At 32.8% G+C, this 72,089-nt stretch overlaps 1 protein-coding gene across 1 annotated transcript; it reads right to left on the reverse strand.

Annotated features, from left to right (window-relative positions):
• Positions 1–16,607: 16,607 nt before the first annotated feature.
• LOC127702083 (beta-1,3-galactosyltransferase 1-like) lies at positions 16,608–30,418 on the reverse strand. Its single transcript, XM_052206100.1, has 2 exons — positions 30,178–30,418; positions 16,608–17,754 (listed from the first exon to the last, which is right to left on the reverse strand). The coding sequence occupies exon 2, from the start codon at positions 17,674–17,676 to the stop codon at positions 16,642–16,644; it is 1,035 nt and encodes a 344-aa protein (XP_052062060.1). The 5' UTR covers positions 17,677–17,754; positions 30,178–30,418; the 3' UTR covers positions 16,608–16,641.
• Positions 30,419–72,089: the final 41,671 nt, after the last annotated feature.

The following is a 72,089-nucleotide window of genomic DNA, read 5'->3' on the forward strand; positions in this document are numbered from 1 at the left end:
ATATATTGATGTATCGTATTCTTGGCAGATTTGTTGAATACATTATTTTAAAGTCGTTACTATAGAAATAAATAGATGTGGTATGATTGCCAATGAGACAACTCTCCACCAGAGACCAGATGAAGAAGTAAGCAACTATTTTTCACCGTATGGTCTTCAACAATGAGCAAATCCCCTACCGCACAGTAGTCTATAAATTGCACCGAAATGACAATTGTAAAACTAATCAAACGAGAAAACTAATTATGTATTATGTACAAAACAATAAATGAAAAACAAATATGATATAAAGCAACAAACGACAACCGCTGAATAACAGGCTCCTGACATTTTGACAGACACATACATAATGTGGCGGGGTTAAACATATTAGGGGGCGAAATCAGGGACAGTTGTGCAACAGAACAAACTGTACAAAACAAGAAACGAAAAACATATATGATGAACAGCAGTGAACACCAACAAACAACTAGATATCTTTTTTTTTTCAAAACATCTTAGAAACAGCTTAGATTGTCTCAATGTCGTATGAAAATAACCATTGCTTTGCATTAGAACGTAAATCTGAGTTTGATTTTAACATGCTAGCTCTCTAGATATAAGCTTTAATGGTTCGAATCCCGCTGAGGGAAGAAATAAGGCTAAATTTGAGACGAATAAAATATAAATAATGGTGTTAGCCCTGTATAACCATGTGTTAACCTATGGAGAATGTCTGTCATAAAATTGTCACATGTTTACACGTGTATATATATATATATATATATATATATATATGAATATCTTCCGTGAGAAGTGAAACCGGTAGGAACAATGTGAACAATGTGAACGATTTTTAATACAACGATATATATGCATTTTCTTCTTTTTTATTTTCTTACATATATTTTTTAACTTGGAATTAATCATATATGTATCTTTGTTTTGTTTTACAGAATGCCTAGGGGGTGACGGGAAATGTTATCCTATCATAAACCAATCTGACTGGGATGCAGAGTGTGTACAGTATTCCTGCAGTAGGAAGAAAGGAGTTCTTCAGCTTTCATCACATTCACCGAACTTATTTTCGAGGATAGTGTTTAACGTGTCTATTACTTTCCAACTGCTCTCGTGTCGATTTGTCTTTTCTTTTATTAAATTGTTGATGTTTTCAAGTGAGAGAAGAAAAAAATCAAGTCTGATATATTTGCCACAATTCACTTTTGTATTATTTCTATACATACTAAAATTACTTTGTGGACAATATTCGAAATACTGCGTTTGATTGACGAATACTAGATGTGCGAATCGCTTTCTATGTAAAAAAAACATAGCCATATATCTATATCCAGATTTTCATACGTACGACACTTTTCTAAAATACCTTCATCCGGTGCTCTCAAGTCATAAAGTTTGAAAGCAGAATGTATAAAACGATTGGGAACATAATACCCAAAAGACATGAACAGAACAACAGAAGTATCACAGGGTCAACTTTACCAGACCTGCCAACTATCCCTATTTATGGTGGATATCCCCCAAAAGAGGTCTTGACCTGAATTTTGAAATTCATTATCATATAAACTGAACACCTCAAAACAGCCATTCAAATAAGTTAAAAGGGTATTTAAGCACATATATATACCCATTCAAACAATATAGTAGTAGATTAAAAAACACTTATGACAAGATAAGAGGAGCATTATGTCCTCCTGCACTTAAAATCCACCATGGAAATTTTGAAAAGTTGGCAGGTACGGGGTTGCAACTTTAGTTTAAGTACAGTTACATGATTTATGAACTGGAATTTTAATGTGAGACATAATGAGTCAACTTGAATTAGGCCTTTATGGAAATACTGTCGTTTTGGCAGATGTTTGAATCGGGGACAAATAGTTAATCAGCAACGGTAACACTCAGTGGTATGCATTTTTAAACATGTCTTTAATCATCATTGTAACTTGTTAACACTTTACGGAATATAAACGCAATGTACCATTTTTCAAAAATAATGCAAGTTTTCTAACTTAGTCATTCTTAGGAAAACATTTAAAAGGGTCTAACGTGATTGGCTGTTGCACATTCCTGTTTCCTTACGGAAGTTTGTTAGGGTTTCGCTAATAGAGTACAGTAATTTCATTCAATAAATTCTATTTGTATTTGACCTACGCAAACTTTGCGTTCTATGCTTTGACGTCCTATTTCTTTCTGTTTTTATAGTAATTCTAACACGATTGTACTTAACTTAGATAGAGGTCGTTAATCTTGGATTCGTTATATAATGCTATATAAATATACAATCAAGTATATTTTCAGGTTATCTTGCGATTTATAGATGTTCAAATAAATACTACAAATTACACCTATTTTTATTTTTATTTTTACTACACAGAATGCAGAGATATACAAGGTAAATGTCGTCAAGTTGGCGATACTGGATTTAATGTTAAAATGAATGGTTTACTGTACGTTGGCTGCACGTGTAATTACGAGGACGAGAAAGTTATGTACCAGTGAGTGTCAATCAGCCTCTGAACTCCCCTAGGAGATGTAGACAATTGACAACTTCGTTGACACAGCAAAAATATTTTTAATATTGAATAAATTCACGGCTGTTATCTGCTCTATGGTCGGGTTGTTGTCTCTTTGACACATTCCCTATTTCCATTCTCAATTTTACATATTACCATATGCCCTACTATTTATACCAATGTGTACCCTGTTTGTGTTTTCATGTAAATACTAGTATACGTGGAAGCAAGATAGTGTTTTTCTTTCGGAACACCTCATAGTAGTACAGCTTTTATTGGGGTTAAACGTGATTGTCTAAACTTAAGTTTTCATTATTGTTGAATATAAATTTAAAGGAGAGCAGGATATTTGTCAACGAGACAGTCTCCCAACGACAGAAAACCGACACACATTTAGGGTTTTGCTGATGTTGTTTCGATCATAGTAATCTTGTTTGGGCATCTGTCTTGGACAGAAATTTACCTTTTTAGTTGTGTCTGATTTGTATTTTCTGTAATTTTTTTCTGCTCAAACAGTCTAGGTATGATCCCTTTGATGATTTAAGGGGCTTCTACATCCTTGGCTTTCAAATTTTTGGTTTTAAGTGTTTCTGATGAAGGTAAATTCAGATAAGCGCTTCGATTCAGACGCATAATATTTATCAAGTGTTATTTTCCCCTATATATACCGTGTCCAGCGCCCTAGACTACTCGACCACCTAGGCTATATAAAAATATAGCTTTCAGAAAGCTATATTTTTATATAGCCTAGGTAGTCGAGTGTCTTTCAGAAAGCTATATTTTTATATAGGCTATGTGGTCGAGTGGTCTAGGGCGCTGGACACGGTGCCTGCGGTGTTGCCACGATATCACAGAAGCAAGGGAAGAACAAAAATTTGCTAACGCAAATTGGAAGATCTAACATTATTGGGCTAAATTTGAGACGAATTATATGTATAGTATGGTGTTAGCCCTGTATAACCACGTGTTATCCGATGGAGAATGTCTGTCATAAAGTTGTCACATGTTTAGACGCGTATATATACGCCTAAAATGTGTACAAAACAACACCAATATTAAAAAAAGGAAACATTAAATATAAGTATCTATAAATATTTCGGATCATAGATATCCTTCTAATCAGTATATGGATGTTAAATGAATCATATCAATCTGATTTAACTGAAACAATCTTTACAGTTATACAATTAAAAACCGAACAACTCTTGTATAAAAATGACGTAGGTTAAGTATTTACAACAGAGGTTGCATAGATATGCTTCTCAAAAGACTAGTTATTTCAAGAGAGACTGCATAGAAATACATTCACAATGAATATCACTGACCGATTTGAACTGGATTAATACTAAAATTTCAAATTTGACGAAGGTTAAGTAATTACGACAGAGACTGCGTAATTATAAATCCCAAACGAATAGCACTGTTAGATTTGAACTGATATAATTTTGAATTTCAACTTTTGACGAAGGTAAAGTAATTACCACGTAGCTGCGAACTTATACATCACAAATGGATAGCACCGTGCGATTTAAACTGGTATAATTCTAGAATTTTAAAGTTGACTTAGGTAAAGGAATTTCAACAGAGACTGCGTAATATTACAATCCAACTGAAAAGCACTGCGCGATTAGAACTACACCTTTTCCGATTGATCCCATTTGGTGTGAACGTTTTCAATTTTCGTATCCAAAATCTTTCCCGAATAAGTCTGTCCTCCCTAGACCTTTTTTAAAATATATATATTCAGTTTAGGTGGCAATGTGGTCTAGAACGCTGGACACAGTGCAGGCGGTGTTGTCTCGATATCCCAATAGCATGAGTTCGGATCCCGGCGAGGGAAGAACAAAAATTAGCATTTTTTTTAGGAATATATATATAATTACTCTAAATATCAGCACAACAAATCTGGATTAAATCTGCAAATTTGCGGAAGCAAATTTTTGTCCTTCCCTCGCCGGGATTATATATATATATATGTATAAACGCCTAAAATATAATTTATTTATTGTGTACATGTATCGTTACTCGTAACGATCCAGCACCCTCGTAAGAAAGATCGTTGACTAATATCTAGACGTTTTTATATATACATGTATATATATAATCAATTCCATCATTATGCCTAATATATCATGTACTGTGTTACAACTCTAGATTCTACTGACGAGGAAAGTTAACACTAGGACACCGAAAGCTGATATCCCAATAGCATGAGTTCGAATCCCGGCGAGGCCACCGAAAGCTTGATTTTTTATCGAGCCTAGGTGGTCGAGTGGTCGAGTGGTCTAGCGTGCCGGGCATAGTGCAAGGCGATTTGGTGCCACGATATCTCAGTAGCATGAGTTCGAATCCTGGCCAGAAAGAACAAAATCTAACAATGTTGGGCTGTTATTCAGACGAACTATATATATATATATATATATATATAAATATATATATATATATATACATCTGTTATATTAAGTATGCACGTGTTGCTCTGCGATGTAAAGCCAATTTGAAAGGACAGTTTCTATTGTTTGAGCCCTCTTAAGTTAACCTTTAGAATTCTTTTGCGTTGCATGGATAAAAACAGCAAGACAACGTATTATTTTCTTTTCATTTCTATATAGCTCAAAGGTGCAATATACCAAAGCTTTAATTCGATGCACATATGAATATTTCGAAAAATATCTCACTAGTATAAACAAATACTGGCTTGCGTACAAAAAATTATAGAAAGCAGTTATGAGAAATCTGTAAATTGATCAATCCTGAAAGGAAGACGGGACATATATTCTGTCCAAAATAAAAGTTGATCTATATTCTTTCCAAAATAAATATGAATTTATTTAAAATTTTGAGGGTGATACAAACCAAACACAAATAAAACAATGACACCATTAAATTAACAATTGATTACAAAGTTTTAGATGATTAAAGAAGCGGCAAGTTTTTACAATGTACGAAACCGGAAAGACAAGATCACAATAAAAGGGGAAAATATGATAAGACAATTTGAAATAAAAGTGCACCATACACTACAAGAAAATTAAGACTGAGCAGCAAAAAAAAACCCACCAAAAAACAGGTGATATAAGTACTCCAATAGTCACTAGCCGTGTTAGTCGTGTGAAAACTAGTTGATGAAATCGTGCAATAGCTGATTTGTATTCATTACATTATCTTCTTCTTCTTCTATTGGATATCCACCCTATTTGCAGGGTCACAGCATTATAAAAATATGCGTTTATTTTAAAAAATAATTTACCTTGTTAATAAAGTTATAAATGTTAATTAAATAAAATAAAGGTATAAAGGTAAAAGGAGAGAGAACATGTGTTTACACTGTACACATCCGTCACCAGCGTCTGACAAGAACTTTTAAAACTTATATCATTTTAAAATGGATAAAACTCATTGATAAGACTTTGGTTAGAAATTTCCACCTCTTATATTGAAGTATTTATGGTTTCTCATTGTCCGGACCAATGGATTGGGTTTTCTATTTCGCGTAGGAAACCTATCATTTCACTCTATTTTCACCCTTAAAAATTACAATATTTATAAACAATGAATATCATCTGATCAAATATATTACCGAATGTGATGTCCTTGAAATGAAAACACAGTATTTGAGACAAAGGATACACAGGACCTTTAACGATAGACAATAACATAGACTTTGAAAATCAAATTATCACAAAACTGAACACAAAAAACTAAAGCAAAAGCACCACGAACCAAAAACTAGAGATAAACTCGGATGTTTCGGACGCACCAGAAGTTAATATTTAATGTTACACTTCCAGAAAATGTAAAATCACAAAAATACTGAACTCCGAGGAAAATTCAAAACGGAAAGTCCCTAATCAAATGGCAAAATCAAATGATAAAACACATCAAACGAATGGACAACAACTGTCATATTCCTGACTTGGTACAGGCATTTTCGAATGTAGAAAACGGTAGATTGAACCTGGTTTTATAGCGCTAAACCTCTCACTTGTATGACAGTCGCATCAAATTCCATTATATTTACAACGATGCGTGAAGAAGACATAATAGGTAACATTGTCAAAATATGGGTACAGCAGTACCGGAAGGACCGTTTTGTGATATCGGGGTCCCTTATAGCTTGCTTTTGCTCATTGTTGATTGGTGGGTGGGAATGTCAAATCGCATGTTAAAACTTATGATATCGGTCATCCCTAATTTTTCCAACTGGTCCATTTGGGCCATGATTACTTAGACCACTATCTTCTATTTGTACCTAGTGTGGCAAGAATTTATTACCTTGGGAAATATTTGACATAATATATTGGTTTGGGGTTAGGAATGTCTGACTTAAGTTTGGACCAAAGGTAGGCCATCCGTGGGATACCCCCACTAGTACATTTGACCAATGTTACCTAAGGCAATTCATTCCATTTGCACCTAGTTTGGCCTATTACACAAAAAAGACCCAGCCCCATTTGAAACTGTTTAGCAAATATTCCAACTATGGAAAAGGGAATTCAATGATTGTGAAATCTTGTGTCTTGGACTTTTTTGAAGAAGGATGGTGCTAAATTGAATATTGGGAGTTTTTACCAGTTTATACCAACATGTCATTGCGAAAATAAACTCCAAAGGAATGCTTCTACTTACAAGTAGTAATGTTCTTAATAAGCCTGATAGTATGATTGTAAGTAGCGTTTTAAATGGTTACATATTTCTGTCCCGCACCGGAATGTACTTGTTGGGCATTTCTTAAACTACGTATCCTAATTCCTGACGACACTTTTTCCCGTATTAAAAATTCACACCGTGCTTTCCTCACATTGACATATCTTTTTAGGTGTGTGGGCTACGGGTTAATGATAAGGTTAAACCTTAAGAAGGTTAGATGGAAAAAAACTTAATTGATTAATACTTAACTATCATCCTTATAACATAAAAATCCAATATTATGTTTTCTTATCGTGTTTTCAAATGAAAATCAACAGAATAAAACATATACCTTTTGTTTTATTAACTTCATTACGAAACATGACCAATACCGTGTCTGGACCTGCGTCGAGGCATGTATTGATTGAGGTAACATGTAAACGTTATCGTTGATTCATGTCTGTCATATATGTGATTCCTAAATTGTTTTGCTATAAGTTCTGCCGTTGGTTTTTCTCGTTTGAATTGTTTCACATTTTTCATGAGGGGGTCTTTTATACATGTAGCTGTCTATACGGTATGGCATGACCTATAATTACTTACATCAACGTCACATGAACTCTGATGGATAGTTGTTTCATTTACAATCATACCACATGCATCTCCTTTTTTTTGTATTGAAGCATAATTTATTTTTCCCTTTCGTTGAAGCCACGAAAACTTTGACGAAAATTTTCCTTGTACAATTAAAATTGTAGAATTAATAAACTAATTTAAAACTAACAACAAACAGGAAATGGCTGCACGGCAGAAGTAAAAATTGCTTACTCGCTACAACTCAACATTATCATGTTGCAGACTAAATATAAAATCATTCTGGTAGATTATAGAATTGTATAATCATGGTTTATAGACGAGTTGATTATTCCCTGCTGTTAAATGGTGCTGAAGACTTTTCTTAACCCGTTTCTGCATAACCCGTTACTCGACATTAGATATCGGTTAAGAGGTCACAAAACATATAGGTTAGATAAAGTTGCGTGCTTGCAGCTTAATAATAAATGTGTCACGTGAAACACAAGTTGAATCATAGTCTAAGTAATTGCTCCTTGTGGCAACAGCTTTTATTACTTATTCTCAAAACACTGTTTAAAAAGATATAAGTTATGCCTCCAAGTAAAAAACTGAATCCGACGAAACGGAAATCCCGTTTCCAGCCATATAGTACTGAAAATGCTGTTACAAAAACTAATTCTGTGGGAACAAAAACTGAAATGGTGGACGAACTGTCTAAAATTGGTTTCAAAGTGCCTACAAACCTCACTTTAAACGTTGTTAAAACTCTGTATACAGAAAACATTGGTAACAAAAACAGTGATGCTCGCGTAGAAGCAATCGATAATACTTTAAGTGCAACAGACAGTTTTCCATCTGATACGCAAACTGTTTCAACAGAGACGCAAAACCGTGAAAGCATTGACAATACTTCTTCTGCTACGGGAAATGTTAACACTTATATATTGGTGGCTGCTTTTAACACTATGTCATAATGCGTAAATGGCCTTCAGAAATCCGTCGATACCCTGATGACAGAGAAGCTGTATGATACTAATTAACCGTATAATCTACATCAATGGTACAATTCCAGCAATACCGCACCGTCGATACAAAACACACTGGATGCGTTACCTCATGGATTTAATAGAACAGGAGTTCGTTTTGATGATTTTCCCAATGTCGACATAGTTTCTACAGCGTTACAGAAACAAATAATACACGGTAAGGACATTAACTTAGCTTCTCTCCTTATTCCTTGTTTCGAGAGTCCCCAATCACATACCATTTTGGCAGACGGTATGGAAATTAATGTAGGGAATAAGCCAGACCCTCGCTTAAATCGATAACTAACAATCCAGGAATTCATAAAGGCCTTAGGAAAATTCAAGCGTGTAATGACATCTGCTTTTCCAGGTAGGAGATTTGAATTAGACGCCTACGATGAGGATATCATAGAGATCAGTAATTTTTACGGTCAGAAGTTCTACGACTACCATAAATTATTTTCAGCAAAAGCCTCGACACTTCTTCAAGAGAAACAAAATAAAGTCGATTGAAGTAAAAGGGATCGCGACCTGATGATCTTCATAGGTGCAGGCGTTGAAATAAATATTTGCAAGCTTTATCACATGGTAGACCATGACACAAAATTCTGTCCATTGCAATTATCAGAGAAAAGCGTATCTACCCCACATCTGATGAGAAATGGCGGTAATTCCGATATTCGTGGTAGGAAGCGTTTTTATCACTACGGAAAAGAAATTTGCAATAATTTCAATAGTATGTCTGGCTGTAATAAAGACGGTCGATGCCTCTTCTTACACATGTGCTCTAACTGTCGTAACTATGATCATAGCTTAACCGCCTGTCATCGTCAATCTATGCATAACGATACCGAAAAAAATAGAAAGAACCACACATTTAAAAACACTGTTGCTAAGACTGGTACTACTGCACCAAAGCAGAGTTTCGGTTCCGAAAAATACCTATCAAATATTAACTTCCCCCTACATGCTACTACTCCGATAAACGTAGAAGTATTACAAAATGAACTTAGAAATCACAGTGACAAATCTTTTGTATTTTACTTATGCAATGGTTTAAAATATGGTTTTGACACTTAGGTTTCTGTGACTAGTTTACCAACCCTTGAATGTCGTAATAATTTGTCTGCACGATCACAACCGAAGGTAGTAAATGAATTGTTAAGGAAGGAATGTGAAAATGGATTTATGTATGGGCCTTTTTATACATTTCCATTTTCAAGTTACCGTGTCAGTCCGTTGGGAGTTGCGGAAGGAAAATATTCAAAGAAAAAACGACTTATATTGGATTTATCGGCACCTCATCAAAGTGATATATTTATTTTAGCATCAATGAATTAATTGACAAAGACATCTGCTCTATGCCGTACGTTAAGATCGGCAACGCTATAGATATTATCCTGAAATACGGGACAAACTCTTGGTTATGTAAGTACGATATTTCCAATGCATTCAAAAATTGTCCTATTTTACCTTCACAATGGCCTTTGTTTTGCATTAAATGGGAGGAAAAATATTATTTCTATGTGCGATTAACTTTCGGTTGCCGATCTAGTCCCTTTATATTCGATACTTTGTCACAAGCAATATGTTATATTGCCACAAACAATTATGATGATGATTTTTAAACGCTTAAATATTCCAATAGCAATGCAGAAAACTGTTGGCCCTGTAACGTGTCTTGAATATCTTGGCATCATTCTCGATTCTCGATTCACAATAAATGGAAGCGCGTTTACCGCAGGAGAAAGTTGACCGAATTTGTGAGTTTATTTCAAGTATAAGTGTCAAATCCTCTTATTCTAAAAGAGAAGTTCAACAGCTGCTTGGGCATTTAAATTTTGCCTCAAGAGGTATACTACCGGGCAGGTCATTTGTGTCTTATCTTATCAATTTATCAACCAAAGCGAAATAATTACATCATTATGTGCGTTTAAATAAAGAATGTCGGATAGATTTCGAATTTTGGTTACGATTCCTAAAGAATTGGAATGGAATTAATATGTTTTATAATTCTACATTTATATCTAATTACGATATGGAATTATTCACGTATGCATCGTCAACTATAGGATTTGGTGGATATTTTGGTGGAAAGTGGTTTTATTCGTCATGGCCGACCGAAATAAAAAACATCACAAACAGTAAACATTCAATGGCATTTCTTGAATTGTACCAAAACGTTGTGGCAGCTGTTTTATGAGGTGCCTCACGGAAAACAAAAAAAAATGTTATTTTTTGTCTGATAATATGTCTACAGTCGAGATTATAAGGAAAGGCAGATCAAAATGTTTGTATATTATGAAATTAATGAGAAAATTTACATGGTGCGCATGTACAAACTTTTTAGTGCAAAACACGTGGCTGCCAGGTTTACAAAACGATATAAGTGATGCATTATCTTGATTTAAGATACAACGATTCAGAAGCCTGGCACCAGATGCATACCCCCTTCCGGAACCGTGTCCCAAAATCTCGGATGTAATATAGTGTTCAAACAAACTGTCGAACAACTATGGACGACATCTATATCTAAAAGGACTAAGGACGTGTATGATATTGGTTTCATGCATTTTAAGAGATATTTACTGTTAAATAATGTGACATTTACAAATAACTTGGCCCCAGTTTCGGAAGAAATCCTTATATATTGTGTTGCCCATTGTCAAACAGTTCTGAAACTTCATTATTCTACCATTAAACTTTATCTCTGTGGAATCAGGTACAACTATTTGAAAGAAAATTGTAGTGATCCCTTAGAACTATATAACGGCAAAATATTTCCTAGGCTTACATTGATCTTAAACTCTTTCAAACGATCTCAAAATCAGAACAAGAGAGTAAGGCTACCAATCACTTTTGATATTCTTGGACAAATTAAAAAGAGATTACAAAAAGGAGTTTTTTCAAAGTTCATTGACCTCATGATAGAAACAGCTAGCGTGATTTCTTTCTTTGGCTTTCTCCGATGCGGAGAAATAACTGTAACAGTTATCAAATCCGAACAATTTGAACATGCAATTAATTTATGTATATCAGACATCTCATTCACAAACAATGTTGGTATCCTTCACTTGAAACAGTCAAAAACTGATCCATTTCGTAAGGGTATAGATATTCAGTTACACAAAAGTAATAGTCATACTTGTCCTTATCGTGTTTTAAAAAGATATTTAGAGTTCAGGAAAACGTGTATATCGTCTTATCAAAACACTGACCCTCTTTTTGTATCAATTGTCAATTTAGCCATGGAAAGAGAATTCTTTATAACAAAAATCAGACATGTTCTAGAGTTATGCGATTATGATTCTAAAAACTTTTCAGGTCATTCATTTAGAATGGGTGCTGGGACCGCAGCTGGTCAAGCTAACATAGAGGATCACATGATTAAAACGTTAGGTCGTTGGTCTTCAGATTGCTATGTGCGTTATTTTCGCACTCAACCAACCTCTATAAAACATGCACAACAGCAGCTTGCTGAATCTGTTTATCGTTGATTATATTATAGTCAATTTAGAATTTATGGACAGGAGAACTGCATGGTTGCTTTATATGTATATTTTGTTTCTTTTGTTTACCTTATTATTGTGTTATTCGTTGACTTATTGAAGGTGATCCCGGGGGATTCCTCATTCTAAATACTTGGGGGTCACTCAGACTCATCTGATTTCTAATCACTATTTCGTCAGAGTTTCTTGGCACCTTTTCAAATATTTCAGTTATCATTCATAATTTTCATTCATTTTCCAAACATTTTTCATTTAACATCTCCAACCTCAACTCAACACCTTAAAACATTGAAGCCCACCGTCACGCGGGGGCTGGTCCACTGCCACGCATGGGCCGTCAGATGAAGCTTCGCTTTGTCATTCTTTTGTCAATTGTGTTGTTTAAGTTGAGCGTAGTGGCTTGACAGCTGGTGTACTTTCCACGAAAGAATCGCTTCCTGACAAAGTCCTGGAGCAAAATTATTGTTCAGATAGTTGAGTGATTTCCCAAGGCCAAATAATTTAATATGTTTTATATATTTAGTAAAGAAAATACATTTTCATTTTATTTAGTGTAATATTCATAATAAATATATTACATTTACACCGTATTTGTTTAGTATCAATGGTTCCGTGAACAAAATTTATTATTGACTCTACAGTCTGTTGACACTACACTAAGATAACATTCACCAGAGAGGACCCTTTAACAAGTTTGACCTCAAGATTTGTAACAGATGTTAAAGTTTAAAACAGTGACGCTAATGAGCATATCGACACACAATAATTTCACAGTTTGATGTCCTGCGAAGATTATTACACGTGTATAGCAAACTGCATAACATGACTTATGGTATAATCGCCATTGAAACCAGCATCACAGTTTAAATACAACCTTTCAATATGCTATCATTAAATTAAATTTTACATGATTTCACTTCGACTGTTGAACTACAATTAGATAAACAAGATTACCATGTGGAAATTTTCAGATCAAAAGTTATCGATTGATTAATTGGATTGGATGCTTACATGGTTGGTTGGTTGTTGGTATAGTTCCAGTGGCAAATATTTCATGCATATACACGACGGGAAAAACATAAAATATATTTTGAAACAGATTTTCGACTATTAGTTTTACACAGACACACACTGGAAAAACGAGTATATAAAACTCATTTGAAATCCACGAAAACATTGACAAACATTGTCCTTGTACAATGAGTGTTGTAAAATTTCAAATTATCGGCAAACAATAAGTGTCTGCATGGCAGATGTTGAAATTGCTTACACGCCACAACTTAGCATTTATGAGGGTCTGGATGGGGTTTACAGAATAGAGAATAATGGACAAAACGTGCAGAATAAAGGGCAAAAAATATAAAGAATAGAGAAAAATAGGCAAAAAAATTTATAAAGAATAGAGAATAATGGGGTGCGAAAGTAAAAAGAATAGAGAATATCAGGAAGAATTTATAAAAAATAGAGAAAATGGCTAACAAATTTAAAGAATACAGAATTGAGGACCCCCAATCCAGACCTTTATTTATTTATCCAGCAGTAGAATAAATATAAAATCATTCCTTTGCATAGATGCCAAGAAAACTTTGACGAAAATATACTTGTACAATGAGTGATGTAAAAAAAATCAAACAATTGGCAAACAGGAAGTGTCTGCACGGCAGATGTAAAAATTGCTTACACGCTACAACTCAATATTATCAAGTTCTATACCCAATAAGAAATTTTCCCTTGCATTTGGAAGCAAAGAAAACTTAACGAACGTTTTCTACCCAAGGTCATTTGGAAGGACGGAATATAATAACAAGTCTGTTTAATTTCATAAAAATCCGATTATTCTGTTAATATTCAATTTAAGTTGAATGACCTCGCACCAAAAAGGTAGTATTTGATGTAAGGAGGGACATTGAATATGGAATGTACAAATGTTACAGTAGGTGTAACTCTAGTTTTGAAATTAATTGATTTTTAAAAACTGTAATAAACAAACCACTAAAGGCATTACTCAACGATTTCATGATTTTTATCCATACTCACAATTTAGGAAAGTTATACAATTCCTGCCATTTTATCTACTATTATATCATCTAACGCCTTAAACACAATTCATTTTAAATTTCCCAAAACATATTTAAAAGTAAAATAAAAATAGAGGCTCTAAAGATCCTGTGTCGCTCACCTTGGTCTATGTGCATATCAAACAAAGGACACTCTCCAACATTGTAGACGAGAATAGACTACTATTTTGTTGATCTTGTATTACTGATCTTTTAGTCTGTTTAGTTTCTCTCTATCTTCTTTAGTTTTTGTTCAAAACACAAAAGAGGGTAAAAAAAAATCCTCGTTTAAGGGCAATCACTCCTATGAAGAGTGACAGTCTATTAACTATATCGGCAAGATTTGACTTTTTAATAGATCTTGTCTTGCTGATCATTTTTGTGATTTAAAGTGTTTATTTATCTATTATAATTTAAATCATATAAGGCATAATGGAAAAAAAAACGTTTTTCTCTAAATATCATACAGAAGTTTTCATGTTAAAAGGCAAAAATGAAAAAAAAGGTAAAATTTGTCATTTATGGCCAATAACTCCTATAAGAATTTGTCTAACAATTTTGACGTATATGGACAATTGGTAGAGCTCATTATTTTGAAAATTTTTGCTCCTTTCAGATTTTCTCTATTTATAACGGTTCAAAAAACAATAGACAAAACTTGCATTTTACCCCTATGTTCTATTTTTAGCCATGTCGGCCATGTTGGTTGGTAGGCGGGATCATCTGACACATTTTGATTGATCTAAACCTGATAAACATTTTTATTCCTGTCAGATTTGCTCTTAATGCTTTAGTTTCAGAGATATAAGCCAAAAAATGCATTTTACCCCTATGTTCTATTTTTTGCCATGTCGGCCATGTTGGTTGGCAGGCAGAGTCATGGGACACATTTTTCAAACTAGATACCCTAATGATGATTGTGGCCAAGTTTGGTTGAATTTGTCTCAGCAGTTTCAGAGGAGAAGATTTTTGTTAAAGATTACAAAATTTTACAAAAGATTGTTAAAAATTGACTATAAAGGGCAATTACTCCTTGAGGGGTCAATTGACCATTTTGGTAATGTTGGCTTATTTGTAGATTTTACTTTGCTGAACATTATTGCTGTTTACAGTTTATCTCTATCTATAATAATATTCAGATAACCAAAAACTTCAAAATGTCCTTAAAATTACCAATTCAGGGGCAGCAATCCAACAACGGATAGTCTGATTTGTCTGAATATTTAAGGGCAGATAGATCTTGACCTGATGAACAATTTCATCCCTGTCAGATTTGCTCTTTAGTTTCAGAGATATAAGCCAAAATCTACATTTTACCCCTTTGTTCTATTTTTAGTCATGGCGGCCATCTTGGTTGGCGGGCCAGGTCGTCGGACACATTTTTCAAACTAGATACCTCAATGATGAGTGTGGCCATGTTTAGTTAACTTTGGCCTAGTAGTTTCAGAGGAGAAGATTTTTGTAAAAGTTAATGGACGACGGAGACGGACGACGACGACGGACGACGGACGCCAAGTGATGAGAAAAGCTCACTTGGCCCTTTGGGCCAGATGAGCTAAAAAAAAACAGAAATCCAAGGAAAATTCAAAACGGAAAGTCCCTTAACAAATGGCAAAATCAAAGGCTCAAACACATCAAACGAATGAAGAACAACTGTGACAGTCATATTCCTGACTTAGTACAGTGATTTCCTTATGTAGAAAATGGTGGATTTAATCTAGTTGTATAGCTAGCTAAACCTCTCAGGTAAACATGTAAAAAAATGGGGTACAGCAGTCAACATTATGTTATAATCTTAATTACAATAAAAACAAACAACTATGTCAACAAAGAAAAACAAAATGGCATGTAGACACTCTATAGACAAAGCATATAAGCAAAAAGGAAAGACAAAAATACAAAAAAAATGACCATAGCACAATAACGCAATGGCGGGATATATAAATACCGTGCCTCGCCAAAAGGATATTACAAAAAATGGACTGAACAGTAAAGGTTATAAATATATAAAGAAAAAGAAAAAAGGAACACTTTAAAACGTAATAAAGACGATAAACAACGTCAGTACCTAGAATATATACCTCAAGACCATCATTATTATTTGTGAAGTTGATACGGAAAACTATCAACAATGATTTTGTTGCTTCCGAAGAACTTTTTTTTAGAAAAAGGACGAGACGTTCTTTGACATAACCCTGGTTCGTCAACTTTCTGCCCAGACACCGGTGACGTTTTACAAAGTCTGAGTAGCAGATGCAAGCTCTTGAATGTCATATGTCGTAAATGTAAGATAAATTAACATTGTATTTAAATTGTTTTTATTTATTTTCCAATTTCATCCCCAAATTCTAATTTTAGTAAGATTGTTATCTGGATCTGTAAGACCCACAAGTAAATCACATTTATTCCCATAATTTGAGAAGCAGTTGAATGTTCTTTGATGATTGAGGGAAATATTTGTATTTATTCCATAATGCACAACACCGTGAATCTTTGCAGGTAAAATACCAAATAAATAAAAGTCATCCACCCAGAAAAATGGCGATATTAATGCAGCTTTGTATAACAAAGGAATAAGGTCGATTGAAATGAACACGGCCAATCCACTACATGAGGTGTATGGATAAAATTCCAATCTTTTGAATTCATCTCTGTGTACATACCATGTATCGTTGATTCCACGTTGTATTGGATTTGTATCTGCTTCCAATCTATTACAAGCCAAAAACCTTTTCACATCTTTTATAAATTTTAAGCTTCCAAATATTTTATTGAAATTCATAAATACGTCATCGTCTATTTTGGCGACAAATTCTGCGTTTTTGCAATGTTCTGTAATCCATTTAAGACCCATGACTCCTTTATTAGTTAATTTATGGTAAGTGTCCATAAAATATCCCTGGACAATATCTTGATGTACTAAGCTTTCGTATTCAATCATAGTCTGAAGTGTTGAATTATGTGTCAGTCCCAATAAGAAAACGACACGGATAATATTTGGACTGTAATAAGTTGAGTTAAAAGTTTTTCGTAAATTGTACCTTCTTTCAAAATGGTTGAGGGATGTATGAACCATCACAATACATGTTATCTTTGGAACATGTCGGCAGATGCCTTCATTGTTTATTTTATACGGTTGTGATAGTACTATCGGATATGACGTTTTTATAAGAATTTTACGTGTATAAGCCGTCTGTGTGGCTTTGGATTTGTTGATGGTTCGTTCTGTCAAAGCCAATAGTGTTCTGTCTTTTATAGTTTCACTGCAGCTTTGGTTTGCTTGGGTATTCATCAATGTCAGTAGAAAACCAGTTATACACACCATATTAACACCAAGCATTATTGTTTTATGCTTTAAGTATTTTAACATCCCAGCTTAATTAGGTACTAAAGTAATACGTAGTTTCCACAACCCAGTTATCACGATCTATAATTTACATATCTAGATCTGGAAAACAAGTAATAGTAAAATTATATTGATATTTTAATTAAATTTGTCAAAAAACATGTATATCACTGCAGTGGCTAGCTTGCCTTCTGTTATTACCGAGGCCGGGGGTCTGGGGGGGGGGGGGGAGCTGCGCCTCAGAAGCTATCGAGGTTTTTACAATTGGAACAAGAAGAATCTATTAAAAATAATAGCTGTTGTTTCATTTTATCCGGCTCATCATAATAATGTTGATAAGCCTTACACTAAGTTAAACTACCCGGTGATTTATTAGTTGATTGCTGGTACCTGCATCATTTTCAATGTTCAGATGAATACATAAATCTTCTCAAAAGCATTTACCACTTTTTCAAATCGAATCCTGTCAGTGAACTTTCCAGATTTGTCAAGTTTTAAATTGTCCTGAGTCTATATAAAGTTGTGTATGATTTAAACCGATACTATATAATCTGCAGTAAACTCAAAGTAAACAAAAATAACAAAACACTTGAAGAAACCTGTACAGAATTTTCAATGCAGAAAAATAAACGCAACGATTAAGGTGGCTGGGGTATCTTCTTCCATCTTGGATATTGAAGTAGCAGATAACAATTGGTCTAGATCTTTAATGAAATGTGCAAATTTTGAGAGTAGTATGTAACTCATGTGTAAGCCTTTTCATGTTAATACAGAAAAGTATGTGTTTTATCATATTTACGACTGTATTTTCTGAAAAAAAACACAATATTTTTGTTTGATTATTTTTTTCAACATTGCCACATAAGGGGAGATAACTCAGATAGGAGGAGAGATAACTAAGATAAAGCAATTTTCATAATAGAATGTGTTGTGAATTTTTTTATTTTAATATTTAGCAAGAAAACAAGTTCGGTGACCCCATTTTTTCTTTTTGTTATCTGAAAGCATGTTATAAGATCTAGAGGTATCTTCTCACATTTTATCTTAAAATTCTATGGTGTAGTTTTCTTTTTATCACACAAAATTGGATTTTCCATGCATAATCTATTCAAAATCTTACAATTATGCACAACCTGTAGCGTGAAAAAGAGTCCGGTGACCCATACTTTTTATTATATTTTGGAAAGAAGCGTGATAAAAACTACATTTTGACAAATTATTGAAAAATTCTATGGATTTTAATTAAGACCCACCATCCACCTTAAGGTTTATTTAAAATATTTTTAGTGATGATCATTTACTCGCTTGATCGTAAGTCACGGATCAACGCTATAAAGTCATCACAAAACGACGGACGGATTGAACAGCAGAACTTCTTGATAAACTAGGAAATAAACACATGCTACATGTAAAGTGCACCACGGCACTTGTGTTGGTTGTGTTTCGTTCTGGTATTTCTTGCAAGGTCATTGTGAAAATGACAACCGGCGAAGTACTAACATTTACGTTATTCTGGAGTCTTCATGATAAATGAAAACAGTATTTGTTTGAAATTTTCATATATAAACTGACATTATGTATGAACTAACAGACATATAATAAATATTTCTGTGCAATAAAAGACTCCTTTAAATATTTAAAAGTCCTTGCTAGCCAAAAACTATGAATTTAAAATAGCGAGAATAAAACATGAGAGCCGCAACATATAAATTATTTTCTGTGCAGGTTGATTGATGTATATATTTTATTGGTACCAAAGTCAATGAAACTCTGTGTATTTCAAGTACTACACGTGGGGAAAAATGTCAACACACAATGATGTTTCAATTTTAGACGTTACCGGTTATTTATGAGAGTTTGAATGGGGGTCTTCAAATATTTATTTATAATTCTTTTCGCCCATAATTTGATTTTCCTTTCTTTTATATTTTTGCACCATTTTAAATCTCTCCTCTTCTGTGTTTAAATTACTTCCAGGGCATTTTTCTGTTTTCTATAAACCTCATTCAGACCCTCATATACTAGAAACCATTCTAACACAAATTTAATAATTTAACTGATTCAATTATCTAGTGATTCGATAGGGGAAGACTCGTGAGTTGGGTCATTATTTTTTCTACTGATTAAATAAACCTGTCGGCTTCAATTGTGTCGATTTCTTTTTTACTCCGACATATTTAGACTACCGAAAACTACCGCAAAGGGGATTTCCAACTAGGCAAGGGATATGTTTCCATAAGTCTTGAATTCGCAAAGGGTATGAATCAATAGCGGTAACAAGACGATACCAGTTGGTATATTAGCGTTTAGTAGCAAGTCTGATGTATTAGGCGGGAATCGTTTAAAAGATTATTAAGTTAGCATCTTGAGGGAACGACATAGAATCTTGAGGGAACGAGATCACTATCTTGTGGAAACGACATAACATCTTACAGGAACGAGATCACTATCTTGTGGAAACGACATAGCATCTTGAGGGAACGACATAGCATCTTGATTGAACGAGATAACTTTCTTGTGGTAACGACATAGCATCTTGAGGGAACGAGATAACTTTCTTGTGGGAACGACATATCATCTTGAGGGAACGACATAGTATCTTGAGGGAACAACATGTTTTTTTTTTCAAGGCCCCATTCTGCCACCGTATCGGTTGCCTCAACGTAAGCTACGCTAATGTCTTATTTTGTTTGTCTAATATGTATGATTTATATTTCTTAAGATTGTATGTGTTCGTGGCAGATTATTAAGTTAGCATCTTGAGGGAACGACATAGAATCTTGAGGGAACGAGATCACTATCTTGTGGAAACGACATAACATCTTACAGGAACGAGATCACTATCTTGTGGAAACGACATAGCATCTTGAGGGAACGACATAGCATCTTGATTGAACGAGATAACTTTCTTGTGGTAATGACATAGCATCTTGAGGGAACGAGATAACTTTCTTGTGGGAACGACATATCATCTTGAAGGAACGACATAGTATCTTGAGGGAACAACATGTTTTTTTTTTCAAGGCCCCATTCTCCCACCGTATCGGTTGCCTCAACGTAAGCTACGCTAATGTCTTATTTTGTTTGTCTAATATGTATGATTTATATTTCTTAAGATTGTATGTGTTCGTGGCAGAATGCGACCATGAAAGAAAAAAAATGGTGTTCCCTCGAGATACTTTGTCGTTCCCGTAAATTCCTATGTCGTTCCCACAAGAAAGTTATCTCGTTCCCTCAAGATGCTATGTCGTTTCCAAAAGATAGTTATCTCGTTCCCACAAGATAGTTATCTCGTTCCCACAAGATAGTTATCTCGTTTTCTCAAGATGCTATGTCGTTTCCACAAGATAATTATCTCGTTCCCTCAAGATACTATGTCGTTCCCTCAAGATGTTATGTTGTTCCCTCAAGATAGTTATCTCGTTCCCTCAAGATACTATGTCGTTCCCTCAATATATTATGTCGTTCCCTCAAAATATTATATAATTTTATTGCTATGTTGTGGGAACTGTAGACCTATATTTGTTTCATACTGGTAACATACTGCAGTGAACTGTAAAACTGTGGAAAGTTTTATGGCAGTTAAGTCAGTGCATGGCGCACACACACTTCCTGAATAAGTTTTACTCAGCAATATTTGAGTTCATTTCCAGTATAATACAGATACAGATACAGATGCATAGGGAAAAGGGGAAGGGGGTGTCAACATTTGATTTTGGGTACAGACGTACCGTGCAGCTGTGATTTTAAAAACACCCCAAATCATAACCCATTCATATATTATATATCTATATATATTTCTGAGTTATCATCACATATACAATTTCTTTACATTTCAAGTTGATTTTAAGCGTTAAAATTAAACTTAAAACAGCATTTTTACAAGAATCTAATCGAAAGACGGCAATCCGTTTTGTGACCTAAACCATCGGCTCGATTGTCCAAGACCCTCCCATAACCGTTGCATGCTTTATGTAATATCTGCAGTTCAAACAGATGAAAATTTCATATTTATGAGATCATGGAGATGTGGAAAAGATGATCAAATTGATAACAAACGCCTTTCCCTTATCCTTATGTATTGCATTTATTCATCATGTTTCGAGCCCTCCCTTTTTATTTGCGTTGATTTTATTTTTGCGTTACATTCTGGAAAAAGACTGGTTCTTTCCCTTGCAGAACACAGGTATCCGAGTCCTCTAAGACTGGTTCCTTCCCTTGCAGCACACAGGTATCTGAGTCCTCTAAGACTGGTTTTTTCCCTTGCAGCACACAGGTATCCGAGTCCTCTAAGACTGTGTTCTTTCCCTTGCAGCACACAGGTATCCAAGTCCTCTAAGACTGGTTCTTTCCCTTGCAGCACACAGGTATCTGAGTCCTCTAAGACCGTGTTTTTCTCTTGCAGCACACAGGTATCCGAGTCCTCTAAGACTGATTCTTTCCCTTGCAGCACACAGGTATCTGAGTCCTCTAAGACTGTGTTCTTTCCCTTGCAGCACACAGGTATCCGAGTCCTCTAAGACTGTGTTCTTTCCGTTGCAGCACACAGGTATCCGAGTCCTCTAAGACTGTGTTTTTTTCCTTGCAGCACACATGTATCCGAGTCCTCTAAGACTGTGTTTTTCCCTTGCAGCACACAGGTATCCGAGTCCTTTAAGACTGTGTTTTTCCCTTGCAGAACACAGGTATCCGAGTCCTCTAAGGTCGTTCCAAAAAAACATTTTAAGGGAATTCAAGCATTATACAGGCCCTGGGTGAAATAAATTTTGGAGAGGAGGGGTATTCAAATGGTGTTCGTTTGGGAGACTTTCATGACAGGATCCTTTTGCAATTTTTATGCCCCACCTAGGGGCATTATGTTTTTTGGTCTGTGCGTCCGTTCGTCCGTCTGTCCCGCTTCAGGTTAAAGTTTTTGGTCACTTCAGGTTAAAGATTTTGGTCAAGGTAGTTTTTGATGAAGTTGTAGTCCAATCAACTTGAAACTTAGTACACATGTTCCCTATGATATGATCCTTTTTAATTTTAATGCAAAATTAGAGTTTTGACCCCAATTTCACGGTCCACTGAACATAGAAAAAAAATGATAGTGCGAGTGTGGCATCCGTGTACTATGGACACATTCTTGTTGTTAATTATCTTGACTATCATTATAGTTTGAGATATACTGTAAAAACAAAACTATTAAGCAAAGAAAGATCTACAAATAAGTCAACATGACCAAAATCTTCAAATAACATCTTATTGGAGTTATTGTCCTTTAAAGCCATTTTCTGCAATCTATTGGTAATTTTTGTAAAAAAAAATTCAAAAATCTTCTGCTTTCAATTTATCTACTGGGCCAAATTAAATCAAACTTGGCCTCAATCATTATTAGGGTATCTTATACTATGTATTATGATTTTAACCTTATTTTACATGATTTCTAAAACAACAGTATATACAGTTGAGCGACACAGGCTCTTGAGAGCCTCTTGTTGGTTATTATCTTGAATATTATTATAGATAGAGATAAACTTTAAACAGCACAAATGTTCAACAAAGTAAGATCTACAAATAAGTGAACATGACCAAAATTGTCAATTGATCCCTTAAGGAGTTTTTGCCCTTTAAAGTCAATTTTTAAGAATTTTTCGTAAACTTTTGTAATCTTTTACAAAAATCTTCTCCTCTGAAACTACTGAAACAAATTTAACCACACTTGGCCACAATCATCATTAGGGTATTTAGTTTATAAAATGTGTCCAATGACCCTGCCTGCCAACCAACATGGCCGACATGACAAAAAATAGAACATAGGGGTAAAATGCATTTTGTGGGGTATATCTCTAAAACTAAAGCATTAAGAGCAAATCTGACGGAATAAAAATGTTTATCAGGTTAAGATCAATCTGTCCTGAAATTTTCTGACGAATCAGACATCCCTTTGTTGCGTTGCTGCCCCTGAATTGGTAATTTTAAGGAAATTTTGCAGTTTTTGGTTATTATCTTTAATATTATTATAGATAGAGATAAACTGTAAACAGCAATAATGTTTAGCAAAGTAAGATCTACAAATAAATCAACATGACCAAAATTGTCAATTGACCTCTTAAGGAGTTATTGCCCTTTATAGTCAATTTATAACAATTTTTCGTAATTTTTTGTAATCTTTTACATAAATCTTCTCGGAGACTCCACTTAATTTACTGGGCCAAATAGAATTAAACTTAGCCAAAATTTTCAATAGGGTATCTTGATTGAAAATTGTATCCGATAACCCTGCCATCCAACCAACATGGCCAACCATGGCTAAAAATAGAACATAGTTGTTTACTATAGAAGTCTACAGGAGAATTATAAAAATAACCAATTTCAAATGGTCACAACTTGAAAACTAATTTAAATAATGAAAAGGGGTCTTCAGTAACTATTCAAGACTACAATGGGATGACCTGATTTTTTTCCATGGGAGGGTGCAATTTTTTCAAGGGTGGGGGGGGTTGCTTATAATTTCTGCTTGATATTTTCCATTTTCAGAATTATTCAGTAACTTTTCTATAAATCATTATTATATCGTCTCTTTCAGCATACTTATATTGTGTGAATGCCCCACTGCCCAAATTTTGTTGGACGGTCGTTCCAAAAAAACATTAAAAGGCATTTCAGGCATTATACAGGCCCTGGGTGAAATAAATTTTGGAGAGGAGGGGTATTTAATTGGTGTTCGTTTGGGAGACTTTCATGACAGCATCCTTTTGCAATTTTTATGCCCCACCTAGGGGCATTATGTTTTTCGGTCTGTGCGTCCGTTCGTCTGTCTGACCCGCTTCAGGTTAAAGTTTTTAGTCAAGGTAGTTTTTGATGAAGTTGAATTTCAATCAACTTGAAACTTAATACACATGTTTCCTATGATATGATATTTTTAATTTTAATGCCAAATTAGAGTTTTGACTCCAATTTCACGGTCCACTGAACATAGAAAATGATAGTGCAAGTGAGGCATCCGTGTACTATGGGCACATTCTTGTTGTTAATTATCTTGAATATCATTATAGATTGAGATATACTGTAAACAGCAAAACTATTAAGCAAAGAAACATCTCCAAATAAGGCAACATGACCAAAATCTTCAATTGACATCTTATTGGAGTTATTGTCCTTTAAAGTCATTTTCTGCAATTTATTGGTAATTTTTATACATGGAGTATAATACAACAGTTTACAATAGACCTGGAAAGCACTTGTCCAGATTAGATAACATATAAATATATTTTGTGACATTTGATATAATTCCAACTCAGTACGCTGTCGTGCATACTGATGAGATGAACACACGTTTAGAATGAAGAAATGCAGGGAACATTTATTGTTTCTTTGTTTATGATATTCAATTCAATATATTGTTTCTTTGTTTATGATATTCAATTCAATATATTGTTTCTTTGTTTATGATATTCAATTCAATAAAGTTTTACGTAACAAGCTAATATACTAGAAAGCAATTTAGATAAATTACATCGTCTTTATTTCGGACCATTCTGTAAAGTAAATGGCAGATGTTGACTTTAAAAGTACACGAAATTAATACAGACATAAATAATTCAATTTTCAGTTTGGAAGTAGTTTTTAGTTTCTCTTACCGTTTGAAAAATATTTTGCACGAATGTTTTCAATTTGGTTTGACTACTTTAAAATGTATTGAATATATACACTTTCAATTTGTTCTTCTTTTCAAATACTCCTGATAACTCATTTAATTAACAGACTTAGACTTCTAATTTACTAAGGTTGTTGAAATATAATTGATTTTTGATGTTCATCTATACAATCTATACCATTGGTGTTCATCGATACCCTTTTAGAAGAAGACACAAATCTATATGGCAATGCCGTGTCAGTCGCAAACAATGGAAGCCAACAAGTTGTTCAAGACTTTGTTCAGAGCATTTCATAACCAAGAGAGGTCCGACAAAAGATCATCCATTACCATCAATATTTGACCACAAGATATTTAAGACAACAAACGTAAGTATTTGTTTTTATTTCTAAACACTTTTATTGTGTGTTTTTAAAAGGTGTCGGAAGTTCAACATATACATGTCTATAATTTATAAATCATTCTTTTTAGTGTTTTTAAGAAATTATTTAAAACTTTTTGTTACAATACTGCTGTGATTTATTATAATTCTATATGTGTATATTATTTCTATGGCCATATCAGATGTTTAAAGGTGTCCAAAAACATACATGACATGTACAAAAAGTGTAATTTCATGTACATGATTTCGATTATCGTTTGTCCAGGGACTTTTATCCCTATCTTTTATCAGCCGGTAGGATACACCCAATTGAAAGAATAAGAAAAGCACATGTATCATATGGTTCTCTTTTATGGTGCCTACACCAATAATTAATGTTGACACATCCTGAACTCTTGGAAACTGATTTATACTATTGGTGTTCATCTATACCATCTATATCATTGGTGTTCATCTATACCATCGGTACCCTTTTAGTAGATTGAATATCTTGTTTAATTCAATACTTATACTTTTATTCATAGGTCATATGAACTTCTTCTCTCTTGTTATAGGAATCTGTATTGGACGGATACTTTATTTGTCCGTAAGGGATGTGTCAATACACAGTCGCATCCAACTGAATAGGAACGATAAAATATATTATCATAATTAATCCTCGTGTTTGGATAGTAATATGCTTTCTGAATGTTAAATAACCATCTCAACAAGTCGTCAACTTATGTACATGTATATAGATCTTTTAGTAATTACTGTCAAATATTCAAGTATCTCTTTGAAGTGAAAGTCAAAATGAGTAGGACCAATTTCCTCTAAATTTATTTCCCACAAGGGTCAATCTTGAAGGCTTTCAGTTTTTGCTTAAATTCATAATGTCACAACAGTTAATTGAGTGGGGTGTCCTGTGAGGTTCTAACCATATTTTGGATTATTTCTTATAAAGTTACCAAATTATAACAATCTGTATTTCACCAAATTCCTGATAAGGGAATAGAAACATGATCTGCCAGAAGACCAATGCCCAAGAGGGACATTCGTCAAGCTATGTATGGAATATAAAGTACATAGCCACGTCTGAACGTAATGGGACAGTTAAATCCTATACCTCTTGTAAGGTGCATGACTGCCACGCTCTCTGCAAGTCGATGAAACCTTGCAATAGCATTTTTGAGGGAGCCGAAAATGGACCTTTGTAAGTAAAATTTTCTTAACCTCGCCAACATACCCTCTTTTTCAAATGACAGTAAATGTTTTCACGATTCACTTAACAGAAAAAGAGGCGGACGGTACAAGATGGATAGCCAAACTTATAAGACGAAAACTAACTAACAATGCCATGGCAATAAACGAAAAACGACCAAAAAACAAACAACAGTCTTCATAACACAACATAGAAAAAACTAAAGAATGATCAACACGAACCCTACCAAAAACCGGAAATGATCTCAGGTGCTCCGAAAGGGTAAGCTCAGGTGCTCCGAAAGAGTAAGCAGAATCTGCTCCACATGTTGCAACCTACGCGTTGCTCATGTAAGTACAAACCCGGCGATAAGTATAATTTTGTAGGTCACATCCGTGAAAAAAGGACAGAACTGTGGTTACGACAATTGGAACATATCCGTCGTCATCTATGAATCAGATACTCTATAAAGATCAGCCAGTTTGTAATGGCGTTTGTAAAATTAACGAAAAGATAACTCATGGTTTAATAGCTTCCGTGTGTAAGCAGTAACCCTCTATCAAGGAAATCATGATTGGAAATGCTAGCTCTGGAATATTATATTAACTGGGAGATATATACTCCATATGCAGGCGCTTCTTGAATGTTGCTACAGAGAATTAGTTAGTTCACAATTTGGAAGCTGATTTCATCCCTTTTGTCGTAAATTTTTGTTTCCAACCGACCCTCATTGTTAATTTCTAGGTGTAAGTCAAAATATGAGCTGGACTTAAGTATATCTGTTGTATCCTTTATTTCAAGTTTGATGGGATAGATGCGTTTAATATAGTCACCAAACTTTGAATTTGTCGGTGAAAGAACATCGTCTATATAAGCGGAACGTGAAGTTAAAGAATAATGCACGCTTCTTTTCGTTCTTTCTTAGAAGTTCCCGTATGAAGTCTGCCTCATATTAATAAAGGAACAAGTCGGCAGGAAGAGAGGCAAGTTGGTTCCCATGGGAATGCCGATTGTTTGTTAAAAATACGTCCCCCGAACGTAACAAGTATGTCGTCTACATAAAAAACAAAGAACTAACATTTAGATTTTATTACTTTTTTGTTTCCGTCCTGAATAGCATTAATTATTTGTCAATGGTTGTCAATGGTTGTTAAGCCAAACCACAATTAATCACTTTTTATTTAATTTTATTTGTCTACAAAAGCAGTATTTAACATTTTGATGTTATGGATAGAAGTAACATTATTGATATATATTCAAATATATTACTATGTCCCTTTGTTATTAAATTTCCAGAAGGTGTCAACAACTTTCTGAAATCGACTCCGCAGCAAAACAAATCCCGGGGAATTTGAATACACGTGTACCTCGTTTTAAAATTGGTCTGAAATACCAATCAATTAGTATTTATCTCAAAAATTGATTTTATAATTGTGTATATCTTATATGTTCAAATAAGTTGAAGGTTATTGAACGTTGAGGGGTCCGTGTATAATTGCGTCCATTCGTTTTTCGTTTTGAGTATTCAAAAACGAAAAAAAAAGTTACGTCCATTCGTTTTTCCGTTTGAGATATCATTAACGAAAAAGTGTTTTCGTGTTTTGCTTTTGATTTCTTAAAACAAAAAAATAAAAACAATAGTGTTTTCGTTTCTCGTTTTTTGATAACTTAAAAACCAAAAATGAAAAACAGAAGTATTTTCGCTTTTCATTTTTGAGTTCTTCCAACTTTTCAAATAATTCATTTTGTTTATCAATGTCTTTTGGTGCAAAATTTGACAAAACATGTAAAATTTATAATTTTGTATCAATATGCCTTCAACAGCAAAATGAAGCGCAGCGACTCTTTTCACAAAAACATTTTACGATTAAAATTTATCGTAAGTTATACTGAAATGTGTATGACTTACGAGTATTTTTACTCATAAAATTTCTTGTGAAAAGAGCCGCTGAATCGCATTTTGAGATTATGGAAATATGGAAATGTGTAAAATTGTTAAAAGATATTTTAATTATACGATATAGACTCTTTAATATCAATTTCTAGTGGAATAAAGATAAATATATACAACAAATTTTAGATTTTCATCCTGTGAGTGAAACAAGTACCTGTAAATGTAGAAAACTTATTTGAAACGGAATAGCACATCCTAAACTTTTACGGTGATGTTGTTAACCGAGCCCGGAACTTTAGATACGATCCGGGGAAACTTATCAATGCTTTAAATAAACTTATTCTAAAATGTTACCAATTCAACACTGTAATTAAATCTTTGAATATTTTTTTATTGGTATAAATATTGATTTTGTTATCAGTAAACTAAAACCATACTAAATATTATTGTTATACACATATGTACTTTCACGATACTGCAATCTGTCGATACCTATATTTTGGCATTGCACAGGGTCATTGTTTTTTCTGACTTTTAATAACGTCTTTACACTGAAATCATTGGATGTTGGATGTATACTGATTGATATTTTAGTCTTAGATACATAGTTTTTTTATTAGTTGTTTTTGGCTTTGAACTAGCTGTCAGTAACTGAGAGTACTCTCAGGTCTGTACTAAGTGTCTTTTTTGTTGTTAGGGATGAGGGATGGATAAATATCCTGTCACGTCTGGTCTGTGATTTTGTTTGATGTTTTTTTAATTGCTTTGTATCGAACTGATGAGTTACGCCTTTTTGAACTGATTTTTATAGTTAAATTTTGATCTTATGTTGTGCTGTTACACCACCATGACCACTGTCCCAGGTTAGAGGGAGGGTTGAGCGCTCACAAACCTGTTTGACCCCGCCACATTCTTTATGAGCCTGTCCCAAGTCAGGAGCCTGTAGTTCAGTGGTTGTCGTTGGTTCATGTCTGTCATATTTGTTTTTCGTTAATTGTTTTGTTATAAATTAGGCCGTTAGTTTTCTCAATTGAATTGTTTCATATTTTTCATGTCAGTGCCTTTTTTAGCCGACTATACGGTATGGGTTTTTCTCATTGTTGTAGGCCGTACGGTTGCCTATAATTGCTTACATCCACTTCATTTGAACTTTGGCGGATAGTTGTCTCATTTGAAACATACCAAATTTCCTTATTTTTCTACAGTAGAAATTAACTTAACCCCTTTGCTATTTTGCATGAAATTACCCTCAACAGCAACATACAGCATTGAATAACATTTTGATTTTATGGAAATATGTAAAATTGTGACACAATATCTTTCAGTGTACTTCATTGATAATTTATATTTTGACCCTATGAGTATAACGAAATCAGAGATCTATATTTTAACTAGATCGTTATAACAAACAACTTATTTTACAAAACACTCACCTGCAGCAAACGTGCAAGTATTACAAAACTGTAACCGTGGTGGTGGATGATATGTTTCTGGCTTCTTGTTGTATATGTCAGGTAGACAACCGTTTTGCAAATGCTGTTGTAGACTACTGTTTTAATACCACAGTAAGGTGTAAAGCTGTTCTTTATTACGAGGGTTAAAGAGTAACAGCTGTTCTTTATTACGAGGGTTCAACTTGCTTTCGATTCCTTCCACTCCCCGCGATAAAGCCTGTTTGTGCTGATGCGGTGTAAAACAATCATCAATCACTTACTCAATCGATTCCTTCTTTATCATATTGTATTAAAATGACAGGCGATACTTAAAATTGATATCCGGTTAATATATAATTACTGTATAGTTTACAACCTGCGACAAAAAGTTTTAATTAATAATAATTAATGTAATAGTTTAAATTTCAACTGTTATGTAAAGTACATAATGTAACGGGGCTTTAATCTGTCTGTTTTATACCTAGTCATATTTCGGATCTATGTATCCGGGATCAATAACTCCATCCTGCCCGTTAGCATAGGGAACCAGCTATTTTGTAACGTTTCTCCGTAAGCTCACTACTGTTGATAACGAAGTCTGTTTAAAAAAATGAAAACAACACGTTTAATAAGTTCATGCGTCCGAAGCGCTTTTCTGGATTTACCTTCATCAGGAACGCTCAAAGCCAAACATTTGAAATCCGAGGGATGTATAAGTACCGAAACAGTTGAAGAGCTATATGACAAAAATTCCCAAAAAAAATAGCCAAATTCATCTAAGGTCAACTTTGCCTGAGGGAGTTGAAACCTTAGCTTCTTTATAATTTCAAAATTTATAAACGGACAAGTTTAGAAAAGTTTGTTATGAATCATGTCAGTACCGAAGTACTGACTACTGATCTCTTGATACCCTCGGGGACTGATAGTCCACCAGCAGTGGTATCGACCCAGTGATGTAAAAAAATGAAAACAACACGTTTAATAAGTTCATGCGTCCGAAGCGCTTTTCTGGATTTACCTTCATCTTTAATGTTCACATGTTTAATCATATAACAGTACAAATATATATAATATATGTAAAGGTTCACAATTATAATTTCCAATTAATATTCGTGCATACAACTTGGTACTTCAAGCTACTACTGACCAATATAAAGTTTATCAAAATATTGTGCTACTAAGACCTGTTTTCTTAATTTAGACTAAACATTGCTTTATGGTTTCAGAGTATTTTGATAAACTTATCAATGTTATTGCAACTATACTGGGCATCCCATGTACCGTATAAACTGTCACATTAATCAAGATGAAAGATCAACTGTTTAAGTATTGACCATCAACTCTTTGATGTAATTGACCACACCCCAATACAATGAAACTGATTAACAACTATATAATAAAACAACATGCAATTATAAATTTATGATGCACAGTCAAATTATATGCAAGAGAAATGAATTTGTGTAAAAACACTAAAATATTATTCAAACAAAGCAATACAATTCTTAACGCAAAATTGACACCGGGAATCAGTGTGAAATAGTATTTTATAACTATCTATTTTGTTTTGTAGAAATTCAAGCACTAAAAGATGTATCTTAATTTTTTTTATGTTTTCAACAAACATTTTTTTACCACAAATTATGTTTTACAATTTCACTTACCGCAAATTTTACACTTGGAATCAATTTAGAATATCATAGCAAATGCTATATTATTTTTTTGCTGGAATCATTCCAACAAAAGATGTTTAAAAAAGTTTTTACCGCAACCTTTTTCATCCTATTTCATAAATAAAATTTTGACATCGGTAATAAATTTGGAATTATAGCATATACCTACATGTATCACTCATTTTAGTTTGTTTTTTTTTTTGTAATGATGTGTTGGGTTTTGGTTTCGTTATGATGATGTCTTTATACTTTATAACTGTGTCCTTTTTTTTGCAGATTTATGAAAATAAAGAGATGTGGTATGATTGCCAATGAGACAACTATCTACCAAAAATCTAATGAAGCGGATGTAAGCAATGATAGGCAACCGTACAGCCTTCAGCAGTAGGAAAACCCAATACCAATTATTGCCGATTTTGGTAAAAAAAAAAAATTTCTTGTTTAATCAGTATCGTTCACGTATACTCTCGAAACCAAACATTTGGAAGGCAAATCATAAGTGAAGGATATATCATATATGTAAAGATGTAAAGCTTGTAATATCTAAGACTTATTTACCGTGGTAAACTCACCAATATTTAAGGTTTATGACCCCTTCTGTAGCCTGTCAATTACGAAATTTTAAAACTGCAATTGTATCAAAACAGCAAAGATAATAAATTAAAGAGATGGACCATTTTGTACATATGTCAAGGGGAAACTTCGTGTAAAGCATTATTATTTATAGCTTAATTGCATTTAGTAGAAAAAGAGAATTTGGTGAAAATAAAACCAAGATTTGTGTAGAAAATCCACAGGCTTTAATACAGAGATTTTGCTAGCGTTTATTGTTTACAAAAAGTTCTTAACAACCTTTAAATTCCAAAACTACTCGTGCTGGGTCACTAAAGTCGAGCGCACCCTAAAAGGTGTACTTGAATTGGTCCATATTTATATTTGTTTTAACCAATATCTGAATTTATAAACTTTTTAAACGAAATTATTGCTAGCACTGCATGCAACAATCCTGTATCTATTAAGCATCTAATTGTCAAATATGAGAGTACAAGCGGAAAGGCTGTGGATTTTCTATAAAATTTCCTTATAAGTAGGGTGTCCAATGTCCAAAAAGTCCTCTAGTTAACGAGTTTAAGTTAACGGATAACACACGGCTGATTTTTTTTGCACATTATAGGAAAATAATTATATTTTACAATGATGATTGTCGTCGTAAGTTCCGTGGTAAAAATTTTCTAAATTTCGTGTTTTTACAGGGTACCACCAGATACCGTATTGTACGGGGAATCTTTAGCATGAAACATAAAATTATTGTGTTCTTTGTTGGTAGTTAAAACAGTACCTATAATATAGTTCATATATTAAATATATCATATAACGAAATCGGAAAGTATTTAAGTGATTTTGATATAAGTATTTCAGCATTTTAGTAAGAATAAAATTTTACCCGAAATTTACCCTATTTTCATCGAAAGCAAAACTATTACGTGGATCATCACAAATATTTTTTACTCTGATTTAAGCAATAAGACACATCGCATGTGTGTGTCAAATTGCATGCGTGAAATAAAAATCGTTTTGAAGAAATTAGCAATTAAAACACAAATTAAGTCAACATTTTGGTATTGATTTAACACGGATTATCTCGTGTCATTAATTATTTTGTTGCTTACGCTATTAGGTCATTATCAAGGACAGAGGTCACTCAAAACATTTGTCTTTTTTGCTTGTTGTGTGGTTGATTTATTTGGTGTGAATAGCCAGCTAAATTTGTAGATTGTCACTTTGTTCGGAGAAATCTGTTTTGTGTCTGTTTTTCAAAACTTTAAACTTTTTATTGAATAAATATTTTGTTATAATTGTAGTATAAGAATCAAATCGGTCGGTTTTGTTTCACACCCGGAATATGGCACATCAAAAGTCTTGTATGATGTTTTCGACCTAAATCCCTCTCGGCATGCTCGGTGGGAACGACAACAAAAATATACCACCGTTCGTGCAACAAAAAAAAAACCAGATACAACAGACAGCAACCAACGACAACCAATTAATTGCAGGCTCCTGATTTTGGACAGACATATACAGAATTTGGAGGGGTTAAACATGTTTGTGATCCTTCAACCCTCCCCTGACCTGGACAATGGTACAACAACATAGCATAAGAGAAATCTGATGAAAAACAGTTTGAAATGGCTTGACTTATCAAATCGGCATGAAGCACAAAAACAACTAACATGAAGACAAAAAACACAATGTACCGAGGTAATAGTACTCGCCGTTAGGGTAGAACATTTTATATTCTGAAGAAAGGGACGGGGCTGGCGGCGCGAAAATTTATTTTCACTTTTGTACACATTCATATCCTCAACTATCCTGCATTTCATGTTGAAGAGTGTTCACTCTCATCCTGTCTTGTGCAAAGTCAATTATTTCAGTTCATACCAGGCCAAGTAATTCATTTTCAAAATCCTCATTCCCTCCCTGTTTTCGAAATCAAATGGGTTTTCCCTTACTATAAACTAATGCAAGGACGTCTTCAATATTCTGAGAAAAGTAGCTTTTGCTATAAATCAGGCCGTTAGTTTTTTTTCAAATGAATTCTTTACTTTTTTTCATAACTGGCCTTTTTACAGCCGACCATACGGTATGAGTTTTTCACGTTGTCGAAGGCCGTACGGTTGCCCCAAATTGCTTGCTTCCACATCTCCTAATTGTTATATTATACAACAAGTATTACATAAAATTAACACTATCAATGTTCCGTGTAAATGAGGTGAGGTCAGATGAACTCTGCCACAAAATCATATACACCTTGTTACCATTCCATACACCAAATGTATTTAACCCACTACTATCTGAGACTGTACGGACTTGACCACTGAAACTTAACCTTATTCACAGAATTCCGTGAAATTGGGTCGAGGTCAGATGAATCATGTCTGACGGTCATGTAGACCTTGCAAGGATACCATATATTAGTAACCAAATATAGTTATCCTAGAACTCATGATAATTGAGACATTCACATGACGAAAAAAGCTATACAATTTTTTAGCAGTCACTTAACCATGAATATGAGGTCAAGGATAATGATTATATGACGGAAACTTCGTAACACAATGGATCTATATACAAAGTATGAATCGTCCAGTTCCTCTGCCCTCTGAAATATAAAGCTATACAAATAGTTTAAGTTGTTGCCGCCACCACCATCAGATTGTTTTCTGTATGCCTCGTATTCTGCTACTTGCGTCGAACTAAAATTAGCTCTCTTACCTAAACCTAGTCGGTGGGCTTTCAACTTAACAGTAGACAATGAAACGTAATAGCTACTACTAGATTCGGCATTTTTCTATGTTGTTTCGCTCTTACTAAAATTCTTATCTTTATTAACTCGCGTGCTCTTATATATAAGCTCAAATGAGGATAACGAAATCAGAGATCTATATTTTAATTAGATTGATGTTGTTTACAAGTGTTTGTAAAATACATCGATGCTGTACAAAACTTTCTTTTTGTAGATAATCTTTAACTTCATGTCAATTGTACATGTAGGCCAATTTATGTTCGATAGGTCATATGCATTACACTTGATATAAGTGTGTAAGATGGAGTGATTAGCCTGTTTGTTTCTAATTCTCATTTCGCTTTCATAACTTGTAACATAAACCCTCCCCTTTTTTCACCGTTTGCAGTTTGTTTTTTTTATTTCTGTAAAGCAAATATATAGTTAGACCTGCTAATTCAATCAGTTCTGCGTTAATATTCATCAGTTTTAGAACTAAGTACTATTTGATGTGCTTCCACGTTCACCAAAAGAAAATTGGATATTTACCCAGAAAATCATGACGAACACCTTCTATCAAAGGACGGAAAAAATAACATTTTGGGAGGGCAACTTATAAATGAAATATCTAAAAAAACATCTCTAAAGATCACTTGTATCGACTCTTATGTAAAAATTCCAATTTTGGAACTTTTAAAAGGTCAAGGTCACTGTTATTTAACAGCTGAATGGAAATTGTAAATGTGCACCCTATAAGTACAAATGTCAATCTCGAACCATATTTGGCAATAAAATTATCAAATATAGAAACCATAGTTATAATCCTTTGAATTATTTGAATTTATTTTGCTATACACGCAAATATGTAGGGGTGGCCACCTGTCTAAACGTGACTACGTTTTCCTTGAAATTTTAGATTTGACCTTTGACCCAAATTTAAGAAAATCGTAACCACTGTAGACAACGACGACATCAATATTTCGTCGAGGCTATTTCTCCTCTTTCCAATGATATAAAATATAGCCGTGTGTTATTCCGTTAACCAAAATCGATCAAATTTGTTGACTGAGCACCCTACTATATGTTTAGCATTGAATCAACACAAGGGTACATAATCCTTAATGACTTAAAAAAGCATATTTAAATGACTAAATTAACATATACAAAAAGTATCTAAACAAATCATAGCTCGTATACGTAATATTAATTATTTTCATATTATATAATTATGATCATATCATATTCTTCGTCTGTATTATGATCATATCATATTCTTCGATTGTATAACAAATGATTCTATTCATAAAAAGTGTCCGTGTAACAACTAAAAAGTGTCGTGTATCATCTAAAAAGTGTCCGTGTAACACCCGTTAATGTACATGTACTGTTTCAACTCATTTTGTTTTGATCAGTGAGTTCATGGGCACTTTAAATTTCAATTAGATTTGAACTTTTTGTTTCAACGACATATTTCCTTTTTTTTTTTATTAAAATATTTACGTTGGCATCAATAACTATATTTTTTTCAAACAATTCCAGTATATTACTATTCATAGAATCGTTTTCATAACAGCGTGGACAACCGTAAAACTTTTTTTGGTAATGATAATTTACCTTTAACTTGTTTGTCATTGGCTATCGATAACAATGATTTTACGCTCGCCCAGTCTGTCAGAGGCCTTCCAGTGGGGATTTAAATAATTATCACTTGTTACACATTTCGATACATAAAATGAAACTTTCTTTTCACAAAACTTTAAAAGATTTGTTTTAATATTTTTTTATACCATCACATACAACTGTTTCATTTTAAAGAATAATAATGTTCAGAGCTGATACCATTAAATAATCCAAAAATACGTTTATTCATTGTAAAAAACTTTAAATGTAAGTTGATGGGGTTAATTCACAAAATATCTTATTGATTACGAGAATAAGTACTTCTACGTTGTAATCATTTTAAAAGAGTGGCCTACTATTTATTCAATGCATACATGTAGGTTTTGTTTGTGAAGAGTTCCGGATAATCAAAAAATCATTTTATTTTATTTTGTTTAATACCTTGATTTTTTTTTACATAAATCAATTCATTCATTCAGATATTTATCAGTTTGTCTTGGCTATTCAAGTCCTACACAACGTCTCACGAATTTGGTCTTTTTCTTACAAAACTTATATTCTTGTGATGTATTCTTTTGTTGAGGAATGAATGTTGCCCCTTTTTTTTATTTTTTGTCGTTTTTTTTTTGTGTGTCTCATTGACGTATAAGACAACCGGACTACCCCTTTCTTCATATTTAAAAACATACGAGTGACATCAATACCAATTCATGACACAAAATAACTAAGTTAAACTTACAACAGAAGAAAGATAATGAACATCGATTTTATGGTCTACTTATAATAATATCGAAGTCAGAATGTGGTCTTTGTAAAGATGTTATAAATTAATCAAAAACAACAAAAAACAAAATAATTTGAATGTTTATATTGGAAAAAGTAACGTTGTGTAAATCATTACAATTATTTTATTTCAAATGAATATCAAGCTGTTGCATTTTTCCGCTGCGAGCAAATTTTGATTTTTGACCGCATTTTTAAAATTAATTTTCTTGTTGTAATCCTGTTGGAAGCTGCGCTGTGTAGTTTATTTTCTTTTATTGTTTATTGCCAAATATAGTCAAGACAGACAAAAGTTTGAAAGGTTACATCAAGGAGGTTATATTATTATAATATAACCTCCTTGAGAAAACCAACGGCCTAATCTACAACAAAACAATGAATATGTTTCTGTTGCCAAGGGTTTTTCACAAGTATAGTACATGTAGTAGTTAGCAGAAAAGTTAACCAAACTATACATTTTACCTAATCAAAAACGTAAATGCAAAATTTCACAAGGCTTGATCCAAATAGCTTTTTTACTGTCTGATAACTTGCAAGTACGAAAAAGACAGGACAGAAGTAGATTTTGTCTATTATATGTTTTGTGTTTGCACACTTTTTAAAATTGATCATGCATTCGTTCTAAAATAAAATTTTGACCAGATAAAAGTTAAAAGATGACATACTTGGACAACCGCAATAGACTATTTTCATATTACCGACTTTTGACTCCGGATTATATAATTTGTCGACTGGTTACCTTGGACATCATGGCACCAAGTCAGGTAAGAGCAAGCTAAAGAAGTAAAACCAAGCTTTCAATCGGTACAATTTTGGGGGAAAATTATCTGGTTAATATTTTTTTTTCACTACAAAATCATCGGAAAACAGTAAACTTTCCCCTCAAATAACACCGATAATATGTTTGATTTTACTTAATTTGGTTGCTCTTACTTGACCGAGTACCATGATGTCCAAGGTAACCAGTCGACAAATTATATAATCCGGGGTCAAAAGTTGGTAATATGAAAATATTCTATTGTTATAGCTTTGACGTCCGAAAAAAAGATAATAATCAACACATGCGTTATAACTTTTAAAGCCAATTAAATCCTTTTTTTTTTTGCTGAAAGAACGTGCGATATCATAAAAATTGATTATCAAAATATAACAAAACCACAAGTAAAGAACGTTTAAGTATTCAATATAAATCAAAACACAAAGGTTATTCCTGATTAGTTTTTCGAATTATTTTATTTAGGCGTTGAGATCCTTTGGTGACCCCACAGTTTAAATGTCTATAATAAATACGTCATGAGTAGTGGGCGTTACAGACGAACGTTCACCTAATCTGACCCAGTCAAGGGATATTTTAGCGCGCCAATCAATGGTCTCGTCTACCCTATTATGCACATGATTATATCAGTACACTGGGATTGACCATTTAACTTCAAAAGGGGGGTTATGGTTTTTTCCTAAAAAAATATTCTGATCTCCAATTTCATGAGAAAAAAATATATTGTGGTCAAGCAGATGACAAAATAATGTTCTGGTTCCTGATTTTCCGAATACCGTATATAATAGTGCTCATTACGAAAAAAAAAAATATTTGGGTGATAGCGTTGGAACTCTAAATAATTTTCTTACTCAGAAAAAAACATACCCTCCTTTTGAAGCTAAATGGTCGGTCCGTAAATGTATGTTTTTTCAATATATGGACATGAATAGTATTCTGGACAATGCTGAAAGTAAAGAAATGCTGGTACCGACGTTTATATTTCAATAAAAAAAGACAGGAAATATATATATAAAAAATCAAATCTAATCAAAGGATAAAATCCCTATCACCTCACCAATGCACGATTGATCCTATAAATAAAAAGTGTCCGTGTAATACATGTTCAAATAGGCAGAAAATCTTGAAGAAAATCATTCAACTTATGTCACCAATTTTGGACGGTAAGCTGCGATTGGATCATATTGTGACACGTGTTTAATCCCGATCAACTCTATCAGAGACATATAAAAACCTATAAGCATGAAAATTTAAAAAAAAAATCCAAAATATGCCTATATATCTCTAATAACAAGACAAAATCCATTTTTTCATAAGATTTCATTCACTAATGAAATAGGAAATTCATTCTTTTGATACATTTATATTGTTATTGAATTCATATATATTGAATTCATATATATAGGATCAAGCCTGTTTATTTTAAATTTATTTTAACACCCCCTCCCTTTTCCGTTTTTCCCCAAATAAAAATCAAATGTTAGCTTGCTTACCTCTGAAATCTTTTTCATACATAACTTACTTGCGAAGTTATTGCACAATATTAAGTTTATATGTTCAGATCTTAACTTTATTGTACTTTTACAAAAAGTAAATGAACAAGAGGCTAACTTCAGTTTTGTTTACAAAAATAGTAGAAAGAAAATCATTCAATTTAGTACCGGAAAATCTGGGAATATCTTTGAAACATGATTGCTGCTGTGACTGAAGTACAAAGTTCATGTTTTGCATGTCAAATTACTTTATCTTTAATACCCAATAAAACCAGAATCGTCATAAACCCTTTCTGGATAATCTGTTTCAAACTACATGTGAGGAATAAGGATTTCAGCTTTCGTCGTAATTTGTAAAATGATACATTAAAACAGGAGACAGTGTGGAAGGCAGAAGGCACTATGTCGTGCATAGGTACACACCCAATCGTTTGCATTCATTTTTGTAAGCAAAGTTAACCGTTAATTGTAAAGTGACATCACACGTGACCTTTCTGCACTATAGTGTCCAGATTATATCAGTCTATTAATTTATCAATTAAATTAACATTTTTAAAAGATTTGTATAAGTGTACAATTTTTGCAATTTCAGTGGCCAAATGATGATTCTTATATCATATCTCCTTCTTTAAAGATATCTTTCACAATAAATACCATGCTATTTCTGTGCAAATCAAACCGAATTCACATTCTTACTCGACCGACCAGACATAGCTGCCTATTTATACATCACAGAAAATTAAATTTTGGCGCAAATGCAAAATTTAGTTGTTAAAATTAAAAACAAAACCTCTTACATTTAATAAAGCTTGTTTCTAACAGACTATTAAATTAAAAATTATATGTGAAGAGACACATGTATGTCTGTGGTTCAGCCTCCAGACTCAGGGCATGAGGTCAAGGCCATAAACCTCATGTCAAGCTTACGAATTCACCTAAATACAACATATAATTGAGATATTATTACCATTAACCAATCCAATAAAGTATTCCATGTCAAACAGATATTTACACATGACGGCCAACAAGTTACCTAATATTCTCCTTTTTATTCTTATTACAAGTACTTAAAAAAAGTTAACATAACCACTAAACATGACCAGGTAACTGCTATTATATGACAGACAAGCATATCTGCAGTACAAAATATTATTGTCCTATTAGTCAAAGTAAATGTAGAATGAAAAAAAAAACCACAGAAACCTCAGCTATTATACTGTGAAATTGCGATCAACGGCCGGTAATATTCGTCACGCGTTACATTTGCAGTAACAAATTGAAATATTCGTAAATATACGAAATAATTTTTTTTTCGCGGATTCGTTGTTTTATTGTTGTTGGGAATTTAGTGATTTAGGGAACGACCATTTAACTTCAAAAAGGGGGGTGGGGGGATTATGGTTTTTTCCTAAAAAAAAATATTCTGGTCCCCAATTTGATGAAAAAATATATTGTGGTCAAGTAGATGACAAAAAAAAATATTCTAAATCCAGATTTTCCCCATACCTTATAATGTTAAATTTTGAAGAAAAGAAATTTGATTGATAGTGTCCAAAAAACAAACAAAAAATTCTGACTCGGACAAAAAACCATTTCCCCCACTTGAAGTTAAATGGTTGCTTTTTTATGTGAATACAAGAAGATATGAGATATATATGTCAATGCAACAGACAACCAAACGTCATCTATATTAGTTGAAATAGTTAAACCACAATGATTTGTAATTTTATTTGGAATAACGAAGTTTAAACTTGCTCATAGAATTTAATTTTGTTGTCTAGCATGTCTAGGATAACGATTAAATCAGGTAATTTGCAAAATACGTCACTAGAAAACTGTCTTCAAAAGTTTTTTGAGCAATTTTTCGTAGTGAGCACGTACATTTGAAGGTCATATAAAATGATATCTACCCCACTTTTTAGAAGGAACTATTTATTTTTAATTGCTTATTAAATCTTGTGTTTTAATAAACAAAACACCATACTTTTGCCGGTTTTATGTAAAACAAAAACAAACTGTATACTTACTAAAACAAATAAAACGTAGCGATACCTCTAGCTGTGTTGGTATAGTATATTTCTACCGTTAGTTTTTAACTCCGCCAGAATATCTCAACGAATTCCACAACAACGAAGAAACAATAACAAGCTGTTAAGACCGCATCATTCATATAAACATGATAACCTGCATGGTATAGGGGTTACACATGTTACAATACTTCAGACTTATGGTTACAAATGTGCAATACTTCAGACAACGTTTTATGACTAATGAAGTACGGAGAGGTGCAGCTAAGTATTTAGTATAAAATATATTAACATCAGTACAAATAATGTGACTACTTTTATATAGCTACAGGATGTTGAGTTATGAAATCATAAAATTTCAAGAAGGTGGACCATTGATTATCTAAAATGTACTATATCCATGCATGTCAGTTTTCTAGAGCATACATGACAGTTTTCTAGGGCATTCATCAAGTCATCAATGTTATTTCTAAGAAATCATTTTTTTGTCATATTAGCTTCAAAAACCTCAACAAATCAAAATAAAAACCAAACCCTGTCGTATTGAGTTGATCTAGAGGACAAATTGGAGATGGTTCACAAATCCGCAAGAAAAGAAAATTCACCCTATCCAGACAAATTATTCTGAATCCGAGCCGAACCTAGAACCTAGAGGACAAGTTGGAGATGGTTCACAAAGTAACAGTTTATCCTACACAGCAAAATTATTCTGACTCCGAGCCGAACCTTGCATCTAAAGGACAAGAGAAAAAACGAGTATTTTTTAACGTGTTTCATATCTTTCGGCTGGGGACCATACTGAGTTAAGTTGTTGTTCCAACACGTAAACTTTTCTGTAATTTCAAAATACATCTTCTCTCATGACGAATACAGTGTGTATGCTATTTTCATTAGCTTTTTGTATTTTTAATATAAGCAATGCACGAAGAATTTTTTTGAATACTCTATTTTTTTTACAATTACAGGAGCTTGCATTTGCACCATACAAACACTATAATAGCACATTTTTTCTTTTATCAAATTCGTTACGAAATTAAAAGACTTGTGGTAATAAGTTGTCTCTATTTGTGTTTATATATATAAAAAATTAAGACAGAGTTTTGTCCAAAAAATTAGATTTCTACTTATGTTTAGCACTAGATATACATTTAACAGTTGCTATACACTTTATGATTAAGGTTATATGGTCGATCACTCACCTTTCAAAAATTGCGAAAAAAATATGTATGAACGCTTTCTACCACTATATTCAGGTGCAAACATTTCCCTTTATATATATGTCATATACGGATTATTCTAAATACTTATTATAATAAGAAAAATATTCGCAAATACTTCTAAATATAGAATCTTTATTTTATGTGTTATCAAGAAAAGTTTTACCCCCTCGATGTAAATAAGTGGTCAGTTTTGTAACTTATAGAATTTTTATATCCTGATTTAGAACATTTTTAATAAGCTTATCATTATTTGTATTTTTATTCGGGCAAATACAACGTTCCCAATCTGTATGAATTCAAAATAAAACGAGGTTCGGAAAGTAAGGTTTTTACCCTATGGTCAAACCCATTATCTTACTGAAGATTAAGGTTCAATTTATCAAATGTTGTCTATAAATAGTAAACCTGCATTATAAATTGGAAAAATAAACATTCGCTTTTAAATTTCATTGATAAGTAAAAGTTCATTTTATTTTAACAGGTTAATAATGAATTATAACATTGGTAATATGTATATTTTTATATTACTTTTTAGTACTGGTTATATTTTGGATACTTACTAAATAGTTAGCGTAGGTACCATATAAAACCAATTGTTATAGCATAGTCATAGATAATAGCTTATGATTACTCTAGAATTTGACTTTGTTAGTTTATGTAAAATCATTGTAGGATGAATTCTTAATACTCGGCAGCACATCTTACATGTATAAGAAAAATGAAATTATGTTATTGTTGCTCTTGATGATTATTGATGGAAGTTAAAGGTCCAGTGACAAATTAAATGCTATATAAAAAGAACACTGCCTGGTACTAAACTGACACGCTGAGCAGAATGTTGGAAATGCTATTTGACAGGGTACAAGCCCACAAGTCACCCTACCTGGACAAATTATTCTGACTCGGAGTTGAACCTCTTTGATGTCGCTCGCTTAGCGGAGAAGCATAAACTGTTAATTTTACAGACATTGGTTTGACCTGGCTGGCCATGGGATCTAACACATAACCTATGTCGTTCTAGACAAACACGCCTAATAAGTTAATTAATTTGTAGCTAAGCACTCGACAATAAGGAGTAAGAGCAAATACTGGACGGCTCAGAGTCAGATGATGTGTCCGGGTAGTGTGACATGGCTTCCTGCGAACTGTCACCTTGAGAACTAGCACTTTAAAAATCCCATAAACAATTTGATGATTCCCGTAAAATTATCGAACTGTCTTTGATTAAACGACTGCAGACAGCAGACCCCCCCCCCCCCCCCTGGGTCTAACTGACATTATAATGGGACAAGGGAACATATCTAAAACTTCTTCTATTGATATCATGAATATTGTTGATAAAAAAACAACGTAATAATAGGTCTCATGGCAAACGTTTCCATCGAAATCAACGAATTAAACATCGAATAAATCATACACTTGATGATCTCTTATACTTAAAACAATGGTAGGCATCAATTATTATGTAAACTGGGTCAAATACCAAATAGTAAATTACATGATATTTGCAAAGAGTGTGACACATTCTCGTTCTGCGGCCCACTTTATGAATATTCGAGTATAAAAACAGCTTTTTGTCACCATAGGCGTATCGTTAAACCTGAAGATCATAAACGGCATTTTCTGAAAATTAAATATATTAACAGAGGTATTGATTTCATCAACTTATCGAGTATATTTAATGACTCGACCATTCAAAACTGTATACATGTACCTCCCTTTTTTTAAAAACACAGACCCATCTATTATTTCGTATACATGCAAAAAACCTACAAGAAGTTTAATTTTTAATTATACGTCAGTAACATCAGACGTCAGTGTAGAAAACAATACTCCTGTGAATTGAGACTGTGAATCGTCGAATTTTAGATATGATCCCTATGGCAATGTTATTAAAGGGGACCTCAATATCGTTCAAGACCGAATTGTTTTGGTTTTTTTTTTTGAAAAATGGACCAAAATATCGTCCTCCATCTAAAATAGATTGGAAACAGTGTCGTCAGGTCACAAAAGACGCTCTTTCATCATATTGCAAAATTGGTGTAAACGGGGAAAATCTGATAAAAAATCTCTTGATTCTTATTTAAATAAACGTATGAATGATGTGAATATTCGAATATCACATTTTGAAAATAATTTAGAAATAAATAAAAGAGTTCATGCTACGCCTATTTCTAGAATAAGAAACAAACTTCAAGTACTCGCAAAGCGGTTTGTGTTTGTACCGGCCGACAAAGCAGCCAACAATGTGGTGGTGGTATACCGAAAATACTTCACGGACGTTCTTAAGAATGACATTTTAAATTCTTCTACATTTATTTCCGCGCGCTCCACAGAGAGTCATATAGAAAACAATCATATCGTAACCACATCACAGCTTAAGGCCTCTTCTAAACATTTGAAGGTCCCTACTATGTATTGGTTACCTAAACTACACAAAAAAACAGTAAAATATCGTTTCATCTCGTCCTCTAGTTAGTGTTCTACAACTAATATTTCAGTGTTTTAACTAGTTCCTTAAGTACTATGATCAAAGATCTTATCATTAACTTTTGTAATAAAACATATGAAAATAGTGGATTTAACTATGTTTGGAGTGTAAACAAATTTTTGGATGTTTTAGATAAATTACGTGCTTTATGGTCATTTTGTTTCTGTTGACATTTTTGACTTTTCAACTCTTTACACTACACTTCCACACAATCTTATCAAACAAAAATTTTCCTATTTAATTAAAAAGTCGTTTGGTAAATCTGAATTCAAATATATTTGCTGCAACTCATTCTTCTCTAATGAGAAATGTAAATATGATAGATATACTTACTGGAGGTGTGATGAGATGATTGAAGCTGTTAATTTTCTCCTTGATAATATTTAAGTACGTTTCGGCAATAAAGTTTATCGACCGGTTGTAGGTATTCCTATGGGCACCAATTGTTCCCATTTAATAACAGACTTGTTCTTGTACTGTTATAAATCACAGTTTATGACCAAACTCTATAAGGACCCATCTAAATTGCATTTAATTGATAAATTCAACAACACTTACTGTTATCTTGATGATATTTTTTCGTTAAATAATCAAGAAATTTCTAAATATAATGCCGAAATTTACCCAAAGGAACTTACTTTGAATTAATCAAATATAAACGCTAATAACTGTCCTTTCCTAGATTTAGATATTTCAGTTTTACATGGGAAACTCTACACTAAAATTTACGACAAAAGGGACGATTTTTCGTTCCCTATTGCTAATTTTCCTTTTGTGGACGGCGATGTTCCTTTGGCACCAACTTACAGTCTGTGTTTATATATCCCAACTCGTTCGCTATGCCCGTGTCTGTTGTGACGTTTTGGATTTCAATGAACGTAATTTATGTATTACTGGTAAATTATTAAGTCAGGGATTTCGTTTCCACAAATTTCTTTAAACATTTACCAAATTTCTCCGTAAATATAAGATTTGGTTTTGAAGTTTGGTTGTATCTGTAGAAAACTTATTTCAAACGGGAGAGCACGTACTAATTTTAACTGAGATGTTGTTTACCGAGCCCGGATACGATCCGGGTTAACTTATCGACCCTTTAAATAAACTTATTCTAAAAGGTTACCGATTCAGCACTGTAATTATATCTTTGAATATTGTTTTGATTGGTATTAATATTGATTTTGTTATCAAAAAATTAAAATCAAACTAAATATTATTTTTACATACATATGCGTATTCATTGCACTACAATCTGTCGATACCTGTATCTTGGCATTGCACAAGGTCAAGTTTTTCTTTGACTGTTAATGACGTCTTTACACTAAATCCATTGGAAGTTGAATGTGTATTGATTTATATTCTTGTCTTAGATGCATGATTTTGTTATTAGTTGTTATTGGCTTTGAACTAGCTGTTAGTAACTGCGAGTACTCTCAGATCTGTACTTTGTGTGTTTTTGTTGTTGGGATGTATAAGTAACCTGCCAGTTCCACTCTGTGTTTTTGTTAGATGTATATCTGCTTTGTACCCATCTGATGAGTTAACCCTTTACAACAGATTTTTATCTCAACGGGCCCGAAGGGCCCCATGTGAGCTTGTGAGCTTATGCCATCACTTGGCGTCTGTCGTCGTCCGTCGTCGTATGTCGTCGTCGTCGTTGTCTGTCGTCTGTCGTCGTCGTCGTAAACTATTTCAAGAATATTCTGCTCTGATACTACTAAGCCAAATACCTTCAAACTTTAACTCAATATTCTTTAGGGTATCTAGTTTATAAATTGTATCCGAAATTTAGATCCATCAACAAACATGGCCGTAATGGCTAAAAATAGAACATAGGGGTCAAATGCAGTTTTTGGCTTATATCTTAAAAACTAAAGCATTTAGAGCAAATCTGGCAAGAGGTAAAAATGTTCAATAGGTCCAGATTTATCAACCCTGAAATTTCAGACGAATCGAACAACCCACTGTTGGGTTGCTGCCACTAAATTGGTAATTTTAAGGAAATTTTGCAGTTTTTGGTTTATCTTGAATATTATTTAAGATAAAGATAAACTGTAAACAGCAAAAATGTTCAGCAAAGTAAGATCTACAAAAAAATAAATGACCAAAATTGTCAATTGACTCATTAAGGAGTTATTGCCCTTTAAAGACATTTTAACCCAATTTGTTCATCATGTTTGCTAACATTTAAAAATCTTCTTCTCTGAAACTAATACTTCTAAACTTTAACTGAAGGTTCCTTGTGGTAACTGGTTTATAAAGTGTATCCGAAGTTTTGATCTATTAACAAACATGGCCGCCATGGTTAAAAATAGAGCATAAGGGTCAAATACAGTTTTTGGCTTTTATCTCAAAAACTAAAGCAATTATAGCAAAAGTGACATGGAGTGAAAGTGATGAATAAGTCAAGAGCTATCTGCCATGAAATTTTCAGACCAATTGGACCACCCACTGTCCGAAATAATTTATTTTTATGAAATTTTACTGTTATTATCTTTAATATTATAATAGATAGAGATAGGGTGTAAATGTCAAAAATGTTCAGCTGAGTAGGATCTACAAATAAGTCAAATGATCAAAATAGTCAATGGATTCCTTAAGGAGTTATTAAGCCAAAGGAAAGATTTGAAGGATATACAAAAGGTGTAAACCATATTTTATAGCTCTGTACAGATGATTGCAATATATACATTGATATACTTTATATATGATAACATTCGATATTTCTTGCATGTGTTAGTAAGACAAACAAGGTTACAAGGGCTAATAAAAAAAAACAGTCAAAGAAAAACACATTAACATCATTGCCACTAAAGGAGAAAAGAACAAAATACTGCAATTATATATATAGCGAAGAACATAAGTTTAAAATCAGCCCCGTTAAAGTTCGTGGGAGAGAGGACTATTGGTCATATTAGTAATATCATAAGTGTCATTAGTTTTATCTAGTGTGTTGTTTTGTGCGATTAAGGAAAGAAGGACAGGCCTAGGATTGAGGCTACGACAAATTAAACATATCTGTGGACATCTTGATTACTTCGGTCAAACAAGGCATGATGGGGTCTCTTAAACTTTCCAAATGTTTCCCACTATTCCTTTGAGAACGATTATTAGTTCATTAGATTTTTTAAACATCAACCACTGAAACAAAAGGATGATAGGAAAACAAAACACTGGAATATCGTTCAAAATAAGGGAGATATAAACTTCAAATGCAGGTTTTCTTCAGTTGAATGTTTGAAAATAGAATTGGAAAGTCCATGATGGAAGGATTCCATTCATCTCTGTCATCGAATGATTTTGTCTCAACCGACCATCAATGTCGTTCCATAAGTTCAAGCGAATGACTTAAGCAAAATAGCTGCAACGGTGACATATTTTCTGTATCTAAAGATAAATAGAACAGATGCGATTAACATCGTTAAAACTTAATTCATTCTGTGTAAGAACTATAACATCTAAATATTGGAACCTAATATTAGAAGCAGTGCTAGCTTCTTTTTATATTTCAATAAGTGTCATGGTTTCATATGTTTGTCTATGAAAATATCTGTTCAAAACGACTTTAAAAGGGGATGAGCCAGCCTGTACTATAATTTCATACTGTACACTGACTTGGCCAGCACTCAACATTCCGATAAATAGCTAATTGAAGAGAATGTAATTATACTTGAGTTACCTATAGTTTGACTTGAGATGGGCAAGCGCTCAACATGTCACGCATAGAGAGGTATTTCGAAATAACACATTGTTTTTTTAATTATGCTTTGAATTCTTGTCAATAATTTCATTAAACGGCTTTGCTATTAAAGTCACATTGTTTGAATTCTCATTTTATACTCAACGAATACTGTTTAAGTTTTATGTGTACTCAAGTGGCTAGTAACTTTCTATTGAACTGTTATTCAAAGAACAGGGTTTAAGTTATTTGAAGTCACAGTACTAAATCTATACTCTGTCGTCAGTGCAACCATATAAATTATTTTTGTGTCGTTTCTTCACATTGACTTCTATAGATGAGGAGAAGACATTTGTTTAAGTCCACTGAAACGATTCCACCTAGTTATGTATCTAATATAGAGGTGCTTTATATAGTAAATTCTTAGCAATTTTAAAGGATTTTTTTCCTTAGTTAATAATTTCTTGTGCTTTCAATGGGTGAAAATGTCTCTGTTTTACAACAATACGTGGCTATAATATCCTGCAATTTACTAAAAGGGAAAATCCACATACTCTAAATGGCAATACAATACTAGAGAACTGTGTATAAAATGGAAGAAAAAAACCACGATACTGATATCCGTGTATATGGCACACTTTTCTGTAATAGCGTCATTTAGTAGGTTCAAGATTTAAGTATTGAAAAACCAATTATGTACATGTGTAAACGTTGGTGAGCGTCATTAAATCCTAAAATGTTTGAGATGAACGTTTGCCTTGTGGAATTACAAGTTAAGTTTGAACATGATGACGTTATTTAAGAATTGAATGCTTCTTTTTATAATTGTATTTGGGTGTAAAAGCGTTGACCGAAGCACATATTAAACATTTGCATACGATCAACGCTTTTATAACCCTATAAAATTATATAAAAAAACGCATTCAGTTCTTATAATTGCATTTGTATGCTACAAATTACCTTTTCGTTTGTTTTTCAAGCATTATTTGAACTTTGTCACAGATGTAGCCATAGCTGTTGTATTTTATGAAAAAATGAAATTTGATATTGGAGTGCCTCACGATTATTGTCAGCCAATCAAAATTACGGATTCCAATGAAACATACATGTAATATACTTTTACGGAAATGAAATATGATATTGGAGTGTCTCGCGATTGTTGTCAGCTAATCAAAATAACGGATTCTTATGAAACATACATGTAATGGAATTATCCATTTTTTTTGTGTTTTATTTTATTTGCGAATGTAACTTTTACAATAAGGATTGTTTGATACAGTAGAAGTCTAGAAATTTGCACATAATAAATATGTTGTCACACATGTATATTTTAGTATTTCATTTTTATTGACTGAGTAGTTTCTCATAATTGAAATAACTTCATCGGCCGTTCTGTATGTACCACAGCTGTTAAATTCTGTAGCAAGGACATATACACTTATCATTGCTATTTAACCTAATATTAAAAAGAGAGGTAATCGCTCTTTCAATTCTATATTTATATAAACACGACACATAAAATATCATGTTAAAATACGGTCTTCGTCAATAACTATGAATTAAAATTATTGGTGAAGACCGTATTTTTACACAAGTACCTCTAAATAACTATTCTAGTTTTATTAAGCATATGTTGTTGTGATGCTGAATATTGATGCATACATACACCTTATCCCCGTTTATTCTTATATCTTGAGGTTGAAGAAAAAAGAACAGTGCTTATCGATCAACAACCACTATCTCAGCTAGTAGAGTAGTTACAGAATGTGCAAGTTATCTCCCGTACAAATTAAAGCTGAGGGGCTCAGTAGTAGTTATGTTTGGAAATTATATTCTAGTTATAAACTATAACATTATCATGATTATAATTACAAATAAATAACTTTTTTATGTCAGTGAATAGACTAATTTAAAGGCCTATCCGAGATTTCATGGTCAGTCCACAACCCGAGCAAGATTCCAGCAACCAGGTTAACCTCAACAAAATCCTTCTATGTCCATACTTTAAAAAATACTCTACTATACATGTGCTTATAACGGTGATGATTTATGATAATGGATACAATTTACTGGAAATGCAATGACAAAAGTTGAAATGTAGATTTTGTATGACACCACATTTTGAATTCAAATTCTGTTAAAAACAACCCATGAATTGACTGCTGTAGTTGGTTAAACACGTGTTTTGCTTAGTTACTTACATGAATATGCATGTGATAGGTTTTAAACATAGCAACAGTACATTGTGTAAGACACAACAAGTTACTAGACAACGTTTATATTCAGTTGAGGTCAATACCTAACATGTTTAATGTAATATTTGATTATTGTATGGACGATATATCTTTGAACTTTTGTAAATACTGTTCAAATGTTCGAACTAGTAATACTAGTAATAAAGGCCAATATGGACCATTCTAAAGTGTAATTATACCTACTTGTAATACTAAAAAAGATCAAACAAGACTTTAGTGTTCGTTATTTTTAATGATGAGTATAAGGATATGGGAGGTCTTTTATGGTCTTTTAAATTACATCAATAATTGGAAAAAATTAAGACATTGAAGATTTAACTTTAAAAATGCATTTATATATGTAGAAAGACTGGAGATGTCATTTAATTAACTTTAAGTCATATTCAAATATAAGAATATGAATAGGAATGCGTCGTAACGTTAAAAAGAAAGTTACAGTTTCAAAACTAAACAAATCTGAGGACTTACCTTGTTTGTATTGGATACATAAGCTTCACAAAATTCCGTACAAACAACGGTACATTGCCGGCTCATCTGCATGTTCTACAAAGGCATTGTCCATTAGATTGACAAAAATTCTGTCCGCAGTGAAAGAGGGTCTTCAGAAACACTGCGAAGTGGTATTAACCATATGTGGATTCTAAAAAAACTCTAAAGAACTTCTGGATAATTTTTAATTTAGATCTTTCTCTGAAATCAATTCTATCAAAACTTTTGATTTTTCAACCCTGTATACCACCATTCCCCGTGTGAAATTGAAAAATCGTCTAAAAGAAATAATCCACAATGCTTTTCAATATAAAAATGGTAGCATACGCTATAAATTTATTACTTTGGGATACCATACGGCACATTTTGTTAATAGTGAACAAAAAGGTAAAACATGCTACACAGAGGAACAAGTGATCAGTATGCTGGAGTTTCTTATTGACAACATATTTGTTGAATTTGGAGGCCTTTTCAACAATTTGTCGGCATTCCTATGGGAACGATTGTGCGCCTCTCCTTGCCGACCTCTTCTTAATTTCATATGAGTCGGAGTTCCTTCAGACACTTGTCAAAAACAAGAAGATCAAAGAAGCCAGATCATTTAATTTCACATTCAGAGATATATTGATGATGTTCTTTCCATTAACAATCCAAACTTTTTTGATTGGGTTCCATTAATTTATCCTCCAGAACTAGAAATTAAAGAAACAGCAGACACGGCTTCCTCAGCCTCATTTTTAGACTCATACCTCAAATTTGACATAAGCGGTCATCTCGGTACCAGAATCTATGACAAACGAGACGATTATAATTTTGAAATTATCAAGTGACTTCACCTTAGTAGCGATATACCAACTTCACCTGCATATGGGATATACAATTCCCAACTCATTCGGTATTCAAGAGCTTGCGGCTGCTACTCGGACTTTATAAAACGTCACCAGTGTCTGAGCAGAACGTTGATGAACCAGAGTTATGTCAAAGAACTCTCGTCCTTTTTCAAAAAAAGTTGATCGGAAAATACTAAGACCTTGTTGATAAATATTCCGTGTATAAACTTCACAAATAATACATGATGGTCTTGAAGTATATATTCTAGGTGCTGACGTTGTTTTTCATCTTAATTACGTGTTATAGTGTTCTTTTATTTGTCTTTGTAAATTATTAACCTTTACTGTTTAGTTCATTTTTGGTAATATCCTTTTGGTGTAGCTCGGTACTTATACATCCCGCCGTTGTGTTATTGTGCTAATATAATGGGTAATTTTTTTGTTTTCTTGTCTTTCATTTTTGCGTATGTGCTTTGTCTATATGCCATTTTATTCTTCTTGCTTGAAATATTTGTTTGTTATTTATAGTGATTAGGATTATAACACAATGTTGACTGCTGTTCCCCTATTTTTGACATTTTTTCCTATTGTGTCTGTTTGTTTCGTTCACACATTGTTGTCAATTTAATGGACTTTTATGCGACTGTCATTCAAGTGCAAGCTAGGTTTAGCTAGCTATACAATTAGGTTTAATCAACCACTTTGTACATAAGGAAATTCATGTACCAAGTCAAGAATATGACAGTTGTTTTTTATTCGTTTGATGTGTTTGAGCTTTTGATTTTGCCATTTGATAAGGGACTTTCCGTTTTGAATTTTTTTCTTGGAGTTCGGTATTTTTGTTATTTTACTTTTTTCTTACACATGGTAAGACAATTGCTTTCATGAACAATCTTGGCTGCTAACAAAAGATATACAAAATATTATCGTATTCTGAATATCCATCAACGGATGATCTCCACTAAGGAAGTACATTCAATTTGTTTTATCTGTATTGTGGTGCAACGCTAACACATGTTCGTTATTTTCAGACAGCACTTACCACTATACAACTGGTGATAGCGGACATGTTTTGTACCCTTTTGTTGTGACAATTGTATTTTCAACGTCCAATAACAGTTGATTACTGATTAAGTTTAATTTCACTTAATAATACATGGCTTCAAATTAGACAGGTATACTCCTAGAAAAATGATTGTATTTTTAATTGAGTCTGGTCATCAAAAAGTCGTATAGACGGAGCGGGTTTTAAATACTTGACGTTTGTTTGCAAAACTTACTTAATGATGTGGACTAAATGTGCATGTATATTCACGAAGCGAGAAAAAAACCCCACCTAATTAGAAACATTTTGTTTAAAAAAAATATGAAGAAAGAAAACACAGTAACTTCAACTTGAGACATGCTGTTGTTACAGTACAAGAAAGCATTTTTAATACTTTGTATGTACAGAATCTTATACAACATGATAATACCCATTTCTCGTACAATGGACCAAAAGTATGGAATGCTCTTCCTGGTTCAATTAAAAAATCAAACACAGTATTAGAATTTAAACATAACTACAAATCTATGTACTTTTAACATTACCATGATATTTGTACTGTAATGCCATATATAATAATTGTTTATTGTATTTAAGTTGTATTACATCTTTATTTATCATTATTATTGAATATGTTTTGTTTATTTTTAATGTAATTATTATTGTATTAAGCGAGCCTTATTGAAAATTGGTGTAATTCAAATGAGTTACTCTCTCTAAATAAAGATATTATTATTATTATTATTATTATTATTTCAACAAATACTCTTTTCAGAGACACACTTTTTTCATATATCGAGATCGATCTTATTTAATCTAGTTCGTTTACATTGCAACATACATGTACAAAGATGCGTTTTTTCCTGATTACTTTTAAATTACCAAGTTTACATTTTGTAACCAAATAATCGAAAAATTAGAATAGTATAATAACGTGTGTATCTCGCGGTGACAATCACACACTGCAAAATCATTGAGAAAATGGTTGAATGAAATTCGTATGCAGTCATTAACTAACATGTTGGTTCACACGTCACAAGTCATTAAACAAAGCAATGTGAGAAGACTATCACTTAAAATGAACGGTCTAGGCGTTTGAAGATGAGAATTTGCAACAAAGAAATAGAATTTATCAATTTAGAAGAATGATCCAAAAATGGCGGAATCTATGTTTAATTTTCCTACCCCATCCATCGTTTTTAAACACGTATATTTTTTCGCCGAACATGCGCAGATTTATCAATTTTCATTTGCGTTAACGCTTGAAGAAAGATAGATTTAAATAAGATCGATCTTTTTTAATACCACCTTTGGAGGTGGACTTTTTTTTATGTCCGATTGAAAAGCGATCTTTCACTTTTACAGTATACTAAAGATCGATCTTTTTTACTAGTATAAACGGGGTCTTGGTTAAATATCATTTGTTTCTATTATTTGCTTATTTGGGTGTTTTTTGGTTTGTTTGTTTGTTTTGTTTTTTTTATTTTGAAGCTGTGTTACAAAAATGTAATTTTTTTTCAATTAAGTGGGAAATAAATATTTTAGTTGTAAATTATTTTTAGAAATTGAGATATGACTGGGAAGTCCGTCCGTCGAAACTTAATTGGCAATAGTACTGCAAAGAAGCTGAAACCGAGTTTTATCCTAGTAAATGTAAAATAAACAAACTTCGCATAAAACTTGCTCCAAGTAGGAAAGCAAGTCCGGTCAGTTTGCAACCCTCGTAAGCGGTGCTACGACATCATATTCTGAGTGCTTCATTCCAGACAAAAATTTGGCATGCTTCTTGTCTAGAAAAACCGCCCCTGCTTTCACCATTGGAATATGGATACATTCGTTATGGTTATACTAAAGGTCAGAAAAGTTCATCTTTTTTTTTAATGAAAACCATCCGCTTTGGGTAAAATAGCATCCTTCCTCGGAACAATTTATTTTATGTTGATTTCAGATTTTGGGTGAAAAATTGAAAGAGAAAAGAAAACCTTCTAGGGGAACTAGGGATAAAAAAAAACACGTCATCATGCAAGTTAATTATCTTCTTTACTTCAGGACATTTTTTCGAAAGGCGTAGTGTATGTTTTCATTCATTTATTTTCATACTATATATAGAATTCATGATTTTTATATATTATATTGTTGAAAATTCAAGTCATTATATATGTACATTATATTCACTTGAGAATCTTTCATCTTTTCTATGCATACAAATTATCATACTTTACCAACTAGTTGGTAATCTCTTCAAATGTAAACAGTAACTTGGTTGAAGTAATTGTCAGCATTTTTGAATCCTGGAAATAAGACAACATATAACTATACTATGACTTATTAATTTGTTTTTCTTAAAATAACACCGTGAATATCTTCAATTTTATTATAGTATCGATATATTTTCTGTACAAGTCTAAGGCTGGGTTCATGTATTGTAAGCTTATCAGGGAAAGGTTAATGTAAGAATATCTATTCAGGATAAAAAAAAATTCTCAACAAGAGTATCTATATGTCCATTTAACTAATACTTATTAAAAGGAAAACAGATGTAAATATACACAAAGTCAAAGAGTTCGAGGGACAAAACAAATGAAAGGATATAAGCTGTAATATCCTGATTCATATTTTTGTGTAACCGCCTTGGTGGTGTCGTGGTATCGTTTCCACAGCTAGATTTGTAGTAAATGCACAGTGCAGAATGCTTCGTACTTCAACTTAACTATATACATCTAACGGTAAGACTCGAGAACAGAACAATTATAATATATAGTTGTAATTCTTTTCAGTTTCAATTCCTGGATCAGATGTTGGTCATTATACGAAATTTCTCTCAACCGCCAAAGTTCGCCCTACATCCATGTTTACATTTTGCGGTTTATCTATTCACCACTGAACAACATAAAATTCTAGTGAACACGCACTTCATAAATTTTTCATCTTTTTAAATTATATATTTGACTTGTGTTAGAACGAGGATGAATATGTGAATGAATATTTCTAAAAAATTAAACAATAAATAACTTGATATTACCAGCGAACCAAAAAGGACATTTTGTAAATACACAGGACAACTTTGTACGTCAGACGTTCGTTTCGTCTACAAAAGACTCATCAGTAACGCTCGGATCAAAAAAGTATTAAAAAGGCCAAATCAACGAAGTTGAAGAGAATTGAGGACCCAAAATTCCAAAATAGTTGCCCAAATACAGCTAAGGTATCTTTTTCCTGGGGTAGAAAATCCTTAATATTTCGAATAATTCAAAGTTTTGTAAACAGTTAATTTATAATTATGACCATATCAATGATAATTCATCACAAGGGTCATATGTCAGGGACCGTGCTATATTTATCTTCGGATTGGCTGGTGCAAATTAGAGCGCGGCAAAGATATTTTTACTGTTTATATCTGCTAAGTATAAACACTTTTTCAGGGGGAAAACCCTGCTGTGACTGGGGGACTCAACCTTTTTGTATTCATAATGTCCGTATTGGACATGAACTATTTCAACGATTTTTTATTAACAATTGTTTCTTATCCATAAAATTAAAATTGAGAATGGAAACGGGGAACGAGTCAAAAAGACGACAACCCGACCAAAGAGCAGAAAAAAGCCCAAGACCAGAAATAGGTCTTCAACACAGCGAGAAAATGCCGCACCCGGAGGCGGGCTTCAGCTGGCCCTAAACAATAATGTATACTAGTTCAGCGAAAATGGACGTCACACTAAATCCGAAACATATAAATGAACCAAAAGTAAAAAAAAAACATGAGTACTTAAGTAAAATACACAAATACTATGTAAAAGAAGAACAAAACATAGTATATAAGAATAATTTATTTGGGTATGGTTGCCAAATTCTTTAAAAAATCTTTTATAATCTGAAGAAAAATAAACATTTCTATCGTTGACAATCATGGTTTAATAAATTGTCTACTTAACAAACAGTATAATTTATCTTTAAAAAAGCAAATTATCTAAATGAAGTAAGGTTTTGCATGTTGTGAGAACAGTATATAATTGAGATACATGTAGCTGTTAAGTTTTATGAAAATGTCAGGTGATATGAAAAAAAAAAATAGAATAGGAATTCTAAAAACGATGACTTATCTGAATGTATTAGTTCCCAACTAGATATTCTAATTTTTCACCAACTAATTTAAATTGAAAGCATTTAATTTGAATGCAAGATTTGAAAAAGTTAAAAAAAAAAAAAAAAAATTATAATAGTTAATTATAAAAATGTATCTGAGCTTCATCCAACCAAAAAGTCTCATTTTATTCTATCTATTAGTTATTCTGTGAAAGGTTATGAAAATCCAGTATGACGTAAAAAAAAAAGTAATGGTAACTTTTAGGGACGACTGTCTGATAAATATTTAGGAATATATGTAGTCCTTTTCAAAAAGTAAGTTCATTTTCAAATGAGAGGGTTTATAATAAAATTGAGAATGGAAATGGGGAATGTGTCAAAGAGACAAAAACACGACCAAAGAGCAGAAAACAGCCCAAGGTCACCAAAGGGTCTTCAACACAGCGAAAAAATCCCGCACCCGGAGTCAGGCTTCAGCGGGCCCCTAGACAAACATGTGTACTAGTAGGCCAGTGACAAATATATCATGAATGTTTTGGAAGAAAACACATAAAACAATGAATCAAAATTTAGGTTAATAACATAATATGAATAAACGGGATCTATCACGAAGAACGCGATTGGGATTGGGAAAAGAGTGTTTGCTTTGCAAAAGGTCACCTCCCTTATTTAATTATATGTATTACCCGCATAAACCATGATGGCTCCTAACAGTATATAACGCCCATTGAGACCAACAATGATTACTTATTTATAACTTTCATTCAGCTTAACGAACGCCTTATAACAGCACGGATCTTGCTGCTGAGCGACAGAGGTCAAGGTTATCACATTGGTATAGTTGAGTTGATCATGTAGTGAGATAAAAATGGATTTTGAACCAAAACTGTACAAAAATCTGTCCAAATTGCAGGTTGACATATCTTATGGCAATTTGGTAATGAGTTATGGTCTTTTAGGAAATGGACCTGGTGTGAAATAAATTCTTGGTAAGTTGTCCCTACTTCTTTTTCAAAAGGGTATTGAAGCAACCATGTCAGAGGGAAAACAACTTTGACATTACTGGAACGAGATGACAAAAAAAATAAATTAAGAAAATAAAGATCTTCTTATAACCAATTACATGCAAACAGCAGATAATCCTAATCTTTTAAAGGACATCACGTGTTTTGGAATGCTAAACATATTGTTTCGCATGCAGTATTAGTGGCATAACAACTTATCAAAAGTCACTTATTTTCTGTATGAGAAACAAATATATGTTTACTGCCTTCTTAGAAACTCGCCTGTCTCGGTGTTAGAAACAATCTATTCTAAATATACCAGTGATAGAGTTTTAGTGTTTGATAAGAAAAAAACCCTAAAAACTTATGAAAAGATTTCAAATGAATTGGAACGCCATACACATGTTACTTTCATATATTAGTAATCATAAAAGAGAGAAATGTGATTTGGAAATTGATATCATAAATTATGTTATACAATTTTGTGTTGTCAATTGAGTAACCGAATGTCCGATCACAAGCATACTTGCATGTGTCAGTGTGGTTGTATAAAGACGGGACCTAAAATTGATAGCTGGAAACTTAACCGACGTCGACACAGTTGAATGATCTGTTGAATAATAAATAAAATGCTGTCAAACTTACATCTGATACTTTCAGCGTCCAGTTATGCAAGTCAAATAATGTTATTATTTTGTATGAAAATCCACTCTAGCAATATTGTTAATATCTGCTGTTAATTAAGGCGTTAGAGTGGTATTAGATTACGTAAAATCCCAATTGTTTTATGAGACTGTAAAGCCCGATATCTTCGTGACGAAGTTATCGTTTTTGTTGTTAAATACATGTAGCATTACCATGAATATATCAATGACATTCTTATTGTTCATGCATGTGTTTCGCCGCTCTCTACACATATTCAGCAGAAACACTAGTTGGATATTAGTGTCTTTTAAAAAATTAAAAAGGGATATTCCAAGTTTTCTATACCTTCTTTTGTTGTGAAATAACATTATTATATATATATATATATATAATTTATATATATATACAAATGACATTTTTATTGTTCATGCTTGTGTCTCGCCGCACCTACACTTATTCAGCAGAAACACTAGTTGGTGTTGTATATCTAATTTTCGTTATTAATAAGAGTTGCTAGTTCACAGTCTGGTATATGTATCATTCTGGTATTGGAAAGGGCATTCCATATCCGGTTTGATAATCTCTCTCTCTCTCTCTCTCTCTCTCTCTCTCTCTCTCTCTCTCTCTCTCTCTCTCTCATTTCTTGTCAATGCGGGTAGCAGACGTTATTCTTATTGAGAGTAAAATATTACAACAAAACTATTTTATTCGTGTTTATTTGTGTCCTTAACATATAAAAGTCCACCAAGGATACAGAATGGTGGAGGTCCCTTAAATTAATGTGAATTTGAGACATTTTACAGGGCTGTGATCTGTACAATTTTTTAACACGTGGTTTTGAAAAAAAGGACACACTTTTCAAGTTCGCCAATTTAGACATCGTTACCAAATAATATAATTGTCTGTTGGTATGACTTTTAGTAGATAAAGGCGTCAGAGTGGTATTAGATTACGTAAAATCCCAATTGTTTTATGAGACTGTAAAGCCCGATATCTCCGTGACGAAGTTATTTTGTTAATTGAAAGTTACATCACCATCCACGTATTGTACTGTGTTTATGGCTGGGTACATGACTTTGACGGTTTAAGACATTAAAATCCACAGATAAATCGTCTGCTCACGAGTTGATAACAAAATTCCGAGAAATCTATGCTTTATCATCCCCAGTTTCTGGTGTGGTTCGTGTTGCTCAGTCTTTAGTTTTCTATGTTGCGTTTTGTGTACTGTTGTTTGTCTCTTTGTCTTTTAGCCATGACTTGTGAGTTTGAATGTCCCTTTGGTATCTTTCGCCTCTCTTTTATTTGAGGGTTTCCTACTGTAGATCCTGTATTGTTGTAGCTACTCCCGTATTCAATTTTTGAACACAACAAATATAAAGGTTGTGAAGATCCTAAAGTATAAACAAGATAGGAGTCGTTAACACCTTTGTAAGAGAAACAAATCTCATTTACGGGAAAGATTAACCAAAATGTTCTCTTGATATCGAAAATACGAGAAAGGCTAGAAATAATCACACTACATATTCTTTCAGATTTACAACATTCTATAATGACGGTTTTCATCCTATCTTATAAATATTCCCAAAACAAGTCCATAATACCAGATGCAAAATTTCAACATATGTGCAATCTACCTGTGAAGTGTCATGGATCTAGGTTTTAAACTGTAGGAGTAGTTGATTACACAAACCCGCATCCCATTGGTCGGTTTTGGCCATCCCGGCCCAAAAAGAATAATTTTATGACATTAAAGGACGATCTTATAATCAATTGCATAAGAATTTTAATACTATGACTTTCAATTGGTCAGGATCGTTTTGTTTTGGTATTCATATTTTCATTAGAAGCCTGAAATGAAAAGAGAAACATAATTAAAAATCTTTCAATTTATTTACCTCCTGAAATGTTTATATTTAGATTTTGCTATGGCAAATGTTTGAATTGAAAAGCGTTGTGTTAAAATTTTAATTTGAATACATAATTTTGGTTTTTCTAGTATAATACCGGTAAACCAATGTGGTTTTCAGACTCGTATGTAATTTTGCATGCCCTACAATTGTATATATTTTTGCCAAGAATGCATGAAATAAATTTTTCTATATGTAGTCAATAAAATGACCATTGCGCAATGTCTAAGACTTTCTTGATGGTTGTTTGTCAAACTTGGTATGACGCAGCCATCTATAAGAAATAGGAAAACCATTCTCATATAAAGCAATATGTAAGGTTATTTGAAATCTTCAGTTAGACTAAACAGTTATAAAAAGTCAAATAATATTTCTGAATGGTGCTTAATTACTCTAAAAACAAAGCATAAAACTAAGCTGAATACTGATTATCATAAACAAAACAAAATGGACATGTGTGGTATATTGCAAATACGTTTTTTTTCAGACTTCTTCATCGTTTATGATAATTTGCTGCCATAATAGATTAGTGTATTGATTTGACCTTTACGTGTTTTTAAGACCCCTTATATATTTTATTTGAACCAATCATTCTACTTACAAAAGTTACGTTCACAAATGTAGGTTGTTTTGACATTGCAAGGGTATTTCTCCCACTGACCATTTGAAGGATGGATGAAAACACAATAACTCTTACATCCATCTGTGCTAGTTTTAGGATGCCCGCTCTGAAAATTTTTATACGATAGTGTTGATTGATCGTATTTCCATCTGAAATCTCCTTCATGAACATCAGTTAAACCAATCCAAAGCATACGACCTAAAAATGCATATTACATGAAGATAATTAAACAGTGCGCTAAAACTCATGTCTTTTTTCATTGATTACAACAATCTGGTAAAAACCATGCCTGATTTTCTTTATCAAGTGAGTAGTTGAAAAGGGCAAGTAGATATTCCTGAAATAAGAAGTTCTGTCTTTCACTTTGCTCTCGTATTTAAAGATGAATTTAAGAACGAATACAGAGAGAAGAGAGGCGAAAGTTACCAAAGTGATATTCAAACTCATATTGACACTGCCAATGTCAAGGCAAAAACAAAAAGCGAACAAAAGACAAACAACATGATACAAAACACAACATAGAAAACTAAGGACTGAGCAACATATACCCCGGGGATGATCTCAGGTGCTCCGGAAGAGTAAGCAGATCCTGTTCCACATGTGGCACTTATATTGTAAGAACTTTCAATAATATTCTAAAGGTTTCCATGTACTGTATAAAATCTTCTAAAGTGCAGCAACCGATATTTACGTGTATCACAGCATGATTTCAGATTACCAGGTCAGGTACTTTGAGCTAGCTATGAATAACTGCAATCATTGATTTCTTTGACACAGCCTTTATTTTTCATTTCGTTATTTCTTATACCGGTTTTATTTCACATTTTGTTCGTCCACTGATCGAGATTAAAAGGGAAAAGCTTCAGATTTCATATAATTAGTTTTACATCGCCACATATTTATTTGTCTGTGCCTAGTCTGGAACATCGGCATGTGTTGTCTCATGTAAAATCTTGCTGTATTTTGTTATTTGAGGAAGTTGTTGTTGTTAAAGGAAGATCTTTAATAGTTTCTGTTTACTTTATAAATAATTAACTGTTTTAAAATGGAGACTACTAAGTATTTAAAGCTTAACGCATTGTATTGAGAGTTGTCGATTGTTGAAGACTATATGTTTCCCTCTAACTGTCTGTTCCTTATTTGTATCGTTCGGTTGCTGTATCATTGTCTTATAAACCTGATCTCATTTTATAAATATTCAATTTGTCGTTTTCTGTGGTAAGAGTGCAGCAGCGGTACGACTGTAGTAAATAAAGTATGTGTGTATTATCGTATAATACAAAAACATGAAAATATCGCTTTAGTCAAGCGTCACAATACCAATTCCTATGTTTGTAATTGTCCAACGGATCAACTTTCCCCGTTTTTATAAACGAATACGGTTGAAATTCCACTGAACTTGGTCATTAAAATTTCGTTGATACTTAATTTACGTTTAGTTTCTATATACAATGTATATAAAATTGGAAGATATGGTATGATTGCCATTGAGATCTATGACAAAACAGTTAGCTAAAAACAAATATGACAGACAGCGACCAACGACAGCCACTGAACTACAGGCTCGTGACTTTGAACAGGTATATATCCAAAATTGCTGGGTTAAACATGTCTGTCACAGTGTGAGAACTCAATCCTCATCCCCTAATCTAGGACAGTGGTATAACATTACAACAAAAGAACAAACTGTAATCATTTGGAAAAGGCTTTATACATAAGATTGACTAAAAGAACAAAACAAAAAAAAAAAAAAAAAAAAACGACAAACATAAACTAAGACGAAAGACACAAAGTACTGATCTAAGAGTACTAACAGTTATTGAAAAAGCTAGTTCTAGGCGTTTTCCAATTGCATTTCCCGTAATTCTGTTATATGTCACACACGGTTTGGTATTTTCCTACTGTTAAGGGCATACGATACAGTTTTGATCCCACGGTTTTGACGAAAGCTTGAATACAAGCTATTTTTCACCTAGTCAATTCAAATATGTAATAAAAAATATACCTTCATGTGCTACTTTTAGAGGTAAATGGGTTCGAAATTTTAGCCATTTACTGGACATTTCGGTTTCTTGGACACTTCTATTTTAAGGAAAGACACACTTAACTTTTTTTGTTTCAAAAGATAAACGCAAGTGGAGTTTTGTAAAACACCTGGAATATCTTCTCTACATGATAGTGTTTAGAGTTTGTGTAACAGTTCTTTGGAAATAATTCTTTTGTATCATATTTTCATGATTTTAGTCAAAAAACGGCATTTTTGGCTGTATATTTATCAAATTTAAAAATATTTCATCGGTGATTTGTTCATAAAAATTGGCATAAATAATCTTCTTATATAATCAAGCCTAATATCATTTTTAGAAAGAGGGGTCCATTAACTCATTTTCAAGTTAAATCAGTCTGAATAATAAAAATCAGTCGAAAAATGCATTTTTTCTCGATATGTCACAGTTTGACGTCGCGAAAAATAACATTTTACGTTAGCGACTTTATTACCTCCCCTGTAACTCTATCGTATGCCCCTAAAGAATGCACGATGACTTTAAATTGTGTAGATTTTTACTCGGAGCTCGAGATCTCGGAGGCTAATTGTCAAATTGACAACCGATCACATCTTTCAATTTTATAAAATTCTTTACTAGCTCTAGAAAGAATATTCAAGGCACGAGGTATGATGTAAACAATGCGATGTAAAATTTCAAAAAGTAGCGCTAATTTCTTCTTTGAATCTAACTAGGCCTATGTTTTAAATGTCTTACAATCTTATAAGTGGTTGCAGCACACTTTAATCAGAGTATCGCTTACTTCGAAACATATGGCAAAAATAAAAATGTCTGAAGTAAAATTAGCCGTACCTCTTTTCTTTGCTTGTTCACAAAAGTGCTTGTGTTTGAGCGTTCCTGATAAAGATAAATCTAGGAAATCAAACTTATGAAGTGTTATTTTCTTTTTCTAGCATCGGAATAATATATCGCTAGTGGTTGACTGCTGGTCTCCTATTGTACCATAAAATTCAGTTCATTAGTCAGTGCTTCGGTACAGACCTGAATTATAACATATTTCTCTTAAATTCACTTTTAATGAATTAAGATATTATTAAGGAACTAAATTTCCCACCCCCTAAGTTAAGTTGACATGAGATGACTTAAACTTTACTTTTTATGTCCTATGCAGAAAAGAGCTTATATTTAGAGCTGTATAAAGTTCTAATACATATGTTTTTTTCAATTATAAGATTCCCTAGCCATCAGCATATCGCAATGAACAAAATTCAATTTATTTATCGAAATTTTTAAGAGCCAAATCCAATTTTCTCTGGATATTAATCTTTTATTCTAATTTCAAAATCTTTAGTAGTGACTGACTTTTTATATGTCGAGTATATTACAAATAAAACAATAAAAAAAATTAAATGAAACGCTGCTTAATCTTTAGTTTTTTAAGTGTTTTGTGGATTGGAACAGTTGTTTGTTCGTATTTTTTCTTTTAGTCAGTGTGTTGTCTGTTTTTTTTTTCTTCGCTTTTCATCAATCGCGTTTAAGTTATTGATATCATTTCAGTACGTCAGCTCGACCTAGTTTACCAAATCTGTTCCAAAGAAATAACAATGACCGTTGTACTTTCTCAGTTGTCGATCTTGAACATGAAACAAATGACATAAAATTTCCAACCAAGAGTACCTATCATGATACATATTTCATTAAGTTAATTATATAATCGTTAATCATTTGCCCTTTCATTTTGACAATTGCCTGACCTTTTAAATACCATTATGTTTCTTACAACAAGTTTATGTGTAACATAAAAATTATGCTTGACATTTTTCATTGACGGGGTTTTCTATTTGACAGTCTACATTATGCTTATGGTCTTTTTTATTTTTTGTGTTTAACAAAGTCGAAATTTTGAGTTTAATCCGAAATTGTTTTTTAAAGCCGAAATTATGAGTCTTAAATCGGAATTTTGAGATACAATAGCCGAAATTTTCAGTAGTTAAAAGGTCGAAATTTCGTGTTTCAAAAAGTAAATATTTCGACTTTTTAAATACCAAGGTTTAAGATTTTTAAGAAATAATTTCAAGATAAAGTCAAACTTCAAGTCTTGGAAAGTTAAAAGTCGAGTTAAAGTTTTGACTTTGAAAAAAAATTTCAAGGATAGTTTTATTTTTAATGTGTCCTAAGTACGCTTCCATACACGAATCATTGGCTATATATCAATTTACAGCGTACAGGAACGAAATGAAAAATTAAATAATCTATCCAGTGAACGATCAATTTATCTCTCAGACTGAGTCTACATGTATTACTGTATTAATGTACAAAATTGAGCTACCAACATTACGTTCAAGGATAGTTTTATTTTTAATGTGTCCTAAGTACGCTTCCATACACGAATCATTGGCTATATATCAATTTACAGCGCACAGGAACGGAATGAAAAATTAAATAATCTATCCAGTGAACGATCAATTTATCTCTCAGACTGAGTCTACATGTATTACTGTATTAATGTACAAAATTGAGCTACCAACATTACGTTCTAAGGTAATATAAAAAATACTAAAAACTTCGAAATTATCTATTTTCCTTATACAATTTGCACACCGGTAAACAGAATTTGAACGTAAACAATGACAACTTTGGATACCAGTTGTGCTAACGAAAATTACACTACGGTCAACCATTTTGATTTGGAATATCTTTTCTCTATAATTTGTACATTTTGTAACTATTTATACAATATATCTTTGCAATTTCAATTGTCAGGCAGTTTCTTTTTTAAATGGATAAAATAGTTTAAGTACAGTTCGGATATCTCGACCATTTAACGAAAAACGAAAAACTCACTTTTAAAATCATATTCCATCGTAATTAGATCTTCATCAAGTTGTTTAACTTTTCCGTTTATTGCGTTTATTTGTTCTTGAAGTGCGTTGACAGTGTTAGAAAGATCACTTTCTAGATTTTATAATGCACTGCTTGTTTTATTGAATGATTTTATGATTGATGTTTTAAAATGCGCTTTTATAATGATCATAAAATAACTTTAGTAATATATAAGTAATATACTTCTGGAAGTTCTTTCAAATAAAATATTACTAAAATGGTTAGCAGGGGTATACAAATAGGGCCTCTCCAGGACTTCTTCCGCACAGCATTTATTTAAAACTCATACCAAAGAGGGGCGTTGGTTTGGCTATTAAGGGTGTACACATGTACATATTAAGCATGTATACGTAATGTCTCGTGTAGTGAAAATGCTATCCAACTGCATGTTAAAGAGCCCTTACAACAACACTTTAAGGCTTCATCCAAGAAAATGAATCTGTCCCTATCACGCATACAACCATCGAGCAGTGGTCATTACAATGTCCCCCTTGCTACAAGTCGATCGACTTTGCAGAACCTTTTAGTATCGTATAAACTGATAATTTATTAACGTCCTGAATATGCCTGAAATATTGGTAGCCTGGTGACAAACACACAATAATTGTTCAATAAAATATCATTTACAGTTAAAATGACTAAAACGATGTTGCTGTTCAGTTTCTACGGCGACAATTAAGATGATTATATTGTAACGGATTTTAGTATTTTGCATAAGTTGTGCACCTGAACAATTCAGACAATGTGATATTTTATAAGTCAGTCTGTTTCTTGATTTTCGAACTGTCAGCAAACTACACGCGAAGTGTTCATTGAATCCACAGTCTTTATAATGAGAAAAAGTTTCAGGAACGTACCAGAAAGACCACAAATATTTCAAGCAACCAACACATATTGTTGTTTGCTTTGCTAACATTCACTAACCCGAAAATAATTCGGAGGTTTGGTGGTCAACTGAAAAACCCCAAAAACTATCAACTATAATGATAAGGTTGCTTTAATTAGAGACAAAATGTATATACTGTAATTTTATCTCAGCCGAATGGTTACAAATTAAGCAGACCTTACCAATTTGTTGATGTTCCTTTCAAACCGCTGTGTGAGGATTTTATGCACACTATCACAATTATAAGCAATTAAAATGAAACTCGATATAATAAAATTGTTAACCCGAAAGATGGTAGAAATTTGATATGAAGAAAAAAGTGTAATCTCGGTTGATACATTATATTTTTATGTACAACTTAGTTGTTTCTTTGTAAACATTGCAAATATATATACGAATCCTTCGGTGCGGAGATTTAGTTGGAATGGTGGACCAGTTTAGGGTGTCTGTCTGTCTGTTTGGTATTTTTTTCTTTTTTATACCAACCCAATAAAAGTATCTAGCTCTGGCTGAAATCTTTTGCTGTATCCCCTATAATGTACTTATTAAATAAATAGCTACTTTATAGGTGACATGTTTAGCTTTTGGAGAACAGAGTTTATGATAGTTCTTATCATATTTTGTGATAATTTTCTTTATGCATTGTCCTCTTCTGCTGCACGGAACACTGTAGCATTTGATTTGTGTGTTCCACGGAACATCCTACGGGATTTTTCCTGATTTAAATTATGTTCATCCAGAAGGTAATTATTACTTTAAAAATTCAGATACTTTTCAAAATATAAAACCATATACTTAATATTTTCGACTGCTTAAAGACACCCGCTACAAGTGAATCAACTTCGATCATTTCTATTTGTAAACATAAAAAAGGAAACAGGAGCACTTGTAAGAAATGTAATATGTTAATCGCTACTCCAGATTTCACAAGTAATTACTTAGGGAAAAACTTATTATGTAAAATCTTTGAATCCAAAGTCTTTATAATTAGAAACCTCGACCTTTTTATGGTAGGGGGAGCAGCTGAGACATCCAATACCCCACCCTTTTCATATACTTTGAATAACAAAAGACACACAGTTACCCTAGCTTTCATATATTGTTTTACAATAAGTATACCTACAAGTAACATATAGCTATCATTGTTACGCTATTTCATGGGGAGATAAATAGTTTTGACAAATATTTAAAGCATTTACGACAGTGATTTTCTCTGCATCTGTAAGAAAAATATCGACATCTAATTAGTTTAAGATTCAATCATCAACCTTGTCTTATATTTCACCTAAATTTCTCGACCTCAACACATATCATGAAGCTTAAAATAGTGACGTATTCCAGCGGCTCATCCCTTCCATTTATTACATAATAGACATAAGTGTTTTGAGGTTAATATTGACTATTTATACTATACATGCTTTATGAGAGAAAGAGAAATAAAAGAAAATTATAAATTTAAAAGACGAAAAAAACTGTTGGCATTTTAAAAGATTAATTGTATGTTTTCTACAAGAATTGTAAAACAAGTATAAACATCCATATACTTTGATCATAACACAAAAAGATCGACATGTATATGTCAACATACGAACGGTCTCCGACAAAATATTATGTCAATCCAGTATGTAAAGCTTTGAAGAGTAAGTACGAGAAGGGCCTTATTCGTCACCCAACATTAAATGGTAAAGTAAATAGATACGAAGACCTGCACAAGTAAAACAATAACAAACGATACAGTATCAAAATGTATGTTTAATAAAGTTTTGGGTAAAATTTGTTGATTCTATTATGTTGATGGCCTCATAGTGAAATCTAAAATAGCATTGCAGAACTTATCACCTTCTTTATAACCAATGACATTTTTATAATTTGAAAAAGAATGGCGAAACTACTATGTTTTGAATTTCAGGCGCTTACAATAGGTCTTAAATAACAAATTAACCTTTTGAGTATTTTTTCCCAAAAAAGTATATTCAAGAAGTTTAATAAAACCAAATAATCTTAAAAGAGAAACATTTAATTGTAAAGATACTCATTATTCAAATATAGAAAAAGAGTCGTTGGACATTCCACATTGTAGTCCAACTACAATGAATAAACAAGATCTTCAACGACAACAAAATTAACAATATATATGTAAAGCTTTACATTTTAAGGATAATTTTCAAAAGATGTGAGATACCGTTGGAAATCTATTATATGTGTTCTTATATGTTTAGATTTTACTACGTTTCATTCTCTACACTTTTCAATGCCTATTATGAATGAAAAACATTCAGGTGGAAGCGGCCATACTTTTCGAACACAAAGAAATAAGTAAACAACTATAAAAAAATCGATAAAAAGGTACAAATGGTTAAGACATTACCCCTCCATTTCCAGTTTTAATACATTCCCCCCAAAAAAGAAATGGCAAATATAAATTAGCCCTTTATAAGTTTTGTATACAATTTATATACAAGGCTATTCTGAATGAATTAAACTGCAAAGCAAAAACATTTTCCACTTTCATCAGCTATGAGACGGCTAGCTTAGAAAAGCTATAACTTGTAATAAGGTTGTTTAAATTAGAGAAAAAAGTATATACTGTGATTTTATCTCAGCTGAATGGTTACAAATTAAGCAGAACTTACCGATTTGTTGATGTCTTCGTTTCAAAACGCTGTGTGAGGATTGTATGCACACTATCACAATTATTAGCAATTAAAATGAAACTCGATATGATAAAATTGTTAACCCGAAGGTTGGCAGAATTTGATATGCAGAAAAACTTGTAATCTCGATTAAATTATACATTATATTTTTATGTACATGTTAGTTGTTTCTTTATAAACATTGCAATATACGAACCAATCTAGGCGTAAAATGTGAACTACAATTCTGCGCATGTACAACAATTCAACAGAAACAAGGGTGTCTGTCTGTCTGTTTGGTATTTTTTCTTCTTTATATCAACACAATAACATTATCTAGATCTGTCTGAAATCTTTACTGTATCCTCTATAATATACTTATTAAATGAAAAGCTTCTTTATACATGTTACAGGTGGCATGTTGTTAGTTTTATAGAACAGAGTTTATGATAGTTCTTATCATATATTTTCTTGTGATAATTTTTTTTATACATTGTCCTCATATGCTACACAGAACACTGTAGCATTTGATTTGTGTGTTTCACGGAACATCCTACGTGATATCCCTGATTAGACCCATGGTCAGCCAGAAGGTAATTATTGCTTTAAAAAGTCAGATACTTTTCAAGATATAAAACCATGTATTGTTCATATTGTCGACTACTTAAAGACACCCACTACTAGTGAATCAACTCCTATTATTTCTACTTGAAAACATAAAAAAGAAAGAGGAGCACTTTTAAGACATGTAATTGGTTAATCACTATTCCGTATTTCACTAGTAAACTAAAAGGAAAACTTATTAAACAAGCCTCTTGACTGTTCGACGGACAATGTCGTTTACGGAAGTAAATGTACTTTGTGTGGGATACTTTTTGTTGGTGTAACTCGAAAAACTTTGCGTGAAAGAGTGAATCATCACTGGTCGGATTATAAAGATCCTTAATTCAGGGTTTTTTATGACCATTTTAATCAATCGGACCATAATCCTTTTTTATCTATGAAAGTACGCATCATCACCACACCAATAGTCCTACACTAAATATTTCTTTCCGAAAAGATAGAGAAAATATTTTAAAAAGGGAACTGGGTACTGCAATGCCATATGGATGCAATGATAACATTGATACATTTGACGCGCTTGAGTTTACATCTTCAGCGTTGGACTTTATATCGACAGCACTGAACTTTACATCTATATAGCGCTAGGCTCTAGATCTCCAGCGCTGAACTTTTGATCTCCAGTGTTGGATTTTACATCCGAAGCGCTGGACTTTACATCTTCGTCGCTTGACCTCAAATCTATTGCGCTAGACTTTAAACCACAACTCTTTATCTATATTGCACCAACATGGCTCCGTACGTTAAGGCAATCATGCATAATTGCTTAAAATATGAAATGGAAAATAATGGTCCAAAAACGTTATTTATTCTAGATAGATGAGGTTCTAGAATATAAAGAATTAGGTCGTTCTATTTTTTTTTTTCATATAATAAGCTACAACATAAATTTTTAAAAACCCGAGCAAACCAGAATGAAAACACACAGACACAAAACATATCGACAATGAATTTTTCAACAT

Source organism: Mytilus californianus, unplaced genomic scaffold (genome assembly GCF_021869535.1).
Source record: "Mytilus californianus isolate M0D057914Y unplaced genomic scaffold, xbMytCali1.0.p SCAF_5, whole genome shotgun sequence".
NCBI classification, from domain to species: domain Eukaryota; kingdom Metazoa; phylum Mollusca; class Bivalvia; order Mytilida; family Mytilidae; genus Mytilus; species Mytilus californianus.

Excerpts from the sequence above, each read along its gene's own strand:
- LOC127702083 (XM_052206100.1), bottom strand. The coding sequence starts at position 17,676 with ATGTTAAAATACTTAAAGCATAAAACAATAATGCTTGGTGTTAATATG.